The sequence below is a fragment of the Eubalaena glacialis genome, chromosome 18 (genome assembly GCF_028564815.1).
Source record: "Eubalaena glacialis isolate mEubGla1 chromosome 18, mEubGla1.1.hap2.+ XY, whole genome shotgun sequence".
NCBI lineage: Eukaryota > Metazoa > Chordata > Mammalia > Artiodactyla > Balaenidae > Eubalaena > Eubalaena glacialis.
This window is the reverse complement of record NC_083733.1, coordinates 69,420,442-69,492,530: the sequence shown is the minus strand read 5'-3', so window position 1 is coordinate 69,492,530 and position 72,089 is coordinate 69,420,442. Positions and strand designations below refer to the sequence as shown.

The following is a 72,089-nucleotide window of genomic DNA, read 5'->3' as shown; positions in this document are numbered from 1 at the left end:
ATTTGTCTCCTAAAGCAAAGGAAATTAAAAATAAATAAATAAATAAACAAGTGGGGCCTAATTAAACTTAAAAACTTTTGCACAGCAAGGGAAACAATTGACAAAACAAAAAGAAAACCTACTGAATGGAAGAACATATTTGCAAATGATATGACCGATAAGGGGTTAATATCTAAAGTATATAAACAGCTCATACATCCATTTCAGCATCAAAAAAAGTGAACAGCCCGATTAAAAAATGGGCAGAGGACCTGAATATGCATTTTTCCAAAGAAGACATACAGATGGCCAAGAGGCACATGAGAAGATGCTCAACATCACTAATTATTAGACAAATACAAATCAAAACCACAATGAGGTATCACCTCACACAGGTCAGAATGGCCATCATCAAAAAGTCTATAAATAATAAAGGCTAGAGAGGGTGTGGAGAAAAGGGAACCCTCCTACACTGTTGGTGGGATGCAAATTGGTGCAGTATGGAGGTTCCTTAAAAAACTAAAAATAGCACTACCAGATGACCCAGTAATTCTACCCCTGGGTATTTATCCAAAAAAAGAAGACACTCATTCAAAAAGATACATGCATCCCTTTGTTCGTTGCAGCACTATTTACAATAGCCAAGATATGGAAGCAGCCTAAGTGTCCATCAACAGATGAATGGATAAAGAAGGTGTGGTGCATATATACAATGGAATACTACTCAGCCACAAAAAAGAGTGAAATAATGCCATTTGCAACAATATGGATGGACCTAGAGGGTATTATGCTAAGACAAAGAAAGACAATATGTATGATACCACTTACATGTGGAATCTAAAATATAAAACTCAGGAATTCAGTGGCAGTCCGATGGTTAGGTCTTGGTGCTTTCAATGCCAGGGGACCCTGCTTCAATCCCTGGTTGGGAACTAAGACCCCACAAGCCATGTGGTGTGGCCAATAAATAAATAAAATATAAAACTCACCCCCCTCTTGTTTTCCAGAGATGATCTCTAGTCCCCATGCAGACAACATCATTGCTCTTACAGGTGAAATGATAATCACTTCCCAGCAAGGTAGTGATTGTGGAATACAAAACCTTAACCTCAGTATTCAGACGTCCACTTTCCACATCTGTACATATGCTATCACTGCAGCTACCATCCTGGCAGCAAATGTAAATTTGGGAAGTGACCACTTTTCCCAGGTAAGTATCACATTCTTGGAAGGATAGATCCTATCTCAGAAAATTAAATAATAAATGCTGTATCGAAAAACAATTCAGATTTTTGGATTTGGAACAGAAATACTGACAAAGAGAGGCAGAAGGGATGTATTCTGAGGGTCCCAGAGGCATCGCCCCACCTCATCCACTTGCTTTAGGGCTGCCTAGTATCTCTCCTCCATGTTTCCTCTCATAACCTGTCTGTACTTTTCTGCCTCTTTTCACTGACCAAACACTGAACCTCATAACATCTATTATAATAGCTTAATTCCATGTGAAGTGAAGAGCAAGACTGTTTTACTTGTAATTTTTTGTGTACATGCAGTGTCTTTTTAGTAATAGTTGGCTGTGCATATTTTAGTCTTTTGGGTGGATGATTTTCAAATGGATCCTTAGGAGAATTTTAGTAACATGTCTGAAGAATGCAAGAGCAAAAACTTCCTGCCCCATTTTGTGAAAGGAAGAATACACTTAAACATGTGAACAAAAGAATGTAAGTTAAAATAGTAAGGTAAGCAGGGATGTAAAGAATCTCTAAATGTTACCATGTATGAAAACGTATTTTATATGTGCATAGTATCTTCATTACTATTAATATTATACTCCCTTCTCTCTAAAAAGATTTCTGGTGACCCTGAATCAGTATAGATTTTTAATGTGTCATCTAGAAATCATGAGATGGCTTATTCTAACAAACCGTATTATGATCACTCTCACTCCCTAATGGGTATCTTCCTAATCCTTCTTGTGGAAATTGAAATTTTCTAGAGTCCCTTAGAAAATAAAACACAAATGTCCTAAGGAATCTGTTGTAGCCAATAAATTAATTTATGTTTTATGCATCTCGACTGCAATTTTTTTTATCTCCTAGGGATAATAAGGACAATATTCACTCAGATTCGACAAAATACACAAAGCAACTAATTTCAGGCCTTGAACGGTGGATAGCATAGGGCTGTAACCTTGAGGATTGTAATGAGAGGTCAGGTGCAGAGAGCCAATGAATCCTAACTTTCTCCTCCAGCAGAGGTATCCTCATCACTGGCCTCAGAGGCTGAGTCTCCACTCCTTCCTCCAGAGTTTGATACCCTCTGTGGCACCTGAACAGTGCCAACTCCAATGTCAGGACAACCTCAGAGACCAGTCCAGGACAGAACACAGCCAGGATGATAGGGCTTTTGTTGCTGCCTCCTGGACTTCATGGTGGGCTAGAAGGCCAAATGCAGCCCCAACCTGCATGACCAGATGGATCTGGATCCCAGGTCTTGGGACAGCTTCCTTATGCCCTGGACTTAATACCAGCAATACCTTGTACTGGGATTTGGCCTGGGGGACCTGGAATGCTGAGGAACTGGCCTAGGATGATGCCAGGTGCCTCAACAGAGTTTCCCATAGCCTAGAAGAGGGACCTTGCAGGGAGCAAGGGGAGATCAGTTCTGGCCTGGTTCCCGCCCTCCTGTAGCAGCCAGCCACAGAACATGCAGACAATGAAATGCAAAGTAGGCAATTTGAGGTCTACTAAGTGTGGCAACAAGGAGGCATCAAGTGTGAAATGAGGAAGTAGGCTTAGGATGTCTAAGATATATTGCTAAGTGAGAAAAGGAAAGTACAGATCTGTATACAAAATACGTATGACTTTATTCTTCCTGAGCCAACAACTTTTATAGGAAAATATCTGAACACAGACCCACACAGAATGACACACATAAATGCAGACACAATTCTAAAAGGATAATACTATAGTGCAAACCTCAGCTATTCCATTTATTTTTGCAATCCTCTTTACTCTGAATGTCCTCTTTAACTCTTCCTCCAACTGGGATTTGGTCAATGTTTTCAAGAATGAAGAAGGATCACAGTTTGGAGACAGACTCTTCAGAGGGACCATTCTTGTCGGGTACTGAGCTTAATTCCATGTCTTCTCAGACAACTGCTAAAACTTCTCGGAGATCTTAACTTTTTTCACCATTCACTTATGTTTCACCAGAACTATTTCTGCTACCATCTTTGAATCACTACTTAATTGTTATTAATAGCTTTCTGTAATTTGCATTTTACAGCTGCTTTTCTGAGATAATTTCGATTCCACGTGGAGGTCAGTCCCAGTAATGACTAGAAAAATAATCATTATTTTCCAGCAAAAAGATGAAATCATCTGTTTAAGATATTCCCAATATTTCAGTTGTTAAACAAAAGTCAGCTGAGTAAATTTGAAGATCTAATTGGCTTTATTAGGTGATTCATGTATTGGGTAGCATTCTATCTAGCAACTAGAAGGATGCTCTAAGGGGCTCCACAAAATGGAAGGTTTTTATAGGCAGAAGTGGGGGGGGGGGGGGCAAGGATGTTGCCAAAAAGAAAAGGATTATTTTAAGGCTGAAACATCTTTGGTGGGGAAAGGAATGGCACAGGTTTTGTCATGCTCATTGCCTCTTCTTCCTCAGGGGGAAGATAGAGAGGGCCCACAGATTACCTCATTGGTGCTGGCCAAGAAATTCCAAACTGGTTGATTATGATTATGTTTCTCAGAAAGGTTGAAACTGCAATTAGGTTAGGTATTAAGTCTAGTTTTGGAATCATGGTCTTTAGCACAAGTGATGTCATTTTGGGCCTGTGGTTTTTCTCTTTAACAAGGTGTTGAGAGCATGTTTTGCTATATGTTCCACATTTGTTTCCTTATTCTCTGTTTGAGATTGATTTCAGATTCCTGAAGTAATTGAATATGTGTCAGGTTATGGATTAAGAGATATTCAGTAGATAAGTGTTTCATAATTGGATACAATTATTAATTATAATGGAGGAGAAATGTTTTATGCAGGAATCACTGATGGAGATCCATCTTTCCACTCCTGCTTCAGGCTGGTGGACATCCCTCTTCTATCCTCCATGTTCTGGCCCTATCTGGAGTTGTTTTTCTCTTGTCCCTGACCAAATGTACATGAACTGACAAAAAATGAATCTAAAGCTTGAGAGTGCATACCTTTGAACTACAAAACAATAATGTTTATTAGCTTCAGCTTCCAGTGGAGTCATTTTGTGTCTTAATTACTGTATGGAGTGATACATGCCTTTAGATTTGTGACCACTGAGAGCATCTCAAATGATATTTTTAGACTCTGGGAACATGCTGAGCTGCTTCACTGAGTCTGAAATAATGTCTCCAAATGAAACTGAGTCCCCCTCAAATGGAGTTCCCTTACAAAGTTTATGATTAATCTCTCTATCCAAAACCTTATTCCCTTTCTTATCCCCTATAACCTCAATCCTGGGCTAACTGAACACTAATCAACCAGAATCAGACGACTAAAATTGCTGTTGTCAATAACATCACCGTAGGCACTAAAAATGCTCTTAAAGATATCATTAACATACAAACTCAGGTTGTTTCTCTAGAGCAAGATTAGCTAACAGACCCCCGAGCCATGGACCACGTGGCCAGAGAATTATAAACCAGAGACATCCTGATTCCCATATCCACGATTAAGAAGTGTCACAGGATTATTAATCCTGGCCTCTTCTTCTTCCCCTTTAAAAAATACCCCTAACTCAGGGGCTTCCCTGGTGGTCCAGTGGTAAAGACTCTGCGCTAACAATGCAGGGGGTGCAAGTTCGATCCCTGGTGGGGGAGGTAAAATCCCACATGCCGGGTGGCATGGCCAAAAAAACAAACAAACAAACAAACAAACACACCACCCCTAACTCAAAGACCACATGGGAGTGGATCTGAGGCCTGTCTTCCATTCCATTCCTTGGTGCCCTGCAGTAAATGCTGTTCTTTCCTTAACCACAACCAGGTGGCAGTAGATTGGCTTTGTGAAGCCAGCGGACTAAGTTCCATTTGGTAACACAAACAGCAGCACTCCCACAGATTTTAGTATGGTCCTTTTATGAAGAACAAAATCTATCCTTAGAACTGGAGTCACTGTTTTCCAGCACCGCTCATTGTGGAGTTTAGCCTTTTCTCTGAAAGTCTGGTAGGTTTGTGCATCTATGTGAACTACATTACCCAGAATGCTCAACGGAAAAGGGCAGTATGAGTAACCAACGAGTTCTCAGAAAATAGGCAGTTTCCGTTTGAGGCGCAACTTGTAGGGGTGGGACTTCTGGCCTCCTCCTCAAGGTGACCGTTTTAGCTGCTCTGGGTCAGTTCAGCTCCGGAGCTCCGTGTTAGAAACGGGGTGACGGAACCGGGAAGGTCCGAGCAGAGACATAGTCCCCACTGCACAGAGGCGGGTCTGAGGCTCGGCGACGCCGCCCGTGGGCCCCGCGCCAGGCCCGGGAGAGGGGCCGCCGTGCCCTGGTCCCACTTCTCCCGCGGCTCCCGGCGCCGCTCCGCCCACAGAGTCCGATGGCGGCGGCGGCGTCGCTGAGGCACCAGCCTCAGGTAAACGGTCGTCCTTCGGGCCCTCACCCCACCAGGCACTAAAGCCCCGAATGCGGGGCACCTGCTCACGTGCCCGCAGCCCAGGCCGCGGTGTCCAGGACGGTGAGGCGGTCGTGGGGTGGGGCTCTGTTTCCGACAGTGTAATGGCGCGTGGGAGAGGGTGACAGGCGGAGGGACCCGCAGGTGCAAAGGCTTGGAGGTCGGATTGAGCTGGGAAGATTCGGGAAACCTGGGGTCCATCTGATGTCTGCAGGACACAAAGAAGGTGAAGCGGAGTCATACCCGGACTGTCAGGCTGAGGGTTGTATCTTTATTGTGAGGACCTAAGAAGGCATGGAGAATTTTGAACAAAAGGGGAACAGGATTTACATTAGCGTTTTAAATGTTTCCCAAGGCCCTTCAAAGGAAAAACAGATTTGAGGGGAGTGATGAGGACATTGAGGCACCAGGAGGTTGAATCTTTGTTCAAGGCCATACTGCTGGTAAAGGGTGATACAGAGCACCGAGGAACAGGGGTCAGACGACCAACCTGAAGGCGTCTGGCTCCAAGGCCAGGCAAAGAAGGATACAGGGTGGCATGAGCCTCAACGTTTCTAACCCACAGTTACATTCTTCTAAGGCCTGTCTCTTCCCACAGAGTCCGAAGGCTGCAGAAGTACTTATGGAAACAAAACAGGTATGTAGTGGGTGTCCTAGTTCCTTACTGGCTCCAACCCTCACTCAGATGCTTTCTGGTTTGTGGTGTTCTGGGACTCTTATGTGCCATTTTCCCAGTCCTTGCGTCTGGGGACCCTAGAGAAACCCCAAGCTCAGGCTCCTAAGTCTATATCAGGGGTGATATGGGGGTGTTCCCGTTTCTGGCGACCAGTGTAAACTAGTGTGGAAGGTTAACCCAGGAGCTGCTACCAGGATATGCAAATACTTAGTGTTAAAACTGAGCTGGGAGTGTTAAGGAACCACAGGTCTCCTTTTCTGGTATGAACAAAGAAAAGGAATATAGGATGACTGCCTGAGAAATTGGGCATCTATTTTGGAGGTATTGGGAGGTTTGGATCAGAGGAGGGAGGTGATATTACCAAGGTCTAAAAAGCCTCCATCTGACTGTAAAGTGGAGAACAGACTGTGGGAGTGAGGGAGGAGCAAGGTGGAGGCTACTGACATAGTCTAGGTGAGGGTTAATGGGCCAGGGCTGTGGTTTAGGAGATGTGGTTGGAGTCTGGATGCATGTTCTAAAAAAGGGCAACTAGATTTTATAGTATGGATGATGAGAGAGTGAAACAGAGAACTCAGGGATAGCCCCAGGGTGTTTGGTCTTGGCAGCTGTAGGGATGGAAGCTCCAACTGAGATGAGGAAGTTGGTAGTAGGAGTAATAATCACTGGGGGTATCAGGAGCTTTGTTTTGACCATGTTAAGAGTCTGAGGTATTTCAGAGACCAGTAAGTGGAGGCATCAGATTGTCAGCTGGACTCACAAGTTGGGAAATCAAAAGAGGGGTTCAAGTTGGAGACATTCAAAAAGTGGTAGCTACTATGTGGACCCAAGTAAGTGACCGGTGGTCACAGGAGGTATAATCTTCATGTTATGGTCCTAAAGCTGTTCAGGAAGCAGGAAGTGGAGGATAGAGACTGACCACTGGTTCTCTTGCTTGAGTACCTGAGTGATGGTTTTGGGTTTCTTAAATGCAATTGAGGGAGGTATGTGGCCATAAAGGTAGGGTGTATCAGACATGAGAGCCTGGCAAGTGGCCAAGACTTCCAAGAGAAGAGTAGATATGAGATGGATGTCAAGGCATAGGAGTGTTTGAGGCAAGATGACATGCAGACCAGACCTATTTCTTATTCACCACGCTATGGACTCACCAAGATTCTGTGAGGACTTTGCTGGGGCCTGGAATGTTTCAATTAGCCTGGTGGATATGGTCAGGGCAAGTATGGTCGTTTGTGATAATTAATAGGACTGGGGTGGTTGGTAAGTGGGACTGGGCTTTGAATGAGGGTTAGATGGACAGAGAAGGCTGTCATCACCGAGGGACAGAAAGAGCAGCACAGAAATGGAAGAGGGCCATGGGCATCCAACATCGACAGGTGGTTCTGTGTGGCTTAGTCTTAGGCAAGGAAAAGCCATACAGGGAGGGAGGCCTTCACAGAAGGATTAGATGTTTCCACCCCCAGTGGGAGCCATGGGAGGTCTAAGCTAATATTGAATCTTGTTTGAATTTGCCAGGCAACTCTGGGTGTTTTCTGCAAAGTTGTATTTTTAAGGCCTAAAATAAAGACCCATTATCATGTGCTGCCTTGACATCTAATAAAACCTGGAGTGGCTCAAATGGCCTGAGTGTAAGTTCCCCTCTCGAATTGGTGATCTTGGATAGGGTCTCCCATTTTATCAAGGGGACTAGAGCAGTTCCTGCTCTTAAGAAAAACTCAACTTACATTGGCGGAAATTCCCTGACGGTACAGTGGTTAGGACTTGGCACTCTCACTGCCGGGGCATGGGTTCGATCCTTGGCCGGGGAACTAAGATCCTGCAAGCTGTGTGGCGGGCCCAAAAAAAAAGAAAGAAAGATCAAATTAGCTTTATTCAACAATTCATGCTTTGGGTAGCATCCCATCTAGCAAATAGAAAGGAGCTCCACTGAGCTGTAGAAAAGGAAAGGTTTTTAAATGTGGAAAGGGGATGGAAAAGGGAAATTATTAGCAAAGAATGCATTGTCTCAGGCAAGGTTGCCCTCCAGTGGGGAACGAAAGGGGTCTATTGGGCGGATTACCTCACTAGTTCTGACCAGGAAATTCCAGGTTGATTAGTTAAAGGTTACTTTCCTGGAGGTTGAAACCGCAGTTAGGTTAGGTATTGAATATTAAGTCTTGGTTTGCTTATGTGGGGTTTAGCACAGTGACTCTGTTTTCACCTGCCATCTCCTTTTTAACATTGCTAATCTTTTTTGAAGTGGGTTTCAGTTCTCTACTGGCCTGCAGAGTTATTCAGACAAGCCATTTGCATCATCCTCTAGGAACCAGGTTGTACCCCGACCTTTAGATCCTACAAAACTTCCACCGCACAACCCCTGGTGGGTTTTTTTTTTCCAGTGTACCGCATTCATGTGGCCCTGTATGGTATGTGATGTCCTCCTCTCCCAGGCTGTATCTCTAATTAATAAACTGTTGTTGATCTCATCTGTCCAGTGTCAGGTGTCGTGTGTTCTGCATCGCCATAACCCTAGGACAGGAATTCCAGTGGGGTAAAGAGGAGGTGATTAAAACAAAAATAACATATAGAGAGGCCAGGGAGATGCCTGTGCTGTGGGGCAGTGAGGCGTGGTGGCCATGGGCATGTGGCTGTGGTGTTGAGGGATGTGCAAGTCATGTGTACTTGGAGAGGGGGTGTGTCTGATGGCCCCAGGGCTCTGGTGTTGAGACTTCTGTGCCTTTGATTGTATTGGGAATAGCTTGACAGGAGTGGGTGGATGCATCTTCGCCAGGCCCACAGCTTAGACACCTGTTTCTCCACCTGCCACTTGTTGCTGGTTGTTGGACTTCATGACCAGTGAGCCCATAAGGAGACAACAGCACAAGTTGCACCAGGGCCTGGTTTGTCCCCTGAGTTGGGGGGCTTGGGAGAAGGATGGGCATGGGGTAGATGTGTATGGGATGCATGGTGGGTACTCAGAGAAGAGCTGTTTATGGTTTTATCTGTTCACCACCATGACAAGGCACTGTGACCTTTGAAGGTGTGGTTGTGTACTTCTCCTGAGAGGAGTGGACTCTCCTTTATGAGGTTCAGAGACACCTGTACCGTGATGTGATGCTGGAGAACCTTAAACTTAAAACCTCCCTGGGTAAGGTCCTCACACCCACCTCTGTACTGTGAGGTATTCCCTGCTCTCTCTCTTCTTTTCCTAGAGCCTCGTCTACCCTTCCTACATCAGAACCACAGAAACTGCTTCCTTCCCCAAGTCATTAAGTAGGTGCTGTGGTTGGTTGGGATAAGGTGTGTACACTGCCCTCTTCTCTCCTTGAAAAGCTGCAACACCTTCCCTGCAGCCTCACAAAGAATGATTCAGGGTCAGGCATCTACTGGTCACTATAATTGATCCTATTTTGCTTGCCCTCTCCCTGGCCTGGTAACTGTCCAGATCTAAGGCACCCCAGTACCCTAGATCCTATTTCTTTCCTCTAGCTGACATTTCCTCATGCCTGCTTATGCCAGGAATTGCCATCACTGACGTGGTTACTAATTACATGGACCATGGTCTTTTCTTGCAAGACTCTCCAAAGTTTTCTGTAATAGTTTCTTTCCTGTGGCCTATTGTGTGCTGAGTTGTTCTGGCCTAGTACTGGCTGCACTTCTGTAATGTCTTTAAGTACTTGCATCACGTGGTTGCCATGTATATTTGCTCATCTTGGGAGTAGGATAGAGAGCCTTCAGTGGTTCACAAATGGCTATTAATCCAGCCACAACAAGATGGGTCAGGAGGCTGCTGGTTTTGAGTGGCACCTTGGGGAGGGCATGACGTCAGGGCTGTGTTCAAATTATAGGAGAAACTCAACTGTGTTTGATTAGTATTTTGTGCCAGTTCTAGTGGCCACACCTCATTTCTGGTGTTCCTTCCCCATTCTTGACACTTCGCTGACTTGTCAACTCTACTTGTCACTTCTACTTTTACATCCCATGCAGGAGTAATCCTCATCTCCCTGGACTGTTACCTGCTTTTCTTACTGCTCCGTCTGCAGTGTTCTCCAACATTGACCTTTACATATTGTGTCATGGGTGAGGTGTGCATATATCTTTAAATAGTCCTTGAACACAGGCTACTCTATTGCAGTTGGATATTCTTGGTCCTGGACTTACCCTTCTATTTAGTGGTCATGTGTCACCAGCAAATAAGAGCCTGCTGGAAGTTATTTGCAGAGAAACCAGTTGTAGGCCCTGCTGTCCTCCAGATATCCCATCCCACAGTTGTGTCCTTCACCTTGTGAGACCTTCCCCATTCTGTGCTCTTTATTCCCTAGTACAGCAAAGCAACCTGATCCTCAACCTGCATCACCTCCCTTGTCCTGCAAACAATCCCATGGACTTGTCCTGAGTTTGTTAAACACACTCTTGTGTTCCGGTGGCCCCCTCCAACCACATACTGTGTTATCTACCATCATCTACAAGAATGCATTATAAAAATATACATGGCTCTGCAGTGTGAAGAGGCAACATGAGGTTTTCAGAAGGCAGCTGGAAGAGCAGAAGACAGAAATACAACTGCACTATAAATTTTAGGTTTCATACTATATCAAAACACACATCCCTTCTTCTGGGTTCCACTAAATAATATGAAGTACAAAGAGAGAGAGAGAGAAAATGACATCTAGGACTTGTCTTGACTTCAGCTCAGTAACATTTCCTCTTCATTTTGCCAGGAGTAAATCCATATGCAGAAGATTCCAAGTCTGGGAAGCCACTCTAGATGGCTCATCATTCTCCTGTGTTCCCTTTTCATGGAAGTTTAAGTACAAGGTCACTGCATACATTTAGTAAATTATCTGTGGCCAGGTATGTTCTTAGATCAGAAAGATAGAGAACAAACACATGGGGTAAAGCCAAAGAGAGTAATATAGCAAACAAAGGAGAGAGAAGTGGGAGAGAGAGGAAATGAGCTATGAATTATGGTAGAGATCACACATAAATGTCAGGAAGTGGCACAATTCTGAAAATGAGAGACTGTTAGAGTTATATATATGGTTTTTGAACATGGAAAGCATTAATGTATAATATTTTAAGTCAATTACTTCCTCAAGGTGTAGAGAATGAGAAGCAGTTCATTAGCAAGAATAAGGAGCAAGCTATAAAGAGCAAAACTACAATCTATACTCATGAAAATCCAGGTTCTTAGACAGATGGGACAGTATGATAAGTCTTCAACAACGAAAATTAAGAACTGACATAACTGCAAGTCAGGAACTGAAGGAAAGTACATTTTCTAACACAATTGAAGTGAGATGGACTTCAAAGGAGTATAATCAAAATAGAATTCTAATAGAGGTTTATTTTGCTAAGCCAACAAACTGTCCCTGGGCCCTGATATTAGGAGAATTGATAGGAGCAGTGTTTGGAAGCAGTGTGGATTCACAAAGAGAAGAAAGTTCATTCAAAAACAGCAGCAATAGGAACGACCTGACAGTGCTGTGCTCCATGATCGGGTGTTACTCTCTGAATCCCAGTCCATGTGGGCTGTAAACCTGGCACTCCCCCTCCCATCAGGACATCTGAGGTTCTTTTACTGTACAGAAGAGATGGCAGGGCTATGCACTGGGGATCTGAATGTATGTGACTAGAATCCTCTTACACCTTCGTTCTAGAATCATGAGTTTATATTCTAAAACTCTTCTTAGATTCAGCATACACTTGGATGACAATATTGCACCTTCCTGTCCATGAACATGGGATGTCTCTCCATTTATTTAGTTTTTCTTTGATATCTTTCATCAGAATTTTATAGTTTTTCCCAAATAGCTCTTATATATGTTTTGTTAGGTTTATACCTGAGTATTTCATTTTGGAGAGGTGCCAATGTAAATGGTAATGTATTTTTAACTTCAAATTCCATTCATTCGTTGCTGGTGTATAGGAGCAACCTTGCTATAATTGCTTACTGGATTGAGGATTCGTGTTGTTGTTGATTCTTTCAGATTTTATACGTAGACATTTGTATCATTTGTTTACAGAGACAGTTTTATTTCTTCCTTCCCAATCTGTATACCTTTTTATTTTATTTTCTTGTCTTACTGAATTAGCTAGGACTTCCAGGACAATGCTGAAAAGCAGTGAGTAGCAGGACATCCTTGCCTTGTTCCTGATCTTAGTGGGAAAGTTTCGAACTTCTCACAAGTAATTATTATGTTAGCTGTTACATTTTTGTAGATTTTCTTCATCAAATTGAGAAAGTTCCCCTCTATTCCTAGTTTGCTGAGAATTTTTATCATAAATGATTGTTGGATTTTCTCAAATGTTTTTTCTGCATCTATTGATATGATCCTATGACTTTTCTTCTTTTAGCCTATTGATGTGATGGATTACATTAATTTGTATTTGACTGTTAAACCAGCCTTGCATACCTAGGATAATCCCACTTGGTTGTGGTGTATAATTCTTTTTACACATTGTTGGATTTGCTTCTGTGCTCATGAGAGATATTGGTCTGTAGTTTTCTTGTAATGTTATTGTCTGGTTTTGGTATTAGAGTAATGCTAGCCTCATAGAATGAGTTAGGAAGTATTTCCTTGGCACTTTTCATCTGGAAGAGATTGTAGATAATTGGTATAATATCTTCCTTAAATATTTGGTAAAATTCACCAGTGAACCCATCTGGGCCTGGTGCTTTCTGCTTTGGAAGGTTATTAATTATTGATTCAGTGTCTTCAATAGAAAGTAAGAATAGACAATCCGAATAGGCCTTTTATTTTATTTTTTAATTTGTTTATTTTTCTCTTTTGGCTGCATCACACAGCATGCAGGATCTTAGTTTCCCGACCAGGGATTGAACTTGTGCCCCCTGCATTGGGAGCACAGAGTCTTAACCACTGGACCGCCAGGGAAGTCCCCGGCCTATATCTTTTAAATAAGTTAATAAATGCCAAAAAAAGCATTTGAGAAAATCCAACACCCATGCTCTCCTGTTTTCAATTTCATTAGTTTCTACTCTAATTTTTATTATTTCTTTTTCTACTTTGGATTTAATTTGCATTTCTTTTTAGAGTTTTCTAGGATGGAAGTGTAGACTAATGATTTTGTATCTTCTTTTTATGCTGTAAATTTTCCTCTAGCCACTGCTTTCACTGCAACCCACAAGTTTTGACAAGTTGTGTTTTCATTTAGTTCCAAATAGTTTGAAATTTCTCGTTGACGCATGTGTTATTTAAAAGTATGTTTTTAAATCTCCATGTATTTTGGGATTTTCCAGCTATCTTTTTCTTTTTGATTTCTATTTGAATTCCATTGTGGCCTGAGAGCAGACATTGTATGATTTCTATTCCTTTAAATTTGTTAAGGTGTATTTTGTAGCCCAGAAAATGGCATAGTGAATGTTCCATGTGAGCTTGAGAAGAATGTGTAATCTGCTCCTTTTGGATGAAGTAGTCCATAGATGTCAATTATGTTAAATTGATTGAAGGTGCTTTGAGTTTAAATATGTCCTTACCTGATTTTCTGACTGCTGGAGCTGTCCATTTCTGGTAGAGGGGTGTTGAAGTCTCCCAAATATAATAGTGGATTCATTTATTTCTGTTCATCTGGAGCTCTAGGTCCGCTTTCACACTCACAAAGCAGAATTAATCTCCTTCTCATAGTTTCCATCTGACTTCCTCTATGTGCAAGCCGCAACAGGAGATTGTCAGTTGGAGTCTTTCTTCTTACACTTCAGATCTGCCTGACTTCCACTTCTGTCTTAGCCAGAACAAGTTCTCTACTTTTAAGAGCTCATGTGATTACATTAGGCCAACCTGAATAATCTCTATTTTAAAGTCAAACGATTAGCAACTTTAATTACATCTGTAAAGTTCGTTTACCATGTAACATAACATATTCATGGGAGTAACCCCAGGAGTCAAAGTTCACAGCCATCAAAACTCTGCCAACCACAGTCTCTTTTCCTAATTCACCTTTGGGTTTTATAGCAGATTTCATACTTTATCTTCTCAATAGTAAGTCTGAAATTATTTTATTTATATAAATCTACTCACAATTTATCCACACAACTCAGCCATGAGATAAATATCCACATATAACTGCAACCACCATTGTATGGCACAACTTGACTTAAATTCCAGGTTTTCCATGTTCAACACAATGTGATTAAGCAGCAGTTTGCTTGTAAGTACATCTGATGATCTCTACTTTTGTTTTTTTGAAATTAAATGCATCATTTTGGGTAAGGTCTTTATTTTGCTTATTTATTTTCATTTTATAGACTAATCTTTTGCTCTTCTCATGATATTAACCTGGGGGCTCACTCTCTGGGTCTGTGAAGAATTGATACTGATGCTGCCTGTGTGTTTAGGTCTTACTCTTGCCCCTCACGACAGGGACCTCATTAGGAAGAGACCTAGCACATAAGCCTAATATCTACCAATGTTCTACACGATGAATACTTAGGCAATGATGATCACACAAAAAAGTCTCCTACAGTTCTTGCTGTACATTTATTAGATTTTCACACAAAGACACACATACATACACAACAGCTAAGTTTATTAACTTTACAGCATGATAATTATTTACTATTCATTAAGTGGAAGTGGATTATCATAAAGGTCTTCATCCCTGATGTCTTCATGTTGAGTAGGGTGAGGAGGCGGAGGAAGAGGAGGGATCAGTCTTGCTGTCTTGGAGTGGCAGAGGTGATAGAGGTGGAGGAGGTGGAAGGGGAGGCTGGAGAAGCAGGCACACTCAGTGGAACTTCACAGAAATACATTATTTCTGTCTGACAAATATTGTATGATTTATCATTTCACTTTACATGAGGTCCTGGGAGTCATCAGAAAGTAGAATGGTGGTTGCCAACATCTAGGGATATGAGGAAATAGGAAGTTATTGTTTCATGGGTACAAAGTTTCAGTTTGGAATGATGTAAGAATTCTGGAGATGGATAGTCTTGATGGTCGCGCAGCAATGTTAATGTACTTTCTGCCACCAAATTGTATATTCAAAATCATTAAAATGGTGCATTTTCCATTATGTATATTTTACCATAATAAAAAATGTAAAAATAATAATAATAATTACTCAAAGATGACTTTCTAAAATGTGTGTGTTATTTACCAATGAAGTTCAGGGATTTCCTGATAATACCATTTAGGAAATTTTCAGTGTTTTGGAGTTCTGAGTTAGGAAGTGTTGTGGAAACATAATTATAAATAAAATGTCCTGTTAACCCAGAAAACCTCTGCACATAAATAGAAGAGAAAGAAAACATTTTTTTCTGTTGAATAAGCATTAAAGCAGAATGTGACGTGCATTACAAGCAATCTAGTAAGGAGACTGTGAAGTAAGTAAGAAATGTCACCCTTTTATATAGCCAGGCAATACAATCCGTTACATAGGTGTTTCTGAGATAAATGAGAACTAGTTCTCAAGTTAGAGAATTTTTGACAGTACCAGTTTTCATATAGTTAATGATAAATTTACCATGTAATTGGGGTGGCCATTGGCATCTGCTAAGTGTCTTTATCTAAAAGAAAAATAAATGTCTTATACCTTTATGACAGGAGGTAGTTGTGTAAATTAGACCCAGGCACCTGCTGAAGTTAGGCTCCTACTCTTCCACAAAAACTGAAACATAAGGGTACTCTCTTCCGCGACGGATGAATTTCAAAGAGCTGTCTCTCTCTCAGGTCCTGGAGAAAAAGATTCCCAGATCGTAAAACTGACAAAAGGCATATATAGCCTTTAAAAATATTTTCTTACATCATAATGGGCAAAGGAAGAAAAAACAAGTTTTTTCAAGTTAATACCCTAAGAAAAAGTGGATGCGGTGATGAAACTCTCCTTTTTAGCCTAGGCGGATTTATTTTTCTTTTATAAATTTGTATTTACCATTACAAAACTCACTGCTAATTTGAACTTTAAGCTGATCCCCAAAAGATTTATTTGCATTTTCTTTTTTTTTTTTTATTTATTTTAAAAATTTTTTGGGTGCATTGGGTCTTTGTTGCTACACGCGGGCTTTCTCTAGTTGCGGCGAGCAGGGGCTACTCTTTGTCGCGGTGCACAGGCTTCTCATCGTGGTGGCTTCTCTTGTTGCGGAGCACCGGCTCTAGGGAGCGGGCTTCAGTAGTTGTGGCTCGCGGGCTCTAGAGTGCAGGCTCAGTAGTTGTGACACACAGGCTTAGTGGCTCCGCAGCATGTGGGATCTTCCAGGACCAGGGCTCGAACCTGTGTCCCCTGCATTGGCAGGTGGATTCTTAACCACTGCGACACCGCCACCCACGAAACCCCTATTTGCATTTTCTAAGCATATTGGTTGGGTGAAGTTCCTTTCAAATGCAGAGGAAAAAGTCCTAGGGATATGCGGGCTTCTGGAGGCTTTTGAAGACTGGAAGAACTGAAGGGAGTTCAAGAATTGTGTATGTCCCCATGTAACCCATTTTCTTTATTTTTGAAACTGCTACCTGGCCAAATGCTCAGTACTGTGAACTACAGTAGTAGTTGTAGTAGGTGAAAGGTGAGAAATTTTTCAGAGGAGACATAATGGGTCACTTGAGTGTTTATTCATGTAGGAGAAATGATAAGATTCGTTAAAAAATTCAATTAAAATAAATTATTTTTTAAAGATTGTATTTTTTTTAACCATTTAACTTTAGTTTTAAGTACTAAATGAATATTTTTAATGAAATATAAGTAATTTTTAGCAAAATTTGACAGCCATTAGCACCTAAAAGCAACTTTCAAAGACCTACATTTTCATGTAGTCTTTATTGTCCATATTTAATAATCATTTGTCTATTATGACTAACTTATAAACAATACTTGGTAATTGAAAAATAGTCTTACCTGTGGCTAAATGTGTAATTCTGCAGTTCTGTTGTGTCTGTTTTACTTCAAATTGATTGGAAAATTGTTTTAATCTTTTTATATTTAATCATGTAAAATGCTTTTTAATGTGTGCAGATATGAAGCACATAACTTGTCTAAATATTATTTCAATCCAGAATATTTAGGTAATGTGGTTGTTATTAATGATAAATTTTGCTGAAATAAGTTATATTTATTACCACTAATAAAACATCATAGTAACATTACCTCCCAGAATGAGTTTTTCTTTTCAACATTAGTATATATTCCTGTAGTAAATTAAGACTCTGCATGGATTTTTTTTCAATATTTTAATTTGACGGTTTCCTATTATTTACAGACTCAAAGTTTTTAGTAATTGCTCAGTGACTTATTAGATGATCTCTTGAATGTGGTGCCATTACCTTGAAATGTTGAGTCTTTTTATTCTTTTCACCACCAGATGTTGACTTTGAAATCTGTCCTAATTTAAGATCCTCAGAATTATCTGTTGTTCCCTTGCCACATTTTTCAAAAGCATAAATATTATGTGAACTTTTTTATGCCTGTTATAGTGCAGTGATCTGTGAGGAGCCTCATCCTCTCCTGTTCCCACAACTTTACATGGTATTTACAGTGAGAAACTTGTGGTCACTTAAATATATGCGAATTAACAAATCAATGTCAAAACTCATTACTGCAGAGACTGAATATGATCTTTGGTAATGATTCATTCTTCAAAATTGTTTTATGATTCTATATCTTAATAGATGTAAAAGACATCAGAAGAAAATAAAGCAATTTCCTTTCACTCTTTGACCTGAACACACTCAATACTTCAGTATAGGAATGAACACAGCTCATAGTGCTTCTAACTCTCCATTCTCTGTTCTTTGCAATCCTTGCATGTGTTTCTTCTTACACTATCTGTCAGTGGGTTCTACATTAGCAACAAAATGAAAATTAAAAAGGTTCACCTTCCGAGGATATGGCTAGCGTCCTGATCAGTGTCACTTGGGAAATCTCTCATAACTATAAGTCAGCTTATTATTACATAACTATAAGGAAATTGGGTTTGGAGATGTATATTTTGTGACGCGTCTGTTAGAATCCAAAACCTAACTCCAATTTGTAAAAGTGTTAATAAAATCCTACACTGAGTTTTAGTTTTTGAAACCCTCAGAACCACTTTGGGTTTTTTCAAGTGTGTTGTAGGTTCTGGTTGTGATACAGTAACAGACTGACTCACACCCCTACCATAAACTACTATAAAAGTGGCAAAATACGCGGAGTTCCTGCTTTGAGGCGTGGGATGGCACACAGCACGGGGCTGTGAGCTTGAGGGAAGGACGGCACAGCGGGTGAGGTCGCATCCTCCCATCCTCCTGCCAGGGCACTTTCTAAACCTGCACGGGGAAATGGAGCCCAGAAAGCAGAGGTGGAGGGACCAGAGCTCAGAGCCCAGGGCTGCAGAGGCAGCTGGAAATTCCGTGGCTGCATCTTTTCAGGGGGCCCTACCCAGGCAGAGGTGTTCTGAAACCTCAGGCCAGACCTCCCAGGGGCAGAGACCCTTGCTCTTGCATCAGAGGTCAGGTGTGGACAGGTGCCACCAGTCACTGCATCCCAGCTTCCCCCTCCAGAGGCAATGTCCTCACCTCTGGCTCAAAATCTGAGGCCCCACTTCCTCCTACTCCAGAAGCTGATTCCCCACCTGTGGCACCTGAGCAATGCTGGCCCCTCTCTTGCACACGTGTCCATGCCATCTCAGGGACCTGCCCTCTGGTCAGGAGGTGGCCTCTTGGACTCTGCATTTGTAACCTCAGCTGGACCTGACTCCTGGGACATGATTGTCAGCCTCTAGACCTTCAGGCCATCACTACTTGGTCTGGTTTTTCTGCCCATGGGGAACATTATTGGGATTCGACTGGCACTTGAGGACTCTGGTCACCTCTGAAGAATTTTCTTTGGCCTTGGAGAAGGGCCCATACAGGCACTGAGAAGCAATAGTAGCCATGAGCCATGAGCTCACAGCAGCTGGCCAGCCATGGTACATGCAGAAGACAAAATGCAAGGCAGTCTTTAAAAGGAGGTAGCTTTAGGTCTACAAGGTTTTGAGAGAAGGAAGTATCAGGAAATATTGGGTGTAAAATGAGAAAGTAGCTTTACATTACATTAGTTCCAGATGTACAGCATAGTGATTCAGGGGGACTTCTGTTATTGCAAGAAACACAGTGACCTGCTCCACAGAAACTTCAATGGTGCGATGGAATATTCTTGAAAATATATCAGAATCACCCGGAAGATTATTAAAACACAGATTCTAGAGCCTGACCCACAAAATGTCTGCTTCACTAGGTTGGGTTTTGAAATGAAAATGAGCGTTTCATGGTGAAGGTCCAGGGATCAGACTTGAAAACCAGGGTTCGATGAAAAATTACGCTTCCTGGTTCCAGGCCTTAATCCACCAGAGTGGAAGTCTGCAGACGCCCAGAGGCAGAGCCAAGGTTTCTCACACATCCCCTGAGTGTCTTTGCAGTGAGCAAGTCCGGCTAACGGCCAACTTGGCTAAAGTCCTAGCCAGGCCCTCCACTGCCAAGGAGCCATGTGGGGCTCCACCCACCAAAGCTATGTAGCCACGTGCTTATTCTGGTTAGAATTTATTCCCAAAATTCCCATATAGTTATTCCTCATCTCCTTAACGTTTTTGCGCAGTGATTACTCAGCTCTGTAATCTGCATACCACACTCTACTTCTAAGTACATTCACCTTATGTTCTTTCCATTATGCCTCCTATATTCAACATACTATATGACTTAGCATTTCTTCTTTCATGATTCCTCTGTCCTCCTGAATATAATATAACCCCTAGGAGGGCAGGCATCTTTGTCGCTTTTGTGTCACAATGTCTCCCACGCACCTACAATAAGTTCTTGCAGCCAAATATTTACTCATTGATCATTTGTCAGAACAGTGACTAAACAAGACACTTTGGCTTCACATTCCCTGTGTATTTTTGCAATTCCATGTACTCTCAATGTCCCCCTTAACTTTTCCTGAACGCTGATATTGCATAATGACTTCAAGCATGAAGAGGAATCACATTTTGGAGACAGTCTTCAGAGCGATTGTTCTAGTCAGATGTTCAGCTTAATTGTACCTCTTCTCAGACATCACTGCTAAAACTTCTCTAAGATTTTCACCTTTTTACCATCCACTGATACTTTCTCTGAGACATTTCTGACACAATCTCTGAGTCACTACATAGTCATTAATAGCTTTCTGAAATTTGATTTTTATAACTTTTTCCCAGATAATATCAATTCCTCATGCAGAACAGTCTCTGTAATCACAGGGGAAATGATAACCACTTCCCCACAATGATATGAGATCATGGTTTAAGTTACCCCGTGCATTTTGGGGTTCAGAACATCTTTTTTATACATGCTCCCCCTGTGAACACCGCACCCATTGTCCCATATCAATACAGCATATCTTTCATTGTTCTATTTTTGAGATTGATGTCAGATTCCCAAAAGGAAGTTAACTATCAAGCTATCCAAAAAGATACTAAATGGATAAAAATATTGCTTACTAAATTGGGCACACTATTTTACTATGCTGTTAGAAGTATTTTCTAAAGTGACTACAGAGATCCTCCTGTGTACTCCTGCTTTGAGTAGCCCAGCATCCCTCTACTGTCTTTCCTGTCATGGCCCATCTGGAGTGTTTTTTCTCTTCTCCCTGACCAAACATACAGAGACTGATAAAACTGAGTCTAACACTTCATAGTGTATAGATTTAATTCCAACATGGTAATGTTTATTTTTCATTATTAATTTATTTTTATTGAAGTATAGTTGTTTTACAATATTAGTTAGTTCCAGGTGTACAACATAGTGATTCAACATTTTTATAGGGACTTCCCTGGGGCGCAGTTAAGAATACGCCTGCCAATGCAGGGGACGTGGGTTCAAGACCTGGTCCGGGAAGATCCCACATGCCGTGGAGCAACTAAGCCCGGGCGCCACAACTACTGAGCCTGCACGCTAGAGCCCGAGAGCCACAAATACTGAGCCCACGTGCCACAACTAATGAAGCCCGCACGCCTAGAGCCCGTGCTCTGCAATAAGAGAAGCCACTGCAATGAGAAGCCTGCGCACCACAACGAAGAGTAGCCCCCGCTCTCCGCAACTAGAGAAAGCCCGTGCGCGGCAACGAAGACCCAACGCAGCCAAAAATAAATAATTAAAATTTTAAAAAAATATTTTTATAGATTATACTCCATTTAAAGTTATTAAAAACAGTGGCTATATTTCCCTGTGCTATACAATATATCCTTGTTGCTTATCTATTTTATGCATAGTGAAACTGAGCAGGACCCTATTGGTCCTTCCCCGGGACAGACACCCCCAATCCCCATGTCTCCTGACTTTCCCCCCCACCCCTCCCCCGGTCTTGCTGCACAGCTTGTGGGATCTTAGTTCCCCGACCAGGGATTGGACCTGGGCCCTCAGCAGTGAGAGCGTGGAGTCCTAACCCCTTGACTGCCAGGGAATTCCTGACCTGACTCTTGTTAATAGAAAAGTTTTAGCCTCCTAGGCCTTTCCCGAATTCCAAAAAGCAAAATCAGAGAAGTGAGAAAATGCAGAAACAAAGGAAAGCAGTCAAGCAAGACAAAATAATAATAGTTTAGCCATAAAACAAAGCCAAGGACCTTTAGTTCCTCCTCAAGGGCTATAGATAATATCTTGCGCCATATCCTTGAGTTGTTTTGCAGAAACTAAAACCACCACCAGGTGGAAGAAGTTAACTGCGTGCTGACAACCAGCACATAGACCCCAGACCAGTTACAGCCAGAAAACTGATAATTGAGATTCTGAAAATATCACCATTACCTCATCATCAACCAGAGAATTGTGCACAAGCTGATCACACATCCTGCCACCCTCCCTCCTCACACTGTCTTTAAAAACCCTTCTTTGAAAGCCATTGGGGAGTTCAGGTCTTTTGAGCATGAGCTGCCTGTTCTCCTTGCTGGTGCCTGCAATAAGCCCTGTACTTTCCTTCACCACAACCGAGTGTCAATGGATTGGCTTTGCTATGCATCAGGTGAACAGCCCAAGTTTGGTTTGGTAGCAGTAGTAGTTTGTGTCTCTTAATCCCATACCCCTATTTTGCCCCTCCCCCATGAAATGTTTATTAGCTTCTGCTACCAGTGGACACATTTTGTGTCTGAATGACTAGGAATGATATGTGCATTTGGATCTCTGTCCTCTGGGAGCTTCTGCAATGATATGTTTAGTCTCAGGGAGCATGAGGAAGTTCACAGGGTCTGAACTAATACATCTCCAACCTTGGATGAACGTCTGCAGGCAACACAACATCCCCCAGAAACCCTGAGTTCTACCCCTTAAGAATGGACAAGTCCCTGGGACTTCCCTGGTGGCACAGTGGTTAAGAATCCACCTGCCAATGCAAGGGACATGGGATCGATCCCTGGTCTGGGAAGATCCCACATGCTGCGGAGCAACTAAGCCCATGCACCACAACTATTGAGCCTGCACTCTAGAGCCCGTGCTCTGCAGCAAGAGAAGCCACCGCAATGAGAAGCCTGCGCAGCCAAAAATAAAAATAAATAAATAAATAAATTTATTTTTTGAAAGAAAGGACAAGCGCCTTCTAAGTCCTTTGGCCCGCTGACTCCATTTCCCAGCGCCCCTCAGGGGTCTAAGATTGCCAGTAGTCCACGCGCGGGTTACCCCAAGTGTGGGAACTACATTACTCAGAATGCTCTGCGTCGATCGGCAGCCTTGCTGAGCCAATGAAGGCTCAGAACAGAGGCGTTTCCGTGAGGGTTGCCTAGCGTGGGGCGGGACTTCCGGCGTCCTCCTCCGGGCGGTCATTTTGGCTGCTCGGGTGTGTTCATACGGGCAGAAGTTCTGGAGCGTTTAGTGGGGCCGACGGGACAGGACCGAGAAAGCGACGGGGCAGTCGTTGTTCCCGCTGCACAAAGGCGAGTCTGAGGCTCGGTCGCGGCCCCGCCCGAGATGATCTGCACCAGGGCCGGTTTAAGAACCGCCGGCCCGCTCCTGGCCCCGCTCCGCCCACAGGCCTGGATGGCTGCGGCCGCTCGGAGGGACCCGCCTCAGGTAAACGCTCGTCCTCGGGCCCTCACCCCACCAGACACTAAAGCCCCAAGTGCTCTCGTCCCTGCAGCCCAGGCCCCGGTGTCCAGGACGGTGAGGCGCTAGTATATGGGCTCCTGTTTCTGACAGTGGTCAACACCTCAGCTTTCCTGTTTAATTTTACTATCGGGGGTGTGATTAGATGTGGGAGAGGGTTACAGGCACAGGAACCGGCATGTACAAAGGCTTGGAGTTGCGACTGAGCCGTGAGGATTCGGAAAACCTGGGCTCCGTTGTGCCTGGCGAGGAACAAAGTTTGAGGTGGAGTCGCGCCTGGAATAGCAGGCTGAGGCCTCTGCCTATATTCTCAGAACTCTGAGCGCTGTGGAAAATTTTAAACTAAGGGGGGACACAAACTACATTAGGCTTTTAAAAGTTTCCCAAAGGCTGTTCAACAGAGGAACAGACTGAAGGAGGAGGATGAAGCATTTGGGCACCAGGAGGTTGGATCTTCGTTCAAGCACACAGAGCTAGTAAGGTGAGACACTGAGGCACGGAGGTTAGGCATCCAGCCCTAGTTCACCAGGCTCAAGGGCCAGGCGTGGGCACACAGGGGCCTGAACCCACTGAAACCTGACATGGTTATATTCATTCATCTGTAACCTGTCTCTTAAAACATGGCTGCAGAAGCGCTTATGGGACCTATACCAGTACGTGTAGAGTGTCCCAGCCCCTTACTGTTCCCTACCCCCACCCATATATTCTCTGTATTGTGGTGTCGTGGTATTCGTTAAGGACCCAAGCTCAGGGTCCCGAGTCTACGAAGGATTATATGGAGGTATTTCCATTTCTGGCACCGAATGTAAACGGATGTGGAAAGGTTATCCCAGTACCAGGATGTAAAAATGTTTAGAGGTAGAGCTGAGTTGGGATCATTAAGATCTCCTTTCCATCAGGTGGGAAGAAGGAGCAGGAGGACAAGATTCGGGACTGGAATGGCTGCCTAAGAAGTTGGGTATCTATTCTGGAGGTGATAGAAAGTTTGGATCAGAGGAGGGGAATGATCTTACCTAGGTCTTTTTTTATTTTTTTTAAATTTTTAAAAATTTTTTGTCTGTGTTGGGTCGTCATTGTTGTGCGCGGGCTTTCTCTAGTTGCGGTGAGCAGGGGCTACTCTTTGTTGCAGGGCGTGGGCTTCTCATTGCAGTGGCTTCTCTTTTTGCAGAACACGGGCTGTAGGCGCACGGGCTTCAGTAGCTGTGGCGCGCGGGCTCAGTAGTTGTGGCTCTTGGGCTCTAGAGCGCAGGCTCAGTAGTTGTGGCGCACGGGCTTAGTTGCTCCGTGGCGTGTGGGATCTTCCTGGACCAGGGCTTGAACCCATGTCCCCTGCATTGGCAGGCGGATTCTTAACTACTACGCCACGAGGGAAGTCCCCCCCTTTTTTTTAAAATAAATTTATTCATTTATTTATTTTTGGCTGCATTGGGTCTTCGTTGCTGCGTGCAGGCTTTCTCTGGTTGTGGCGAGCGGGGGCTACTCTTCATTGTGGTGCGCAGGCTTCTCATTGCGGTGGCTTCTCTTTGTTGCGGAGCATGGGCTGTAGGCATGTGGGCTTCAGTAGTTGTGGCACATGGGCTCAGTAGTTGTGGCTTGTGGGCTCTAGAGCGCAGGCTCAGTAGTTGTGGCTCACGGGGTTTAGTTGCTCCGCAGCATGTGGGATCTTCCCGGACCAGGGCTCGAACCCATGTCCCCTGCATTGGCAGGCGGATTCTTAACCACTGCGCCACCAGGGAAGTCCCTTACCTAGGTCTTAACAGGCTGCATATGGCTGCATAGTGGAGAACAGATTGTGAGACTGAGGGAAGAGGAAGGAAAACCAGGGTGGAGGCTATTATAGTAGGCCACTTGAGGGTTCATGGAACAGAGTGGTAGCTTAGAAGTGGCTGGATTCTGGATGTGTTTTTATTAAGGGTTAACTAGATTTCTTAATGTGGAAGGAAAGTGTCTTGTTCTGCTTGGGTTGCTATAACAAAATACCATAAGCTAGATGACATAAACACCAGGAGTTTATTTCTCACAGTTTTGGAGGCTAGAAGTCCAAGATCAGGATGCCTGCATGGTCAGGTTCAGATGAGGGCCTGCTTCCTGGTTCATAGACACCATCTTCTTACTGTGTCCTTACATGGTGGAGAACAGAGAGAGGAGCAAGCTCTCTCGTGACATTTATAAGGGTGCTAAACCCATTCACGTGGGGCCTGCCTTCATGACCTCATCTAATCCTAATTTCCTCCCAAAGGCTCCGGCTCCTAATACCATGAAATTGGGAGGTTTTGTGTCAACTATGAATTTTGGGGGGACATAAACATTCAGTTTTATAACAGTGAGAGAGTGAAACAGAGGATTCAGAGATGAATCCAGGTGGTTTTTTTCCCCTGAAGTATTATATAATTGACTTCTATTAGTTTCAGTTGTACAGCATAGTAATTAGATATTTTTGTACGTTACAAAATGATGACCATGATAAGTCTTGTTACTGTCTGTCACCATTCAAAGTTATTACAATATTATTGACTATGTTCCCTATGCTGTACATTACATCCCTGTGACTTACTTATTTTGTACCCGGAAGTTTGTTTTGCGGTTACCCTGAGGTTTTGATACAGCAGTCTATATATGTATATCGTTTTAAGTTGCTGGTCTCTTAATGTCAAATGCATTTCCAATATCCTGCATTTGTACTCTCTGCTTCTCATGATTGCTGGTTTTGATATCATATTTTTGTGTGGATGATTTCCTACTTTGACTGTATGTTTACCTTTACCGGTGAGCCTTCCCATTTGTAATTTTCTTGTTTCTAGTCCTGGCCTTTTCTTCTAGAGAAGTTCCTTTAGCATTTGTTGTAAAGCTGGTTTGGTGGTGCTGAATTCTCTTAGCTTTTGCTTGTCTGTAAAGCTTTTGACTTCGCCGTTGAATCTGAACGAGAGCCTTGCTGGGTAGAGTATTCTTGGTTGTAGGTTTTTCCCTTTTCTGACCTGCAGAGTTTCTGCTGGAAAATCAGCTGATAACCTTATGGGGATTCCCTTGTATGTTATTTGTTGCTTTTCCCTTGTTGCTATTTTTTTTTTGGCTGCAGCTTGCAGGATCTTAGTTCCCCGACCAGGGATTGAACCTGGGCCACAACCATGAAAGGGCTGAGTCCTAACCATTGGACCACCAGGGAATTCCCAAGTTCTGTATATTTTAGTGATGTATTTATGGTTATATATGCTCTCAAAAGATGCTGAATTGTACATTAGAAAGAGTACATTTTGCAGTAATTACTACACAAAATTAAGATAAAGGTCAGAGAGCTATTATTATTATTATTATTTTAAATAGGGTTGTCATGAAAGGACTCTAATGAAGACATTAGGCCGGTAACTTGAAAGGATTGCGCAGCAAGCACTCCATGTGGCTATTTGAGAACAAAGAAATTCAGGCAGAGAGCTCTGAAATTATAAAGCTCTCCTGGTGTTTGCTTAGGTAACATCAAAGTAGTCCCATTTGGTTTTGTTAAAAAACAGAATTCAGCCAAGTAAATTTTAAAGATCTTATTGGCTTTATTCAGTAATTCATGAATTGGGCAGCATCCCATCTAACGAATAGAAAGGAGCTCCGAAGAGCTATGAGAAAGTTATACTATAAAAGAGCTTATTGTTTGTGGTAAGGTTACCTTTCTTTAGGCGATGGCAGGCAGGGGTTTGTCAGACAGATTACCTCACTAGTGCTGACCAGGTTAATTCCAGATTGACTTATTTAAGATTCGGTTTCTAGGGGAGGCTGAAACTGTAATTAAGTTAGGTGTTAAGTCTTGGTTTGGTGAGTGAAGCTCAGTTCAAGTGACTCCATTTTGGGCCAGTTTTCTCTTTTTTTAAACAATTTTTAAAAATTTAATTTTTATTTTATTTTTTAATATTTTATTTATTTATTTATTTGGTTGTGCTGGGTCTTAGTTGTGGCAGGCAGGCTCCTTAGTTGTGGCTCACCAGCTCCTTAGTTGCGGTATGTGGGCTCCTTAGTTGTGGCAGGTGGGCTCCCTAGTTGCAGTTCAAGGGCTCTTTAGTTGCAGCAGGTGGGCTTTTTAGTTGCAGCAGGCGGGCTCCTTAGTTGCGGCCATGGGCTTCTTAGTTGCAGCACGTGGGCTCCTTAGTTGTGGCATGCGAACTCTTAGCTGCAGCATGCATGTGGGATCTAGTTCCCTGACCAGGGATTGAACCCAGGCCCCCCTGCATTGGGAGCATGTAGTCTTAACCACTGTGCCACCAGGGAAGTCCCTTTAATTTTTATTTTATATTGGGGTATAGTTGATTAACAATGTTGTGTTAGTTTCAGGTGTACAGCAAAGTGGCTCAGTTATACATACACATGTATCCATTCTTTTTCAGATTCTTTTCCCATATAGGTTATTATAGAATATTGAGTAGAGTTCCCTGTGCTATATAGTAGGTTCTTGTTGGTTATCTATTTTAAATATAGTAGTGTGTATTTTAAATATAGTAGTGTGTATAGTAATCCCAAACTCCTAATTTATCCCTCCCCCCCGCCCCCACCTTTCCCCTTTGGTAACCATAAGTTTGTTTTCAAAGTCTGTTTCTGTTTTGTAAATAAGTTCATTTGCATCATCTTTTTAGATTCCACATTGCAGTGATATCGTATGATATTTGTCTTTCTCTGTCTGACTTCACTTAGTATGATAATCTCTGGGTCCATCCATGTTGCTGTAAATGGCATTATTTTGTTCTTTTTTTATGGCTGAGTAATATTCCATTATATATTTACCACATTTTCTGTATCCATTCCTCTGTCATGGACATTTAGGTTGCTTCCATGTCTTGGCTATTGTAAACAGTGCTGCAGTGAACATTGGGGTACATGGGTGCATGTATCTTTTCTTTCTTCCTTCCTTCCTTCCTTCCTCCCTCCCTCCCTCCCTTCCTTCCTTTCTTCTTTTCTTCCTTCCTTCCTCGGCTTTCATGATCTCACTTCCCCCACCAGGAATTGAACCCTTGCCATGGCAGGAATCCTAACCACTAGGCACCAGGGAACTCCCCTGCATGTATCTTCTCGAATTATGGTTTTCTCCAGATATATGTCCAGGAGTGGGTTTTGAAACAATTTTAGGGAGAATACATTTTGTGAAACAGAAGTAGTCTTCTCAAATTTACAATATTTTGATTTGACATCCGTAATGATAGGGCTTTGGGAGATCTTTCTTTTTTCTTTATACACAAACCACACTTCAATTTTAGATGGATGCAGTATCATCTCCATGGTATATCATGAGCTGTTTGCAGCAGATGTCATAATTCCTATTTATATTTCTGACTGAAACTCTCCTTATACCACAACCACCAATTAGGGGAGTGGAATTGCATCCTACCCCAGTGACTGTTGGCACAGTTTCACTTACTGCCTGGAGCATATGCTGGCTTAAAGAGAGAAGACTTTCAGAATCACCAGCTCAGGTCTTAGATACATTCTCTGCTCTTTAGAGATGTAAAGTCCTGGGTTCGACCATCACTGTTCTAAGATTTCACTGTTCACATTGACTAAAAAGACTCCACGTGGAGATTTCCTTTTTAGCCTTACCACCTTCACTTAGTTGGGGAACATTCGGAAAATCTAGGACATCTTCCCCTGAACTGTCTTAATAATTATAAATATTTCAGTACTTTCAGGGAAAAGAGCTCAGTCATTATAGATCTGTCATTTAAAACTTCCCAAACCCTGCTCACAGATTTCACCTGAACTCCTGTGCACATATGTTGTCCCCTGGACCAGCAGCCTTTTTCCATCTCCTGTTATTTTCCTCTCCAGATTGCAGTTCTTGGCTCAACATGTTTATTAAACTTTTGGCAAGGCCAGTAAATCTTAATTGTTAGTTCATTAAGTTCCCCAGTATTACTCCCCTCTATCTTGATATTCTGCCCCTGCCCCCCTCAGAAAGAACAAAGAAATCACCATTTGAAAACACTTTCTGCTTCCTAACCTAAAACAAATCATTTAACTCTAATGCCAGCTAAGGACCATGCCCCCATGTCTTAACTTCTCTGTGGACTGGTTCTTTATCAAATCTCATGACTGGTGACCTGTTTATTACTGCTCTCTCTCTGTCTCTTTTTAAACTAACATTATAAACACTTATACCTTCTAAAAATAGTTTTCTCTGGGACTTCCCTGGTGGCACAGTGGTTAAGACTCTGCTCCCAGTGCAGGGGGCCCAGGTTCAATCCCTGGCCAGGGAGCTAGATCCCATAGATTTGCTCAGCTAATGCAATGCCCAAATCCTAACTTTTAAAAAAAGTTGAGTAAAAGCAGAAAATTAAATCTCAAAATAAAATTTCAAAATTAACATTGAGCAATTAATTCTTAATAATGGAAGTGAAATAATTCACCCACATGCATGCTGCAACTAAGAGTTCACATGTCACAACTGGGAGCCTGCCTGCTGCAACTAAGACCCGGCACAACTAAATGAATGAATGAATGAATAATTTTAAAAAATAAAAATAGTTTTTTCTTTCTTAGTGATCCAGTACATTTCCTGTTCTATTGTCTCTTTCACCTTTTACAACTGAACTTGTAAAGAGCATTTTTTTTCTCTCTTCCGATTACCTCAGCTATGTAGCTCTACTCACTCAGGTTTGGTTTATTAGCCTCACAGCTCCATCTCATTAACAAACTCCTAAGTCCAATGGTAACTTCTAAGATTTTGTTTAAATGTCCTCTCAGAAGCTTTTGCCACAATTGACATTTTTATTCTTAATTTGAATTTGTTGGGTCCTCTTTTTCTCCCATCCCTTTAATATGGGACTGCCCAAGAGCTCAGTCATGTCTAAATTCTCAATCTTCACACACATTCTATTGTGATTTCATGCAGTGTCATGACTGTAAATAGCACTATAAGCCCCAAACTTGCAAGTGTACATCTCCGTAACATACCTCACTTTGAAACTCCACCGTTATCTGTATAATAGACCTTTTCTTGGAATTCTAGTAGACATCACCAACTCAACATGTTAAAAAAAATTTCTCCTGAGCTTCTTTCCAATCCTTCCTGGTCATAGCTTTCCCTGTCTCAGTTGGTGCCAATTCCTTTCTTCCATTTGCTGAGGCAGGCCAAAAATCTAGATATCCTTGATGCATTCTTTTTCTTACACCTCATATGCAGTCATAAGAAATCCTATTGGTTCTGCTCTCAAAATTTATCCAGAGTTCGACCACTTTCCATAACCACTTCTGCTGCCAGCCTGGTCAGAGCCAACATCCTTTCTTACCTGGATTTCTTCAATAGTAGTCTCTATGCTCCCACCCTTATTCTTCTGCAGTCTTTTCTCAGCTTACCAGACAACATGGCCTTTCAGCAGATGAGATAGAAAATGTCAGTCTTTTGGTCAAAATTCTGTAATGACTACCATTTTCCTAAGAGAAAATTCAAAATCCTTACCAGGACCCTATGGAGCTTCGTGTTCCTTTCTGACCTCTCTCTCTGTTTTGTTTGTTTATTTGTTTTTGTTGTTCTTGTTGTTTTGGCTGCGCCGCACTGCTTGTGGGATCTCAGTTCCCTGACCAGGGATTGAACCCAGGCCCCCTGAAGTGGAAGCGTGGAGTCCTACCCACTGGACCACCAGGGATTTCCCACTGACTTCCTCTCTTAAACTTTCTGCCTCACTCAACTGGTTTCATGTACATGGGCACCTGAGTTTGCCTGGGACATGACATGACCCTGGCTGTTTCTTTTGCTTGGATCATATGCCCAAAATATTCACATGGATTATTCCTTCACCTCTTTTCAAGTGTTGTCTGAAATATCCAACTGTCAATGAGGTCTCCCCTTACTAACATTTAATATTGCATCCCTTCCACTAATTGAGCTCCTTTTTTCTCCTAAGGTACCTTTATCTTATTACATATTGTATATTTTATTTTTTTAAAGTACCTTTTTAAAAAAATATTTATTATTTAATTTATTTTGGCTGTGCTGGGTCTTAGTTGTGGCACACAGGATCTTTGTTGAGGCATGCGGACTTCTTAGTTGTGGCATGCAGACTCTTAGTTGCACGTGCAGGCAGGATCTAGTTCCCCGACCAGGGATCGAACCCGAGCCCCCTGCATTGGGAGCACGGAGTCTTACCCACTGCACCACCATGAAAGTCCCTGTTTATTTTAATTATTATCAAATGTCCACCTTTCTTAGCTATCTTGGTTTTCTAATTATGAGTCTCATTTCCTGACATAGCTCACCTACTGAGAATAATGTGACATACTTTAGGTGCTTAACACATATTTATTGAGGCAGCGAATATGGGTTTGACCCCCTTCTTCATGTTCATTTCTAAGAGTCTGGCAGTTTTTACTTAAATGGTTTTTTCTTTTCCTCTCCCTTCCAGGCTGTAATTTTGCAAGGTTTTCCAAAATGAAAACTGAATAATATTTAGGGAAAAAACTCCTCAGATTGGCCTTAAACAGAGCCAGACCTTTTGCACAGATTCCTTCTCTCACTACTCAGACCTCACCTGTCATTTTCACCTGATCTTTTCAGGCATGTCATATTTGGTGGTACCCAGCATTATGTCTTATTTCTGAACAATTTGCACATGCTTCTAATATTTAACCATGATAATACTTTTTGAAAACCTGTAATTTTGGAAGGAACAAAAGTTGTACATGAGGTGCCATACTGCATCTTTATCCATGAATGATATCAGATATTGAGACAGTTTTGGTATATTGGAAGTCCGTAAGCTTCTCCTAATAATAGACGTATATTTGCCTGCAAGGTGTTTTAATTGAACCTCTATTAAAAATTATTTTACCTAAGTCTGAATTAAAAAATTTTTTTTTATTTTATATTAGAATATAGTTGATTAACAATGTTGTGTTAGTTTCAGGTGTACAGCAAAGTGATTCAGTTATACATATACATGTATCTATTCTTTTTCAAATTCTTTTTCCATTTAGGTTATTACAGAATATTGAGCAGAGTTCCCTGTGTTATATAGTAGATCCTTGTTGGTTATCTATTTAAAATATAGTAGTGTGTATATGTCAATCCCAAACACCCAGTTTATCACCACCACCACCCCCACCCCCGCCCGGCCACCTTTCCCCTTTAGTAACCGTAAGTTAGTTTTCTTAGTAGGTGAGTCTGTTTTCTATTTTGTAAATAAGTTCATTTGTATCTTTTTTTTTTTTAGATTCCGCATATGAGTGATATCATATGATATTTGTCTTTCTCTGTCTGACTAACTTCACTTAGTATGGTAATCTCCAGGTCCATCTACGTTCTGTAAATGGCATTGTTTCATTCTTTTTAATGGCTGAGTAGTATTCTATTGTATGTATGTACCACATCTTCTTTATCCATTCCTCTATCAATGGGCACTTAGGTTGCTTCCATGTCTTGGCTGTTGTAAACAGTACTGCAGTGAACATTGGGGTGCATGTATCCTTTCAAACCATGGTTTTCTTCAGATATATGCCCAGGAGTGGAATTGCTGGATCATATGATAGCTCTATTTTTAGTTTTTTTAAGGAACCTCCATACTGTTCTCCATAGTGGCTGTACCATTCTATTGGGTTGGCCAAAAAGTTCGTTCCGGTTTTACAGAAAAACCCGAACGAACTTTTTGGCCAACTCAATACATTCCCACCAACAGTGTAGGAGGGTTCAATAACAGTCTGAGTTTGGTGACCTGGTGGTAATAGAAGTGAAAACTTGGTGAGAACTATGAAATAACCCACAGAGTTCGGTTTTCTCTTCCCTACTTTACACCTCTGCCAGTATGGCTGACTAAGGTCAGCCTCTCCTGAGGTTGAAGGGATTCAGTATTTTTAATTTTGCTAAGGAAAAATGATGAGAAAGAATAATATTATTAGAATCCAATGTGATATTATCTGAACGTGAGAGGTTTTGAGATATGTTACACTCTAGAATAAACGGATAACATTATAGCAAATGGAAAACAAACTCAACATGACTAATTATTAATATAAAAAATTTTTAAATAATAGTACAGAATATTAAAAAATCCTAGAAAAGTGAGGAGGGTAATAGGAAAAAACCCACAAGAACTAATCAAACAGCAACAAATGGACTGACTCAGAGCTGAAATCATTTCATCTATAATCCTGCTCCATCTCCCTCCAGCAACTGCTTATGCTAAGACAAACTCCAAAAGTCGTGTCACTACATCCCTAAATACTTAAGTAAGGGAATTCCCTGGCAGTCCAATGGTTAGGACTCCACGCTTTTACTGCCGAGGGTGTGGGTTCAATCCCTGGTCAGGGAGCTAAGATCCCGCAAAACATGTGGTGTGGCCCAAAAAAAAAGAAAAAAAAAAAACCCTTAAGTACATGTACCTAATAGACAAGGACTTTTTTTGTTTAACTTAATTGTAGTATTTTATCATATGTAACTATAAACAATAATTCCTCCATATTATCCAGTACCAAACAGTATTCAAATATTCCTGAATGTTTATATTTTGACAGGTTCATTTAAAGAAACATGAAATCATTTTATTTGTTATTATATTTTATATCTCTTGATTTTATAATCGTCTATGGATAACTCCCTTTTTAAAATAATTTATTTATTTTTGGCCGCGTTGCGTCTTCGTTGCTGTGCGCAGGCTTTCTTTTTAGTTGAGGCGAGCAGGGGCTATTCTTTGTTGCGGTGTGCAGGCCTCTCATTAAGGTGGCTTCTCTTGTTGCGGAGCACAGGCTCTAGGTGCGTGGGCTTCAGTAGTTGTGGCACATGGGCTCAGTAGTTGTGGCTCGTGGGCTCTAGATCGCAGGCTCAGTAGTTGTGGCGCACGGGCTTAGTTGCTCCCCGGCATGTGGGATCTTCCCAGACCAGGGCTCGAACCCATGTCCCCTGCATTGGCAGGCGGATTCTTAACCACTGCGCCACCAGGGAAGCCCAATAACTCCCTTTTATACATTAATTTTTTTTGTTTGAAAGAGATCATATTCCATGTAGAATTTTCTGATACTCTGATTTGGCGTACTGCTTTCTCATGATGTCTTTTAATGTGACCTCCCGTGCTTAATATTTCCTGCAAAAAGGTAGTTATTTTAGAGATGAGATCAGATTCAGAATTATTCATTTTTCTCTTTTGTAAGATTATGATTAATGTAGTCAATGTGTCAACTGCACCTGAGTCACTCTGTCATCTAAGGGCTTTAGCAGCCATTGATGATTATTGCCTGTACCATCGATGTAGGTGATGGTTCTACCCTCTCTTTTCCTGTATTAGGTGGAACATGTTTTTTACAGACAAGAAAGGTATTGGAGGAGAAGTTCAGATAGAAAAAAATATGCAAAAGTATCTGGATTCTTTTTATCTCTCCTTTCTCAGTGTGATGATTTGATCCTTTGCCATTCTTCAAATTGAGGGCTTTTTTTTTTTTAGTAGTAGTAGTATTAGTAGTAAACGTAAAGGATTTTTACAAATTTATTCTTTAATCCATTGTAGATACAGTTGACCCTTAAACTGTGGGGGTTAGGGGTGCCGACTCCCTACACAGTCAAAAATTTGAGTGTAACTTTTGATTCCCCCAAAACGTAATTACTAATAGCCTACTGTTGACCAATACATATTTTCTATGTTATATGTATTTTATACTTAAGGGTAGAGAAAAGAAAATGCTGTTGAGAAAATCATAAGGAAAAGAAAATACATTTACAGTATTGTACTGTATTTATGGATAGCCAACAGGCACATGAAAAGATGCTCAACATTGTTAATCATCAGAGAAATGCAGATCAAAACCACAGTGAGATATCACTTCACACCTGTCAGAATGGCTACCATCAAAAAGACCACAGGATTTCCCTGGTGGTGCAGTGGTTAAGAATCTGCCTGCCAGTGCAGGGGACATGGGTTTGAGCCCTGGTCCGGGAAGATCCCACATGCTGCGGAGCAGCTAAGCCATGCACCACAACTACTGAGCCTGCGCTCTAGAGCCCACGAGCCACAACTATGGAGCCCATGTGCCACAACTGTTGAAGCCCGAGCGCCTAGAGCCTGTGCTACACAACAAAGAGAAGCCACCAATGAGAAGCCCACACACCGCAACAAAGAGTAGCCCCAGCTCGCTGCAATTAGAGAAAGCTCATGTGCAGCAAGAAGACCCAATGCAGCCAAAAATTTAAAAAAAGTAAAAAATAAGATAAGACCACAAATAACAAGGATGTGGAGAAAAGAGAACCCTTCTACGCTGTTAGCGGGAATGTAAATTGGTGCAGCCACTGTGGAAAAGAATATGGAGGTTCCTCAAAAGAACTAAAACTAGAACTACCATATGATCCAGCATTGCCACCCCTGGCTATTTATCCAAACAAACAAACAAAAACCCACTAATTTGAAAAGATACATGTACCCCAGTGTTCATAGCAGCATTATTTACAGTAGCCAAGATATAGAAGCAACCTAAGTGTCCATCAATAGATGAGTGGATAAAGAAGATGTAGGATATATATAGTTGTATATATCTTTGATATATGTATTATATATATTATGTGTATATGTTTAATAGAATAGAATACTACTCAGCCATAAAAAGAATGAAGTTTTGCCATATGTAACATGAATGGACTTGGAGCGTATTATGCTTAGTGAAATAATTCAAAGAGAAAGGCAAATACTGTATGATATCACTTATATGTGGAATCTAAAAAAGAAGACAAACTGGTGAAGATAACAAAAAAGAAACAGGGATTTCTCTGGTGGTCCAGTGGTTAAGAACCCACCTTCCAATGCAGGGGACTCAAGTTTGATCCCTGGTTGGGGAACTAAGATCCCACATGCTGCGGGGCAACTAAGCCCGCTCATTGCAACTACTGAGCACTTGAGCCACAACTGGAGAGCCCACGTGCCACAACTGCTGAGGCCTCAAGCCACAACTAGGACTCGATGCAGCCAAAAATTAAATAAATAAAAATATGTTAAAAAGACTCACAGATACAGAGTACAAACTAGTGGTTACTAGCAAAGAGAGTGAAGGGGAGGGGCAAGATAGAAGTAGGGGATTTAGACGTACAAACTACTATGTATAAAATAAGCTACAAGGATATATTGTACATAAGGAATATAGGCAATATTTTATAACTGTAAATGGAGTATAACCTTTAAAAAGTGTGAATCACTATGTTGTACACCTGAAGCTTATTGTAAATCAGCTCTACCTTAATTAAAAAACAAAATAATGTGAAAAACATATTTACAGGTGTAATAATTCGTGTGTTAATAATAAAGCAGCAGTATGATTGCTTCATGATAGCCTAGCCTATACACTAATGAATGAATGATCATAAAATTTTTATGGCATACAGTGTTACAGTTATATTCATATGAGTTACCTGTGATGACAGGTTGATATGCAGTTTCTCCAATTAAGAGAAAAGGAGAGAGATACTATATAATAATATAATTATTTGAAAGCAAAGTTATAAAACAGTAAAAAACTAACACATTGTTAATTTTATATTAAATATCACTCACCTTATTCCTATGTAAGGATGGGCTATCCACTTCAATACAAGTCTTTTTTTTTTTTTTTTTTTTTTGGCTGCCCCGTGCATCATGCGGGATCTTAGTTCCCTGACCAGGGATCGAACCCATGCCCCCTGCAGTGGAAGCGTGGAGTCCTAACCACTGGACCGCCAGGGGATACCTCAATACAAGTCTTGCACACAGTGTTCTACATGATGAATATTTAGGCAATGATGATGATGACACAAAAAAGTCTCATACAGGTCTTACCATACAGTTATTAGATTTTCACACAAAGACACACACACATACACAACAGATAAGTTTATTAACTGTAAGTCATGATGATTATTTACTGTTCACTAAGTGGAAGTGGATCATCATAAAGGTCTTCATCCTTGATGTCTTCATGTTGAGTAGGCTGAGGAGGGGGAGGAAAAGGAGGGATCGGTCTTGCCGTCTCGGGGTGGCAGAGGTGATAGAGGTGGAGGAGGTGGAAGGGGAGGCTGGAGAGGCAGGCACGCTTGGTCGAACTTCACAGAAATACATAATTTCTGTCCGACTTCTTTACTTTTTCATTTCTTTAAAAATGTTTCTGTATGGTACCAATCCTTCTTCCACTGTTTGCCTTAGTTTCAGTGCCCATATCATACAAGGGTCCATGTCGTAAAAGAAGTCAAAAGCAGTCTTGAATAGTCAGAACTCTTCTGCCAGATTGTCTAATGTCAATTTGTTTTCAGGCCCTGATGTTTCTACATCACCTTCCTCATCGTCTGGCACTGGTTCGGAAGCACTCGTCTCCATCAAGTCGTCTTCATGAATTCCTCTGGTGTGGTGTTCAGTTAGCTCTTGAATTTCTCCAAGATCCATATCTTGAAACCCTTCACCTTCACACCTTTTTTTTTTGTCATATCCACAATCTCTTTCATGATTTCCTTGATTGGCTTTGTTTTATTTATTTATTTATTTTAATTTATTTTATTTTTGGCTGTGTTGGGTCTTCATTGCTGCATGCGGGCTTTCTCTACTTGCAGCGAGTGGGGGCTACTCTTCGTTGCGGTGCACGGGCTTCTCATTGCGGTGGCTTCTCTTGTTGCAGAGCACGGGCTCTAGACACATGGGCTTCAGTTGTTGCAGCACGCGGGCTTAGTAGTTGTGGCGCACGGACTTAGTTGCTCCGCGGCATGTGGGATCTTCCTGGACCAGGGCTCGAACCTGTGTCCCCTGCATTGGCAGGCGGATTCTTAACCACTGTGCCACCAGGGAAGCCCGATTGGCTTTGTTTTAAATCCTGTGAAGTCATCTGGACACAGTTTTCTCCAGTACGAATTTATTGTTTCAGGCTTTATGGCTTTCACAGCTTTTTCTATAGCAACAATAGCATCTTCAATGGTGTAATCCTTCCCAACTTCCATGATGATTTCTTTATCAGGATTCTCTTCCATAGCATTGATAATCTTTCCATAGAGTACTGTATGTAATGAGGCTTACAAGTTGTTATGATCCCCTGATCTAGAGGCTGAATTAGAGGCATGTGTTTGGGGGCAAGTAGACCACTTTGAGGCCTTTGGTGTTGAACTCATTGGTTTCTGTGTGACCAGGGGCGTTGTCCAATTTAAAAGAACTCTGGGGCTTCCCTGATGATGAGGATGCAGCATGATTTATTCAGTCTCCCATTGATAGATACTACGTTGATTAATCTTTGTTATTATAAAACAATCAATACCAAATAGCTTTGTTATTACAAAAGACTTGCTCTTGTTGTTAAATTAAAACAATTTGCTATGTGAGCAAATCAATTTTCTGGTAGATTCAAATAAAATCAGTCTCTAACATACTTTCTAAATTGATGGAGTAGTTTCTACTAACATTACTTTGCATATTATCTTCATTCAGACTGGGTTGGGATCCTTGGAAATTCCTCACTCTTTATAACTTTGTAACTCAAATTGGGGCATGGATTGAGACCTCTGTGGGTCAGTTGGTCTTTGCTAACAAGTTCTTTCTGTAAAGGGATCATCTACCAATGGCATGTTTTGGATTGAATGATGCTGGAAGTCAGCATGTCTTCTGTTTACACAGAAAGGGCGTGGAGCTTTCCCCCAGCATGACTTGCTTCCTGAGTAGTTTCTAGGCCATTAACCTTTGTCCCAGTACCTCTTTGGGGATCAAATTCTTAGCTCCATCCACTGAGTACGTTGGCTTCTCCTATTTCCTCGACTGTATCCTGAAACTCCTGGTATATATTAACATTCCTGTGAGAGTAGCGAGGAGCAGAAACAGAAGTATGGGGGGGGGGAACATATGCATATCTTCCTGGGATATTCCAGATAGATTGAGAGGAAATATCGTCAGTATCTGTGATATTGATGTAATGTGTTTGAGCCTTGCGGTCTGGGCTAATGACTCTATTGTCTTTGTTCTTTACAGATACAAGCAGTAAGTCCAATACATTCTCAGCAATAGACTTTCTTCTGGACCTTCCTATGAAGCCAGAGCCACATGCACCATCCTGATCCTGGTGAGCATGTTTGGCTTTTTTACTTATTCACTTCTATTTTGTCCTTTTAGATGGCCCTAGTTGTAAACCCAAGCTCTTGGCTGATGAAAACGTTTCTTCACTTGCGTCTTTATATTTCTCAACATTTCGTCCCTTTGTGCTGATTAGCAGTGACAACCCTGTCTCTAAGTTCTGTTTGTCTGCTGGGTAAGGCAAACATCTTTTTTCCAAATATGGCCTCTGGGCTTTAAGTTCCCTCCAGGACATTCAATCGTGTATTTAATAAATTTTTCTTTTTATGTTTATAGTCTTAAAAAGTATGCCAGTTAATCTGTTGGGAATTTTGCATCCACTATTGAATAACAATTGAAATAACTCATAGTAGTTGTAGGATACAAAAGAAACTGTCGAGGAAAGGGGAACCCTTCCAAGGCCGAAGAGTGGGCTCTTGTCTTACACTAGGAAGTGAATTGTCCGAGGAGACACACGTGCTGACAAAGCAAGAGACTTTATTGGGAAGTGATGCCCGGGCAGAGAGCAGCAGGGTGAGGGATCCCAGGAAGAACTGCTCTGCCACGTGGCTCACAGTCTTCATGTTTTATGGTGACAGGGTTAGCTTCCAGGTTGTCTCTGGCCAGTCATCTCGCTTGGCCCATAGTCTGACTTAGGGTCCTTCCTGGTGGCTCACACATCTCTCAGCCAAGATGGATCCAGCGAGAAGGGCTCTGGGAGGTTGGTCGTCTCCTCCCTCTTTTGGCCCCTCCTGCTTAGTTTTCGGGTTAGTTTCCTGCTTAGTTTTCTGCTGCTGCACCTTGTTCCTTATCGGAACCTCCTGTTGTGAGACAGCTCAGGCAAGCGGGCCTGGCCAAGGCAGGTGGTTTTGGTCACCAGTTCCCTAACGAAACTATTGTGTAAATAATTATTCAAAGATGTCGCTCTAAAGTAATATGTGGCTTTTTCAGGTTTTGGGAGTTTGATGGTAGAAATCCAATGCTGATTTGAAATTTTTTTTTAAATAACCCCAGTTCTTTAATTATTAAGGGAAGGGCTCTGAATCTGGTCCTTTATCTTTTTTTTTAAATTGGAGTATAATTATTTTACAATGTTGTGTTTCTGCCGTACAAGGAAGTGAGTCAGCTATATGTATACATATACCCCCTCCCTCCCTCCCTCCCTGCCTCCCTCCCTCCCTCCCTCCTAGGTCCCACCCATCTAGGTCATCACAGAGCACCGAGCTGAGCTCCCTGTGCTATACCGCTGGTTCCCACTAGCTATCTGTTTTACACATGGTAGTGTATTTATGTCAAACCTAATCTCCCAGTTCATCCCACCATCCCCTTCCCCTTCTGTGTTCACACATCCATTGTCTATGTCTGCATCTCTATTTGTGCCCTGGAATTAGGTTCATCTCTACCATTTTTCTAGATTGCACATACATGCATTGATATACAATATTTGTTTTTCTCTTTCTGATTTCACTCTGTATGACAGACTCTGGGTCCATCCACATCTGTACAAATGACCCACTTTCGTTCCTTGTTATGGCTGAGTAATATTCCATTATATATATATATGTACCACATCTTCTTTATCCATTCATGGATAAAGTGTCAGTGGACACTTAGATTGTTTACATGTCCTGACTATTGTAAATAGTGCTGCAATGAACATTGGGGTACATGACACTTATTGAATTATGGTTTTCTCAGGGTATATGCCCAGTAGTGGGATTGCTGGGTCATATGGTAGTTGTAGTTTTAGTATTTTAAGGGATCTCCATACTCTTCTCCATATAGTGTAGGAGGGTTCCCTTTTCTCCACACCCTCTCCAGCATTTATTGTTTGTAGATTTTTTGATGATGGCCATTCTGACCACTATGAGGTGATACCTCATTGTAGTTTTGATTTGCATTTCCCTAATAATTAGTGATGTTGAGCATCTTTTCATGTGTTTGTTGGCCATCTGTATGTCTTCTTTGGAAAAATGTCTATTTAGGTCTTCCACCGATTTTTTGATTGGGTTTTTTTGATATTGAGCTGCTTGAGCTGTTTGTATATTTGGGAGATTAATCCTTTGTCAGTTGCTTCATTTGCAAATATTTTCTCCCATTCTGAGGGTTGTCTTTTCGTCTTGCTTGTGGTTTCCTTTGCTGTGCAAAAGGTTTTAAGTTTTATTAGGTCCCATTTGTTTATTTTTGTTTTTATTCTCAATACTCTAGGAGGTGGGTCAAAAATTTAGGTCTTTAATCCATTTTGAATTTATTTTTGTGTATGGTGTTGGGGAGTGTTCTAATTTCACTCTTTTACATGTAGCTGTCCAGTTTTCCCAGCACCTCTTATTGAAGAGGCCGTCTTTGCTCCATTGTATATTCTGGCCTCCTTTGTCATAGATTAGGTGACCATAAGTGTGTGGGTTTATCTCTGGGCTTTCTATCCTGTTCCATTGATCTATATTTCTGTTTTTGTGCCAGTACCATAGTGTCTTGATTACCGTAGTAGCCCTGTAGTGTAGCCTGAGGTCAGGGAGTCTGATTCATTTTTTGTTCTAATTCTGTGAAAAATGCCATTGGTAATTTGATAGGGGTTGCATTGAATCTGTAGATTGTTTTGGGTAGTATAGTCATTTTTACAATATTGATTCTTCCAATCCAAGAACATGGTGTATCTCCCCATCTGTTTGTGTCATCTTTGATTTCTTTCATCAGTGTCTTATAGTTTTCTGAGTACAGGTCTTTTACCTCCTTAGGTAGGTTTATTCCTAGGTCTTTTATTCTTTTTGTTGCAATGGTAAATGGGAACGTTTCCTTTATTTCTATTTCTGTGCATTAATTTTGTATCCTGCTACTTTACGAAATGCATTGATTAGCTCTAGTAGTTTTCTGGTGGCATCTTTAGGATTCTCTATGTACAGTATCATGTCATCTGCAAACAGTGACAGTTTTACTTCTTCTTTTCCAATTTGTATTCCTTTTATTTCTTTTTCTTCTCTGATTTCTGTGGCTAGGACTTCCAAAACTCTGTTGAATAATAGTGGCAAGAGGGGACATCCTTGTCTTTTTCCTGATCTTAGAGGAAATGCTTTCAGTTTTTCACCATTGAGAATGATGTTTGCTGTGGGTTTGTCATATATGATTGTTATTATGTTGAGGTAGGTTCCCTCTATGCCCACTTTCTGGAGAGTTTTTATTATAAATGAGTTTTGAATTTTGTCAAAAGCTTTTTCTGCATCTATTGAGATGATCATATGGTTTTTATTCTTTAATTTGTTAATATGGTGTATCACATTGATTGGTTTGTGTATATTGAAGAATCCTTGCATCCTGGGATAAATCCCACTTGATCATGGTGTATGATCCTTTTAATGTGTTGTTGGATTCTGTTTACTAGTATTTTGTTGAGGATTTTTGCATCACTGTTCATCAGTGATATTGGTCTGTAATTTTCTTTTTTTGTAGTATCTTTGTCTGGTTTTGGTATCAGGGTGATGGTGGCCTCGTAGAATGAGCTTGGGGAAGAGTTTGAAAAGGATAGGTGTTAGCTCTTCTCTAAATGTTTGTTGGAATTCGCCTGTGCAGCCACCTGGTCCTGGACTTTTGTTTGTTGGAAGATTTTTAATTACAGTTTCAATTTCATTACTTGTGATTGGTCTGTTTATATTTTCTAATTCTTCGTGGTTCAGTCTTGGAAAGTTGTATGTTTCCAAGAATTTGTCCGTTTCTTCCAGGTTGTCCATTTTATTGGCATAGAGTTGCTTGTAGTAGTCTCTTATGATCCTTTTTATTTCTGCGGTGTCAGTTGGAATTTCTCCTTTCCATTTCTTTTTTAAAAATATTTATTTATTTTTGGCACATGGCCTTCTCTCTAGTTGTGACACGCTGGCTTGAGTGTGTGGCTCAGTAGTTGCAGCGTGTGGGCTTAGTTGCCCCACGGCATGTGGGATCCTAGTTCCCCAACCAGGGATCGAACCAGCATCCCCTGCATTGCAAGACGGATTCTTTATTTTAAAAAAATTATTTATTTTTTCGGCTGTGTTGGGTCTTTGTTGCTGTGTGCAGGCTTTTCTCTAGTTGCAGCGAGCAGGAGCTACTCTTCATTGTGGTGCTTGGGCTGTAGGCGCACAGGCTTCAGTAGTTGTGGCCCGTGGGCTTAGTTGCTCCGCGGCATGTGGGATCTTCCTGGACCAGGGATCGAATCCCTGTCACCTGCATTGGCAGGTGCATTCTTAACCACTGTGCCACCAGGGAAGCCCGTTTGTTCTTTAGTTCTTCTAGGTCCTTGTTAAACATTTCTTCTATTTTCTCGACTCACGATTTTGGATCATCTTTACTATCATTATTCTGAATTCTTTTTCATGTAGGTTGCCTATTTCGTCTTCATTTATTTGGTCTTGTAGGTTTTTACCTTGCTCCTTCATCTGTAACATATATTTTTTTGTCATTTCATTTTTTTTTTTTTTTTTTTTTTTTTGATGAGTGGGGCTGTGTTCCTGTCTTGCTGGTTGTTTGGCCTGAGGCATCCAACACTAGAGTTTGTAGGCTGTTGAGTAGAGCCAGGTCTTGGTGAGGAGCTCAGGTCTGACTCCTCATTTCTCAAAAGTTTCTGCTTTTAATCAGATAAGGGATGTTCTGGGAAGGTTTCTTTCTGCATGTGTTCATTCTCATCTGCCTCCAGCTCAAGATAATCCCTATGCCAATGTGGCATATTTTGGTCCCCTGCCTTTGTATCTGATAAATTCAGCAGAAACACTCTTTCTCATAGTAAGAGTTGCTTCTTTGCAGGGAGAGTCTTATCATCTAATCAACTGAGCATCTGAATGTTTTCTCTATGGGATTTATCTAATGTATTCAGTCTTCAGAGGCTCTGTGTAAGCACTTAGTGGCTTACCTAGATGGTCCTTTAAATAGGGCTCCATTACCTGGAATATAAAACCTGTTGTTTCCCCAAGAAAATTATGAGCTTTGTAATGTTTTCTAAATCAAGATCCCAAAAGTTTTCCTTGGTGCAGTTATTGTATTTTTTCAAGAATTCACATATTTTGGAAATGTTCTTAGTGCTTATGAAGTCATGCAATGGTTTGTGCATGCACATGCACTTGTAGGGAGTGCTTGTCCCTTGTTAGTTTACATGGTATTTTTAGTTAGAACTTCTTAGCGTCTTTCATACCAAATGATTTATATACATGTAGGTTAGCAAATCACTGTCACTAAATCATTCTCACAGAGAGCGGGTGTGATCTTTGGCAGCTCAATTCAAGAGTAAATACCTCAAGGGAGTTCCCTGGTGGTCCAATGGTTAGGACTCTGTGCTTTCAATGCCAAGGGTGGGGGTTCCAGCCCTGGTTGGGGAACTAAGATCCCACAAGCTGCAAGCCATGGCCAAAAAAGTAAATACCTCAAAATATCCTTAAAGATTTTATATCTTCATCTATTTAAACTCATTAAGTAGATAAAATATACAGAGGAGTTTTATCCACTGCTTTAATTCAGTGTTTTATTTACTCTTTAATTCAGTGTTTTATTCATTGCTGTAAGAACTACATTGCCCAGAAGACCCTGAGCGAGCAAATTCACGTCAGCGTGGAGCCAATGAAGGTCCAGGACAGGGGCATTTCCATGCGTGCCATCGTGTCAGGGCAGGACTTCCGGCATTCTCCTAGTGGCAGTCTGTTTCCTACTCAGAGGTTCCAGAGCTCTGGGTCTGGTCTGAGGTGACCAAACTAAAGAGGAGACACGACCAAGAGGAATTGTTGTCCTTGCTGCACAGAGTCGGATCTGAAGCACTGGGTTGCTCCACCCACAGACTCCGATGGCGGCAGCGGTGCTGAGGGACCCACCTCAGGTAAACGCTCATCCTCCAGGCCCTCACCACCCTCACGCCACCAGACACTAAAGCCCCGAGTGCGGGGCGCTTGCTCCCGTGCCCGCAGCCCAGGCCCCGGTGTCCAGGATGGTGAGGCGGCCATGGGTGGGGCCCTGGGGCCCCGTTTCTGACAGACAGTGTGGTGGCGCGTGGGAGAGGGTCACAGGTGAAGGGACCGGCAGATGTATAGGTTTGGAGGTCGGAGGATTCGGGAAACCTGTTTCTTTAGGCAACAGAGAATTAAGATGGAGTGGCCCCTGGATTGGCAGGCTCAGGGGGTTGTTTCTTCATTCTGAAGGCCCTGGGAACCGTGGGGAATTTCAACAAAGAAGACAACTGAAGTTTTCCAAGAGGCTTTTTAAAGGAAGAACAGACTAGAGAGGGTTGATGACAGTGAAGCACAGGGAGACTGAGTCCTTGTGCAGGTCACATAGCTGCTAAGAGTCAGCACTGAGGACTGAATCCCAGAGTTTAGACAGCCTGAGGTCTCTTTGCTCCAGTGGTGAGCAGAGCTATAATGGAGACCAGAGCCCACTGAGCTCCACCATGGTTGCCTGCCTCCACTGACCTCTGCCCACTGGTTCCCATAACAGTTGAAGTGCTTTTAGAATCTACACAAGTAAGGGGAGGGTGTCCCAGGGTCTCACTGATCATGACCCTATATGCATGTGGTATCTGGGGTTGTGGTATCCTGGGACCCTTCACCTGCCATTCTCCCAGCCTTTAGTCTGGGACCCTGGAGAAACGTCAACCGAGGCTGAAGGTTATATGGAGGTGTTCCCAATTCCAGAAATTAGTAAAGTCAAGTCGTCAAGGGCATAGGTACCAGTATGTGCCAGATGCTTGAAGGTGAGGCCAAGCTGGGAATATTCAGGGAAATATAAGTCTCCTTCTGATGAGAACAGAGCAGGGAGGCAGGACTCAGGCCTGGAATGTCTCCCTGAGAAGTGGGTTTTGATTTTGGAGGTGGTAGGGGCAGTGGGGGGGGGGGGTTGGGTCATAAGATGGAGGTGAACTTACACATGCCTTAACCTGTTCCATCTAGCTGCAGAGAAGAAAGGTCTAGAAATTTGAGACAGAGTTCAGCATTAGACACACATGGGTGGTGACTGCTTGGTGGATTGGGTGGGGCTTTCTGTCACATTTAGGAAGGGGAATTCTTGTCCTGGTGGTAATATTATTAACAGGTCAGGAAGAAGAGAGTAGGTGTCAATTCTGGGTCTCTTTCTTGGGCACCAGGTTGGAGGAAGTGGTCTCTCAGACATAGGTAAAAGGTTTTAAGAGAGGTAGTCATTGAGGGAGGAGAGGATAATCTAGCAGCCACGGTTTCCAAGGGAAGAGTGGACGTGAGGTGAATGCAGAGGCCTAGGAGTAACTGAGGCAGGATGACCCTGAGGATGGGGCTGCTGCTTATTCACTATTCTTGACTCACCAGAATTTTGTGGTGACCTTTTGTGGATCCTCTGAGGCTGGTTGATGAGCTCAGGGATGAATAGGACAGCTGTGAGTTACTCGGCCCCATGTTACAGGCGGAATTATGTCCCCCTAAGGTCTTATGTTGAAGTATTAATTCCCAGTAACTCAGCATGTGACTGTGTTTGGAAATAGGGTTTTTTATTAATATGAACCCTCATCCAACATGTCTAGTGTCCTTGTAATAATAGGAAATTTGGGCTCAGACACAGAAGGAAGACCAAGTGAAGTCACAGGGAGATGACAGCCATCAGTAAGCCAAGGATTGAGACTGTAAACGCAACCAACCCTGCCAACACTTGAACTGTCAGAAAACAAATTTTTGTTGTTTAAGCTAGCCACTATGTGGTACTTTGTTATGGTAGCCGTAGCAGGAGGTGGGGTCCTGCAGAGGTCTGTAGTAGCAGGGCACTCTTGATGCTGTATGATGAGTAACGGGGAGACAAATGGAATTCCTGTGGCTGTGGGGATGCACTTATGGGGTGCATAGATGCAAGAGGTGCTAAGAAAGATGTGCACACGGAGAGGGAGCATGAGCTGATGATTCCACATCCTTGGTATTAGGGACTTAAGAGTGCAAGTTGAGTCTACATTTGGTTGCACCTGGGAGGTACGCTCTGGGGTATCCCAGGGATATGGCCTGGCTGGGGGCTGGTGGGGCCCTGCAGGCAGGACCATGAGGAGAGAGTGACATTATTGGCACCAGGGCCTGATGTCGCCTCCGAGTTGGAGAGCTTGGGAGGAGGGTAAGCATGGGATAGATGTGTGGGTGATGGGTTGTGGGTCCTTGGGAGAGAGGCTTTTTGTGATTTCATTTCTCCCCATCATGGCAGGGTAGTGTGACCTTTGAAGACGTGGTTGTGTACTTTTCCTGGGAGGAGTGGGGGCTCCTTGATGAGGCTCAGAGATGCCTGTACCACGATGTCATGCTGGAGAACTTTGCACTTGTGACCTCACTGGGTAAGGCCCTCGCACCCACCCCAGTACCTTGGGCTAGACTCTGATCTTCTCACATTTGAACAGTAGGTTCTGCCTCCTTTCCCAGTTCCCTGGCTGGGTGCTGTGGTCGACAGGGCTGGGCTGAGCGACTGCCCTCTTCTTGAACCTGCAGCCACTGGTGTGCTGCCCCAGTGAGCCTGATGGATCACACCTTACTTGCCCTCTCCCTGGCTGGGTAACTGTCTAGATCCATGGCTCCTCTGCCCAGGTTTTTCTCTCTCCTTTCTGTTGACATTCTTCCTGTCTGTGCCAGCAGTTGCCATTGCTAATATGTTGATTACCTTCGGGGACGATGGGCTTTTTTTTTTTTTAGCCATGCCCCATGGCTTGTGGGATCTTAGTTCCCCAACCAGGGATTGAACTTGGGCCCTTGGCAGTGCAAGTGCAGAATCCTAACCCCTGGACGGAGGGGAATTCCCATTGGGCTATTCTTATAATATGCAGAATTTCTCTGGGCCAATGCTAGTCCATCACCTGTCCTGTTGTTGCCTTAGGACTTAGGTCCCAGGCAGTTGTTCAGCTGGGGTTCAGAAAGAAGAGTGCTGGGATGGACATGACTCCAGCCATGGCGAGATGGGCTCAGAGCAGGTCTCTCTTTGGTGAATGGCAGCTGACGGAGGGCATGACATCAAGACTGTATTCAGATCATACGGAACCTGTCCTGTGTCCACCAGTGTGTTGATGGTGATGCCAGTGACCACACCTCATTTCTACCTTTCCTTCCTTACGCTGGACACTTCTATAACTTCTGATTCTTCTCTGGGTCCCTGGCTGTCCCCACCTTTCTACCTTCATGTGTCACCTTTTCTCTACTGTTCCCCCTACAATGTTCCCCAAGATTAGGTCCCACATAATGTGTTGCAAGGCATGCATATATCATTAAATAGACTTTGAATACCATGTAGTCAGTTGCAACCATATCTTCCTGGGCCTGGATACTTGAACGCAGCACTCAAATGTCATCAGCAGCCAAGGCCCTCCTGAAGGGTGTTGGCAGAGAAGTGAATTGGAGATGTTTCTTCCTGTGCTGCATGCCACTCTGACAGCCTCCATCTTGCAAGGGCTCCCTACTTCTTAGAGTCCCGGTACTGCAAAGCAGCTCTTTCATCAACCTCATATTGAAAACAATCCAATGGCCTCATTCTTTGGTGTGTCTGACACATTTGTGTTGGGGCTGCCCCCCCACCACCAAAGACAACATGCATTTCACCAGCATTTCTGTGCTTTCAGGTTGTTGGTATGGAATGGAGGATGAGGAGGCATTTTCTGTGCAGAGTGTTTCTGTAGAACAAATGTCACTGGGCAAGACTCCAACTCCAGATCCATCCATTCAGAAGACTCACCCCTGTGAGAAGTGTGTCATGGCTGGGAGAGACATTTTGTATCTGCCTGAGTACCAAGGATTGCATCCTGGGCAGAAATCATACACCTGTGAGGCATGTGGAAAACAATTTTGGTTCAGTCCAAACCATCACCAGCACCAGAAGCACAATGATGAGAAGCCATTCAAAAGGGACATAGATAGGGCCTCATTTGTGACGACCTACAGGTTCCATGTTTCAGGGAAGCCCTTCACCTGCGAGGAAGTCGGGAAGGATTTCCTGGCTATGTTGAATCTTCTCCAGCATCAGGCCACTCTCAAAGGGGCAAAGCCACACAGCAGCTCCAGGTGTGTGGAGTCCTTTCATAGTGGAAAAAGTCATTACAAGTACAGTGAGTATGAGAAATTGTTCAGCTATGAATACACGCTTTTTCAGGAAGGACAACTTCACACTAGAGAAAGTTACTATGACTGTGAGAAACCCTTTAACCAAAGCTCCATCCTTATTAATTGCCAGAGACCTGACACAGGAGCAAGGTCTTATGAGTGCAGTGAATGTGGGAAATCCTTTAGCCAAAGCTACAGACTCATTCAACACCACAGAAGTCACACTGCAGCAAGGCCTTATAAGTGCAATGAATGTGGGAAAGCCTTCAGCTACAAATTAAGACTTGTGCAGCACCTACAAATTCACACTAAAGTGAGACCTTATGAGTGTGGCGAATGTGGGAAGTCCTTTAGCTACAGCTCCACTCTCATTAAACACCAGAGAGTTCACACTGGAGCAAGGCCTTATAAGTGTGGTGAGTGTGGGAATTCCTTTAGCCAAAGCTCCAACCTCATTCAGCACCAGAAGATTCACAGTGGAGCGAGGCCTTATAAATGTAGTGAATGTGGAAAATCCTTCAGCTACAAATGCAAACTTGTGCAGCACCTGCGAATTCACACTGGAGAAAGGCCTTATGAGTGTGGGGAATGTGGGAAATCCTTTAGTCACAGCTCCACTCTTAATCAACACCAGAGAATTCACACTGGAGCCAGACCATATAAGTGTGACGAGTGTGAGAAATCCTTTAGCCAAAAGTCCAACCTCATTCAGCATCGGAGAGTACACACAGGAGAAAAGCCTTATGAGTGTGGGGAATGTGGGAAGTCCTTTAGTCAAAGCTCCCACATCATTCAACACAGAAAACTTCACACCAGATAACCTCATGAATGCAGTGACTGGGAGAAAACCAGTTACAGCCAATGGTCTGTAATTCAACAGAAGTTCACAGCCTGGATAAATTTTATTTGTGCAGCAAAGTTGGGAAAACCTTCATCTAAAGGTCTCTGAGACCTACAGGGAACATGGGTTTTCAGTGTACTAGAACTAGAGTGTCTTTGTGAGGGAGCCATCTGCTTGACATTGAACCTCATACAGCTGAGCATCCAGCATGGGAAGGTTCCCCATGAGTTCTAGGTTTGTGGAAAGCTTTTAGGATCCTCTTTGCATATTCTACTGCTGGCTTCGTTGCCTGAATTATGTCCCTTCCAGTTTCTGTGGCAGAAGCCTCACCTCTACCACTTAGTAGTTTCCAGGTTCCAATAGTATGTATGTCCCTTGCAGTGATCAGGGAAGGCAGATGTCTCTGTCCCATTCTCTACAGAACAGTAGGAGGAGTAATTTTCAAGGGAGGAAGCACCTCTAGTGCCTCTGTGAGAAGTATAAATCAGTTCCCTTTTCCCAAGGATATCACATAATGCTGAGCACTACTGTGGGGAAGCTGTTCCCCAGGTACTGCAAAGGAATCACGTGCCTTCATGTCTAGAGTTGGGTTTTCTGGTGTTGGTTGTAAGACAGGGGTGAGGCTGGAACCTAAATTCACACACACTGGATGTGATTCATACGCACTGGAGGAGGCTGTGGCAGTGAGAGAGGTGTGCCTCTTCTAAAGGTGCCTCCACAAATGTTGTGACTGTGGCTACATTGTGTTGGATGAGGTGTACATGCCATAGCTGTGTTCTTCCTGTAGCTGCAAGTCATTGTCAGAGCAAATAAAGCTTTGTATATTCGTGTAGCCTCGGGGCTGTTCACTCTAAGGATACTGCTGCATAGAGAAGAAAATGAGAATAGACAGAAGGGAGATCCTGAAGCCCAGAGATATAGTTTTTGTGACCTAGCAGCTGTTCCTGCCAACTCAGAAATGATCTTTATGAATACTTTTTCCCCTGTTGGAGGGCTGCCCTTCCCAAGCTTTCTAAACCTCTGGTTATGAAAAAAATGGGGGGGGGGGGGATTAGATTTCTATTTAAACAAATTCTTACAAAGGTTTATTGACATATAATTGATTTAAATTGTACAGTGTGGTTAGTTTTGACATAGTGTAAAAACCATGAAACCATTAAAAATAATCCTGATGGTTATCATGTCTGTAATTCATAGTTACTTCCCTTTTATTTTTGGCCACACCACACAGCTTGGGGGATCAAGCCTGGGTCGTGGCAGTGAAAGCCCAGAATCCTAACCTGTAGGCTACCAGAGAATACCCTTTTAAAATTTCTTTCTGCCCTCACAATTACTGATTTACTCTTTCACAGTAAATTAGTTTGTTTCAGAGAATTTTATGTTTACTTTTTAAAAATTGTGTTTTCCCTCCATGCTGCATAATTATTTTCTGATTCATAAATGTTTGCTTATGTAAATACTTCATTCTTTTTATAGCTGAGTACTATATCCTGTCTAGATGTACCACAATTTGTTTACCCACTTTTCTGTTAATGGCCATTTTGGCTTGTTTCCAATTTTCGGCTGTTACAAATAAAGCCTTATGTATATACACAATGGAAAGGAACGGGCGATGAAGCCTCCTTTGTTTTTTTCATGTTAGGGGTAACTTGTTTCATCTAGCCCCACTATATTAGTGAATTATATAACACATAAACCTCTTCAGAGTCCATTTCTAAGATGTAAATCTTTCATAGCTCCAATATCAGTGTTCAGACTTCCCACTTTAAAGCTTTTGTGTTTCATAAATTTCTTAACCTAGAGGTAGGTAGATATTACCTCTCTGAAGTTCCCCCATCATTCCACTAGAGTTTGCAACATTCTAGATGTGGTTTGTTGGGTCTCTCAAACTCTTTAACATGCTGACTGCCCCACCAATTGAAGAGATGAGGGCAAGTTGAAGTGTCTTGATGGTGCACATCTGTTGCATTGTTTTTACTACCACAGCTCCACACAGCCAGGAAATTTTTCAGGTACTGTATGTGCAAGAGTGTGAGGAACTCTCCTTCCTACACCCTAATTCCCAACCCTTCTGGTGTAAAGTTGCGAAGGGTGAACCCGTGGAACACCCCCATCCTTCCTTGGACCCTAATAAAGGCAGAGCTTCAGGTCCGTGCTCCCTCCACCCACAACCTCACTGTGGCATGCCCCCAGGGTGCCCTCCAGGATCTGTGAGTAATGTCTTGTTCCTCAAGTTTGATAGTTTCGAAGTGCTTCCTACCACCTCTTGCAGTTCTCTTATCATGATCATAGGTAGGAAGCACTTCAAAAAACTAAGAGAACTGAAAGGGGTGGCCCAGCCACAGTGTTGGTTGGCCCTGGTGAAGGTATAAGTGTCTTTTCCAGGTAAGCCTTGGGCATTCCCAGCTGAGAGTCACTACTGCCACTAGGCTGGGAACCAGAATATACTAGCCTCAAGGTGACTTGAAAGGAGTGAAAAAACCTGTCATTTCACTAAAAAGTACCCCCTCAGAGAGCACTCCACAACTATAAGCAGAAAAAAATCACAACCTGTATGTAATTTTTTTGTAAAGCACAGTAAGTGCACCAAGGGAAATATTTGAGCCCTGACTTTTGCAAGACTTTAACTGTAGTGGTAAAGTGGAATAGAATCCTACATAAAAACTTAGGAAACTTCTTATGGAATATTTCTATTATCATTTTCACATTAACAGTATTTTTTAATCACCCTATAATGTTTTCTTCAAGAAAATTCAAATGATTAAAACACTCTTCACCCTGTGATAGGTATAAATTCACTTCACTTGGGAAACTTGGAATTTTGATAACTAAACGTTTAAGAGAAATATCCCTAAGCAAATCACAGTATCTTTGGCAGGATACATAATAAATTGATGACAAAGTTTAACTCCAACTCCATCCAGTGATACCTTTGAATGAGGAGGAAGGGGGATTGGGAAAGTACAAGGGGAAAAAACTTACGTTTTTATGTTTGCTTTAAAAAAGGCCCTGGGGATTTGATAGCAGATGGATTTAGTCAGCCACGATTAGCTAGGGGAAAACATCTAATCCCTGAAAACTACTTGGTGTCAGGGAAGAGTCATCAAAAGATGCTGAGATCTGAGAAGTAACCCCACACATGGCTGTGTTGAATTTCCATCGGCCCTCAAAATTTCTTAACTTTCACAGTAGAAACTTGGAAGGGAGAATAAGAAAAAAGCCAGCTTCATGAAACTGGCCCAAAATGGGGGAAATGCACATCAGAGCATTTATTTGTCGCTTTTGAACACACCTACTTAAAAATCTCTACTGTGTGTGCCACACATTATTCTAAAAAATAATTTTAATTATTTTTAATTATGAAAATTAATACAATTGTTAATAGGATGAAAGTTTCTAAGGAGAAAGGCTGATTTAGAGTAACAAGTGCAGGGGATTGGGCTCTAAATTTAACTTTGGGGAAAAAAAAAGCCTGATGGGTAGGGCTTCCCTGGTGACGCTGTGGTTGAGAATCTGCCTGCCAATGCAGGGGACACGGGTTCAATCCCTGGTCCGGGAAGACCCCCACATGCCACGGAGCAACTAAGCCTGTGTGCGACAACTACTGAGCCTGTGAGCCACAACTACTGCACCCACATGGCGCGACTATTGAAACCTGTGTGCCTACAGCCCCTGCTCCACAGTGAGAGAAGCTACGGCAATGAGAAGCCTGTGCACTGCAAGGAAGAGTAGCTCACGCTCGCCGCAACTAGAGAAAGCCCACGCAAAGCAACGAAGACCCAACACACAGCCAAAAATAAATAAATAAATAAAAAATATTTTAAAAAGCCTCATGGGTAAAGGATGTTCCAAATCCACATTTGATGAAGGTGAGGGCATGAGATTTGGGGGGTGGGAGGAAACACCATGGTAACGTGCCTGAGGCCAGAATATACTTTCAACTGTTCAAGGAAAAGAAGGCCACTGCAGAGGTCAAGAGATGTCAGTGGGCCACAGATAAGACACTATTCCACTCCAAGGATTCAGACTTTGAAGAAAAGAGTTATATTTTTGGCGGGGGTCATAGTACTTTGAGAGCACATCCTGTCAAAGGGAAGCACACAATAGGGAGCCCAGCTCACGAACCATTAAACGCAGGTAGGGGCGAATTTCCAAGGGGAAGAGAGGGATGCCCTCTTTACCCAGAGGTGGTGGAATAGGCCCTGTGACAGCACCGCCAGCCGCGCACCCGGGAGGTACGCCCCACAGAAACGGATCGTCAAGCAACGCTCAGAGAGGCATAGCCCCAGGAGGAAGCCGGGTCCACAAGTGAGTTCAAGCTGTGAGTGACCACCAGATCCCGCAATTCACATGAATTTTCGCAGTTAGCGGCGTTATTCATAACTGCACCAGCAGAGGGACCCCACCGCCAAGAGTCAGACAAACTTTGTTGGCGGGGAACCCCCACCCCCGCACAACCCCAGAGGGTGCAGGTCAGGAGGCGCGAGGAGACCTCTGAGGAGTCATAGGGTTTGAAGCCGGGGTGTGCAGCACGACCTTAGGAGCCAGCCGAACAGCCCACAGTCGCCCACGAGTTCTCGCCTCCCCCGCGACGCGAAGCGCACACTGCCCGCCGGCCGCAGTGTCCTGGCTGCGGGAGGGAGAGGTGGGGCAGAGTCCACCTACCGGAACTTCACGCGAGCCCACTGCCCAGACCGTGGGGCCCTCCGTGGGCCTCCCCGCACAGCCTGGTCTGGCCTAGTTCCCACCTCCGGACCCGGGAGACCCGCTCCAGCTCCCCTCGGCAGCCGGAGGAGCCCCGGCGGAGGCTGGTCGTTCTGGCCGGGCGGCCGCGGCCTCTTCCCCATGAGTCTGCAGGTACAACCTCCGGAGAAAGCACGAGGCGCGTCCGCCAGGCACGACCGGGACGATCTCGCCAGTCCCGCCGGCCTCCCGGAACTCTGCTTCGGGCACCGCGGCCGAATCCCATCCCCTGAAGACGTTGCCCGAGCTCCGGAAGGGAAGGGACAATATAAACGTGGCTGCCAAATGGCGCCCGACAACCGGCGCCAACGTCAGCGGGACGGATTCGCATCCCGGACCGACGAGGGCGCACCGCCGGCCCCCTGGGGTGCTGGACCTAGTCCCGGCCTATCTCGGAGCGCGTCTCTCAGCCCGGGACCGTCACTCGGGCTGCCCAGAATGGCACCAGCGAGTTCCCGGGAGGACTTAGAAAAATTCTGCAGCAGGCAGTGTACACCTAAAACGATACAAAGATTCATGGAGAACAACGGGTGAAATTTTTTTTTTTTTTTTGGCTGAGCCGTGTGGCTTTGCGATCTTAGTTCCCGGATCAGGGGGATGAACCCGCGTCCTTGGCAGTAAAAGTGCCGAGTCCTAATGACTGGACCACCAGGGACTGCTCGGATATTTTAATTCTATCATTTTGAGCAGAGGTCTTTCTAAAGCAAAAAAAAAAAAAAAAAAAGCCCAGAAGACATGAAGGAAATAATTTATAACTTGACCACATAGAAGTTTAAACAAAATCTGCCTCTGCATTGACCATAACAAAGTTCAAAGACAAAAAATGGATGTGGGGAACACTGGTGCTAATGTACATGGAGTGATAAGAATACTGATTTCATCATTACTTACCATAAAAAATAGGGGAGGATTAATAGCCTTTTACTAAATAAACTTCCAGCATATCTGTACAATGCAACAGTATGAAAGAGAGACTGTGTGTGTTTGAAGTGAGGTTAATGTTGATGGTGAATTGTTCCATGAAATTTTTTTTAAGGTGCAGAATTTCCTTTGGTTTGGTTTTTTGTTTTTTTTTTTAAGTACATGTATTTCTATTTTAAAAGATAGATGGACAGGCAAAGGAACTAGAATCACTACAGCAATTTCAAAATCCAAGAATAAAGTTGCCCATAATTTAAGGCTTATTTATAGAGCTGATAGAGACCATGTGATGTTTGCAGTTAGACACGTTGATCAATGGAACACAACAGAGATTCAAACAAATATGCCTAAGCCCAAGTGATTTTTGGCAAATGTGCAAAAGCAATTCACTGGAGAAAAAATGGCTTCTCTATGATATGGGCAATCGGTCATCCACAGCAAAACACAAAAGCAAGCAAGCGAGCAAACAAAAAAACCTTAACCTAAACACCTTAACTTCACACCTCGTACAAACAAATTCAAAATGGATCACTCACGTTAATGTAAAATTTAACACTAGAACATACTTCAGAGGAAAAAATTCCAGGAAAAAAAAATGGGGATCTAGGGTCAGGCAAAGAGATTTTAAAATCTGACACCAGAAGTATGATCCATAAAAAGAAATAGAGACATTGGAACTTTTCAAAATTAAAAACCTAGGCTGTGAAACACCATCTGAAGAGGATGAAAGGACCAAGGACTGAAGCAGGGAAAAAACATGAGCAAACCACACATCAGATATGAATATGAAAGAACTCTCAAAACTATTATCTTAAAAAAAAAATCCAAATACAAAATAGACAAAACACAGAACAGGCATTTCACCCAAGAGGAAGAGATACGATTGGACGGCAAATAAGAAGTGTTTGGACATACATAGTGAAGGAAGAATGGACAAGACTGGGCAATGGGTTGTCTATGACATGGAGACATACAGGATGAGGAAACGCTTCTGGAGTTTGGAAAAGAGTCACTGCGTGAACAGTGGTACAATCCATTCAGACAGGGGGAAGTCTGGGGCGTGGCCAGGGTAAGGAAGCAGAATTTTTAGGATTGGACCACTTTTAATATGTCATTTCTGTGAGGCATCCAAGTCAGAAAACCAACTAGATGGTTGTATATCTAATTCTGGAAGGAGTTGAAATCTGGGGTTTGTAAGCATAGAGTTCTTAATGACTTAGAAATGGACTAGACCACTCAGAGGTTATTTATTTTTTTAATCATATCGGTAATAGACTGTAGGGCCCAGCGTGGAGCAACAGATGCACTTCAAGTTTTAACACCCAGGCAGAGGAGCCTATGCTGGTGAACAGTGCTGTGGAGGAGCATCAAGAAAGGTAGTAGCGAAATGAGAAACCTCTGGTTGTCAGGAGCCAGAGAGAACAGTATTCCAAGAAACCAAGATTAGTGAGCCACTTACCTGAACTGCTCTGAAGGAAACCAGGACATGTCACCCCAAAATATCACCCACTGTTTGGCACATCAATTATTTTGAATTCCAGGTACTTATGACACAGCAGATGCAGGAAAGATGCTCTGACACTCCTTTTCCTTCCTGAGAGCAGGAGATAAAACTCCCATGTGAAAGGTACCCTCCCTGTACCAGGAGGAAGACATTCTTAACCAGAGACAGGAAATGTGAGTGGGAGAATTGGGGACTGAGCAGTTTGTACCAACAAAACCTTACTAATCTCATGCCTATCTTCCTAGTTCACTTCTTCACCGTGAACTACCCACAGCCCAGACCCCTCTGTCTTGTCAATTCTTCACAAATTGATTCTTTGTCTAAAAGATATAAAAGCTTCCTGTTCTTGTCATATCTTTGGGTCTTCGATCTCTCATGAAAGCTCCCATGTACATGTAAACATTTAATAAAATGTGTGTGCTCTTCTTCTATTAATCTGTCTTTTGTCAGTTTCAACCTTAGGCCCAGTCAGAGACCCTAAAAAGAGGGAAGAGGAGAATTTTTCCTTCCCTACAGCTATTAGAATGTCCAGTAAGATGGTAAATGGAAAGTGAGCATTAGATGTTCACCAAAGAAGTCATTGGTGTCCATGGCAAAAGAGAGCTGTATTTGGAGCCATCTGGTGGGAAATTGTGTATACAGTGAAATAAAGAGCAGATGTCAGGTGAAGATATTGAAAGGTTATATGTTAAACACACAAAACTTCAACTCTTTATTTTTTGTTTGTTTTTTTAAAGAGCAGTTTGGGTTCACAGCAAAACTGGAGTACAGTTTGTTCCAATATGCCCCCTCCTCTGCCATCGCTGATTCCCACCACGCCCACAAATGAGAGAGAGAGAGAGAGAGAGAGAGAGAGAGAGAGAGAGAGAGAGACCTCAGAGCCTTCCCCTTCTCTACTATCCTATCAACATTCCGCATCAGTGTGTTGAGTCTACATGCATTAGGGTTCACTCTTGATGTACATTTTGTAGGTTTTGACCAATCTATCTCACCATTATAGTATCATAGAGAATAGTTTCCATCTTAAAAATCCTGTGCTCCCCCTATTCACCCCCACCCCAACCCCCGACCCCCTACAACGCCTCGCAACACACTGATCTCTTTACCCTCTCCAAACTTTTGCCTTTTCCGTAATGTCATATATAGTTGGAACCATAAGGTATGTAACCTCTTCAGATTGCCTTCTTTCAGTGAGTAATATGCATTTAAGGTTCCCCTCCTGTCGCCTCACAGTTCTATAGCTCGCTCACTTCTTTTTAGCACCAAATAATTCCTTTGCATGAATGTACCCATCTGTGTCCGTTCAGCTCCTGAGTGACATCTCGGTTGCCTCCTAGTCCTGGCAGTTATGAAAAAAGCCACCGTTAATGTCCACGTGCAGGTTTCTGCTGTTTTTGGCGGGGTGTGTGTGTATATATATATATTTTTAAGTGTCTGTAGCTCAAAACAAGACTAGTTCCTCCTACATTTATGTCTTTTACCTCATGTTTGGCTTTTGACAGAAAGAGGGACATTTTTCTGACACGATGGGGCTGGGGAGGCTGAAGTATAAGATGGGTGCAGGCCCATGCATATTCCTTTCTTATGTGGTGGGAAGATGACTCTTGCCGTTTGGGATCTAATTTCTCCGTGAACGATCAGGGAAGATACCAGGAGTAAAGAGGGAGAGTGAAGGTTAGAAAAACATGGAGAAGATTAGTTATAGATGCCGGGGTCTCCAGCACATGAACCTAAAAGATTTCTGGATGTGTACGGCAGATTTGGTTGTGTAGGACTTTGAGTTTACAGTGCTATCATCTAGCCACTTTTGGATGTCACACACTACCTCCTCACCACTAGAAAGAAGAAGGAAGATGGATAAACATGATTGAACCCCACAAATGGTCTGAATCAAGACGGGTGCTCTCTTTGGGCAAATTGTGACTCTAAGTTGTGATCCCAGGGTTGTTTTATTTTACTTTCTGTTTTGTTTTCGGGCTGCGCAGCTTGTGGGATCTTAGTTCCCCAACCAGGGATTGAACCTGGGCCCTCTGCAGTGAAAGCACCAAGTCCTAACCACTGGACCGCCAGGGAATTCCCCCTCAGGGTTGTTTTAAAGACTGAACTAATAAGAGTTTACACAAGGAGGATGTGAATGTACTTAATGCCACTTATAAATAACAAAATGATAAATTTTATGTGATACATATTTTTAACCACAATTCAAAACAGAACACTGTCTCCCTGACTCAGACTAAGGGAGTTCCTGGGTCTATCAGGGTCATTGGCAGTGTGGAAAACCAGGGGTCAGCAAACAGAAATATTTTCTTCCTCTTGAGGTGAATAAAAATTGTAAAAGACAGTAGTTGTACATCCTGTAATTCAAAAAAGGAAAGGTAGGGATTAATTTTAGCATTTAAAAGCATACACTGTCCACCTTTCTAAGTATTTACACTACAAATTATGTGTAATTTCTTGGGTCAAGCAGTGCTTGGAAACTTGCAGAGTAACTGAGCCTGTTGCCAAATCTTTTGTTGGTGTCCATGTCTGCAGACTGTGTGTGACCCAAATGGGGTTAAGATTGGGGTGGGGGAAGAATTTTGGAGTTTATGTCCATATTTAGTATGTGTAGGAGAGGAAAATGATGTTCCCTCTAGAACCTTCTGAGTTTTTGGCTGTAACAAAAAGACGGATCAAGAAGAGAAAAACAAGGGCTTCCCTGGTGGCGCAGTGGTTAAGAATCCGCCTGCCAATGCAGGGGACACGGGTTTGAGCCCTGGCCCGGGAAGATTCCCACATGCCATGGAGCAACTAAGCCCGTGCACCACACCTACTGAGCCTGAGTTCTAGAGCCCACAAGCCACAATTACTGAGCCCACGTGCCACAACTACTGAAGCCTGCGTGCCTAGAGCTTGTGATCCGCAACAAGAGAAGCCACAACGAGAAGCCTGCACACCGCAATGAAGAGTAGCCCCCACTCACCACAACTAGAGAAAGCCTTCGCACAGCAACGAAGACCCAACACAGCCAAACATAAATAAATAAATAAATAAATTTATAAAAAAGAAGAGAAAAACAAGCAATTTATGAATGAGTGCAGTGCACACCCTGTGGGAGAAACCTAAACCAGAAGTAACTCAAAATGGAGGCTCAGAACTCCAGCTTTTATAGCAACTTCAACAAAGAACAATAAAGTTGTAGAGAAATGACAGGAGAGAGGAAAGCAGTTTTAGGCTTCCACAGGGTGCAAACTGTGGGAAGGGAAATATATGGAGGGAAACTAATGGAGTAAGGTATTGTTTGCAGATTCCTCTGGTGCCATCTCTGGGTTGATGAGAATGTCTTCTTTCCTTCTCTAGGGAAGATAACATCCATGTGGGAGTTCTATGTCCTGCTTTAAGGAAGAAAAAGAGTCAGAGTGTCCTTGCACCTGCTGTTTCTTAAGTGCCTTGAACTCAAAATAATCAATGTAAGGACTTCCCTGGCGGTCCAGTGGTTAAGACTCCTCACTTCCACTGCAGGGGGTGTGGGTTCGATCTCTGGTCAGGGAATTAAGATTCCACATGCCGCGCCGCATGGCCAAAAATACATTAAAAAAGAAAAAAAAATCAATGTGCCAAATTGGGGTGGCATATTTTGGTTCACCCCCTTCTCAGGGATAACTGTTCTCTAGTCACGATATAAAAATATAACATGTGTTCACTGATGTGTGTCTGGGCCTTACGGCCTGCTCTAATGGCTCCACAGTGAGCATCTTCTACAGGCACAAGAGGCAAGTATGATATATTCACAGCACCCAGTGCTGCCCCAGATTCTCCTGAGACCAGAGCCACCCAAACCATCCTGATCCTGATGTGCACCTTTGTCACTGTCTACTTGCTTTCCTTCATCTTGGTACTTTACATGGTGCTATTTGATAATCCAAGGGTATAAGGGTATAAGGATAAATACTGTTGCATTTGTGGAGACATGTTTCCCCAATGTTTTCCCTTTGTGCTAATCAATAACAACAACTCTGTCTCCAGGCTCTATTTCTTCTGCTGGGGCAAAAGGTAATTTTCTCTAAATTTGTCACAAGACCTGACGGTTTCTGTTCTTTACAAAATATTCATATGTCCATTCATCCATTAGGTAAGGCTAAGCCTCTACTATGGGCCAAGTACTATTAGGTAATTCAATTACCTAAATTAGACAAGTAGCTCCAGCCCTCATAGGGATTGCGATATATTTCAATGATCTTAGGACACACATTTTTCTTCCTTCTAACAGCTCTAAAATTGGGAGATATCATATACTGAATAGCATCTTATACTTGTGGCTGAGCAGTTGTGATATCGAGTTCACAGGCTTCATCCTAGTCCTAGTGCTTCAACTGAGTGTGGCAAATCACAGCAGAAGTTGCCAAATCCTTCAGAATGTAAGCAATTTGAAAGTAACAAAGAACTCCGTGACTGACTCCTGTATCATATAAAACTATCATTAAGGCACCTTATCACAGCATTTTTCTTTCTGAAATGCCTATAAAATAATGGTCTGTTTTACACTTGGTGGTATCTTAGCTTTGGTTTAAAAAAAAAAAAAAGATAGTGTAGCCAGGACATAGTCTTTAAGCATACATCTATACAAATTATTACACAACTTAAATTACTGTAAATGCTGGGAGATCAAGTTTAGGTGATTATGACAAAATACAACTATTAGACTTGACCTAGTCTGAAGGCTCAAGAAAGATACCTTGAGAATGTATTTCTGTGTATGAAAAAAATATTCTGCAATAATTTACTATATGTTGAGTGTTGGGAAGAATATTCCAGTGAGAGAGAGAAGTGCCTGTGAAGGGTTGGTGCTGGGAAGCTGTGTGAACATTCAGGAAAGACAGAAGGGGCTGAGACAGAATAAAGGATACTTCATGTCTAGACTCTGAACTAAGGAGACAGAATAATTTGTAGGGGACTTCCCTGGTGGTCCAGTGGTTAGGACTCCGAAATTCCAGTGCAGGGGGCACGGGTTCAATCCCTGGTTGGGGAACTAAGGTCCCGCATGCTGTGCGGCACGACCAAAAAACAAACAAACAAACAAAAAGAAATAATAATTTGTGGAAATAATAACTTAGCTCACCCATAAATCCAATGTATGCAATTTATAAATTTGAAATCATTAGAAATTAAATCTTAGGTCTTATTAAACTACAATACTGTGATGACATTTTTTTACATGGTGATAAAATCAGCAAGAAGATGTAATTCCATTTCACAAATAAAATTATTCAATCAATTTAATTTGTTCAAAAAGTCAAATTGATAAGGACATTATACGAATTTTAAAAACATATAATTTGTAAACATCTACATACACAAATCAAATGTCTAAAGCCTCTTGAAAGCAAATCTCTGAGGCTCTCCTGCTTCTTCTTATCTACTAACCTAAAAGCCAAGGCCATTATTCAAAATCACAGTTCAACAATTTTTCCTTCAAAAACACCTTTCACCAAGATTTTATGTAGCAATATAAAGAGCGGAACCACACAACACTGTAAACTAACTGTACTTCAATAAAGGATAAATAAATAAAAAGAAAGAGCCAAACCTCTGTAAAGCATTAGAAGATTAATGGTTATCTTTCTTTCATCCTATGTTAGAACAATTATTTTTCCAGATATTATCAATAAGTACATTTCACAAGTTTTGTGTTTTTTTCTCTTTTTAAAATTTATTTATTTATTTATCTTTTTTTTGGCTGCGTTGGGTCTTCGTTGCGCACAGGCTTTCTCTAGTTGTGGCGAGCAGGGGCTACTCTTCCTTGCAGTGCACAGGCTTCTCATTGTGGTGGCTTCTCTTGTTGCGGAGCACGGGCTCTAGGCGCACAGGCTTCAGGAGTTGTGGCGGGCTCAGTAGTTGTGGTTTGTGGGCTCTAGAGCGCAAGCTCAGTAGTTGTGGCACATGGGCTTAGTTGCTCCGTGGCATGTGGTATCTTCCTGGACCAGGGCTCGAACCCGTGTCTCCTGCATTGGCAGGCAGATTCTTAACCACTGTGCCACCAGGGAAGTCCCATTGTTTCCTTTTTAACTGAGTTTTGTTAACCTCCAAATGTATTTCATTCAGGTCTAGCAGACTTTTTCAAACCATGTTTTGCAACCCTTGGCTCAATCAAAAGATGGAGTGACTAATCCGTGGAACTGTGTATGCACAGGAGAAAAATGAATGATTTAACAGACTTTTCTTTTCCCACCTGGAATCTAAGAAGTCTGACAATGTCAGAGATTTGAACACAACCAGGCTGAACATCCATTATCCAGGAATGTGTCTCCTCCACAAGGAAGTTGCAAACTCAAGGGACACTGAGGTATTTCAGCCAACTCAGAATACTGTAGAGGGAAGCAAAAGAATGGAAGAAAGGGCTACAAACAGGACAAAGAGTGACAGGGTTTAGGCGGATTCCCTAGTGAGGAAGTTTTAAGCTTATAAAGCCATAGTTCCCTAAGTGGGCCCTGTAATACTTTTAATTTTCAAGACAAAAAAGAGAGGACCATCGGTTAATCAGATTTTTATCTCTTTTTTGTCTTGAAAATTAAAACACAATTTTGCTTAGTGACACCTTTAGCAAAGTATTTTGATTGGTGCTGGCGGCAGAAAGCTAGTCTTGGCTAAACATGTTTGATTGCTAAATTAAAAGTATTACAGTGTTACTGGAGCAAGGTACTTTTGCAGAGTTCTTGAAACACTGTGGTTTGGCCCATTCCAGTTCACGTTTCACCTGGTGAGGACGTGCATAAGACCCACTTCTTTAATGGCCTCTCAGTTCCGTTTAAAAACCCCTTGACATAAACGACTCCATTTTATTTCATCTTTCACAATGCTGTCAAGTCCTCTTACCTGAAGACTAGTTATATTTATCTTGAAAACATGTAAATAATGGGTTCTATGTGCTTGTCTATATAAGGGAGTGAGGTTTTTTGTTATTTTTCTGTCTTTGCAATTTCTTAGCAGATGGCTTCGGATGCACATCACATCCTGCTTTAATACTGACCCAATAATGTGGTATAATGAGAAATTTATTTGGCCTTTGTCCCCAGATCCTGGCAGAGCTTCTAAAACCCTTGGAATTTCCTGAGTGACAGGAATATCTTTTGTCACTCATAACAGGTCCCTTCTGTTGTTGTAGTTGCAGCACACGGGCTCTCTAGTTGTGGCTTGCATGCTCAAGTATTTGTGGCATGCGGGCTTAGTTGCCCCACGGCATGTGGGATCTTAGTTCCCTGACCAGGGATTGAACCCACGTCCCCTGCATTGGAAGGCAGATTCTTTTTTTTGTTTTTTTAATTTTATTTATTTATTTTTGGCTGTGTTGGGTCTTTGTTGCTGCATGCAGGCTTTCTCTAGTGGCGGCGAGCAGGGGCTACTCTTCGTTGCTGTGCACAGGCTTCTCATTGCAGTGGCTTCTCTTGCTGCAGAGCACGGGCTCTAGGCATGCAGGCTCAGTAGTTGTGGCTCGCGGGCTCTAGAGTGCAGGCTCAGTAGTTGTGGTGCACAGGCTTAGTCACTCCGCAGCATGTGGGATCTTCCTGGACCAGGGCTCGAACCTGTGTCCCCTGCATTGGCAGGCGGATTCGTAACCACTGCACCATCAGAGAAGCCCGGAAGGCGGATTCTTAACTACTGGACCACCAGGGAAGTCCCAAGAGGTCCCTTTTGAGCACAACTAAATTTATGCTTCAAGAGGTGATTTAGGTTGGGGCTCCTAAAGAGTGCCACCCACTGACCTCCAGGAAGGGGATGTGAGGAGAGAGCTGGAGTTTAAAGCTCTATACAAACTCTTGAACAAGATTTAAGGAGCTTCCAAGTCTGTAAACGTACTGGGAGGGTGACAGACTTCAGTTCCATGAGGACAGACGCTCTTGTGCTCCAGACCCTTCCAGAACTTGCCCTATATACTTCTTCATCTGCCTATTACATTTAAGTACATGTTTCCCTGAGTTCTGTGAGCTGCTCTAGCAAAATAATCAAACTCCAGGAGGGGGTCATGGGAACCTCTGATTTATAGCCAGTCGCTCAGAAGCAGAGATAACAACCTGGACTTTTGAAAGATATCTGAAGTGGAGGAAGACTTGTGGGACTGAGCCCTTCACCTGTGGGATCTCATGCTATCTCCAGGGAGATAATGTCAGAATTGATTGCTTGGTGAGGTTAGAAAACACACACTACAAACAATGAAAGTGTTTTCTGTCTCCACCACCTTTGTGGACAGGATCTGTGGGTTGGGAGATTTTGTTTTTATTTCCCCAACAGTCACCATCACAATCTATCTGCTGGGACGAAATCTCAATCACTCATCTCATCAATATCTTGTGTACAGGAAATATGAGGAAAGGGTGATCATTAAACAGTATCAGAGATTCAACAAACCACACCTAGAATATGACAAATAACTCAGCAACGTGAACAAATAAATAATAAGAATAAAAAAGGTAGGTGGAACTTATAGGTGAAGAGACTTATGAGACAGCTACTGAAAGCCATAATACATTTTGGATCCTAACTGCGATTAATCTGACTTAGGAAACACACAAACTTCTGAGATAATTGAGCAATGATAACATATTTATCATATTTTAAAATATTTTTCGTGTGGTAGCTATTGGGGTTATGAAATAGCCCTCACATTTAAAAAATGCATTCTCAAGAAGTTATGAATTAAATGATGTAATGTCTGAGATCATAAGTTAAATAATCCACTAGTGTATGTGAAGATGGACAAAACAAGAATGGCCATTAAATGATAAATAATGGTGGAAGATTGAGGAAGCCTTCATTTGGTGTCATGATATAGTTTTTCCCATTTTTGTATATATTTGAAAATAGCTGTAACAAAAGATAAAATGTGTCTTAGTCTGTTCTGGCTGTTATAACAAAATATTACAGCCTGGATGTTTTATAAACAATAGATAATTATTTCTCACAGTACTGGAGGCTGGAAGTCAGAGATCAGGGTGCTTAGCATGGTCAGGTGAGGGTCCTCTTCAATGTTGTTGATTTTTTGCTCTGTCCTCACAAGGTGTAAGGGGTTAGGGATCTCTCTGGAGCCTCTATTATGAGCCACTAATCCATTCATGAGGGGTCCACTCTCATGATTTAAGCACCTCCAAAAAGCCCAGCCTCCCAATACCATCACCTATGTGGGTTAGGATTTCAACATATGAATTTGAAGGGAACACAAACATTCAGATCATAGCAGTGCCAGTGTATCAGAAATTTAATCTGTTCAGAAGGATGAAATAAAAAGGGCAGGAGGGTACCTCTGGTTTCTGGTCAAGCATATAAAAAGTTGGCATTTGCCACTCCATCCTAACAAGCAAAAGGCTAAACAGACTGAAAAAATAAACAACTCTTCTTAGATTCCTAAATGAAGTGTGGTCACAGGGCAAACCACTGTCCCCAAATTGGAGAGACTGAAAGGGTAACACAGAGAATCACAAGGTACTGAAGCAGAAACCCACAAGCTGAAACCACTGTGGTAACCAATGTCAGGACAGGGAAACCTGAACTGTAATTGACAAATTCCTCTCAGTGGGGACAAATCTGAGAGAGAAGAACTCCAGGGGAACCCAGTCATGGGAAAAAACCCCACACTTCTGTTGAGTTTTATCTCCTAGAATTCTACCTGTTTCTCGCAGTGACTATCTGAGAAAAATCCTGTCATGCTCCCAGCAGGGAGAAAGGAAAAGGAACCATTTTAAAATATGCCAAAGCATTCTATTCTTTACGCAAAGTCTGCTCCAGGAGAAAATTTTAAAGCAGAGCCTTAGCTTTTATCAGAGCCTAAGTGACTGGGGGGAAGGAAAATACCCAACTCGAGCCCACTCTAGCCATCCTGTTCCACCTAAGATAGAGGAGAGACTGAAAAGGCACATGTGAATTTCACAGTCCAGTAGGAGAACCTCACTAAAACACTGGGACCTACGTTATGTGTCAAGTTAAAATATTTTTTTACAGAAAACTTAAAACCACAAACAAAACGTCCAAAGTTTGGAAATTTTTAAGAAAACATTTCTAAAGACCTAATAGGTTAAAGAGGAAGTTATAATGCAAAAAGAAAAAGAAATACTGAGACCTAATCATAGGACTATAGAACACTTCCCCTCTCCCCACACCTTAATATCACTTATAAGATCTATTTACAGCAGTTCCTTTTACTGAGCACATCATACTTAGCTATCAAGAAAAAAGTGTAAAGCATAATAAAAATGTTTTTAAAAGTTTGAAGAGAAAAAAGAAAAAGAAAGTTTGAAGAGACAGAGCAAGTATCAGAACCAAACTCAGACAAGTCAGAGATGTGGACTTATGAGACCAGGAATTCAAAACAATTATGATTAATATGCTTAGTGCTCTATTGGATAAAGTAGACAGCATGCGAGAACAGACATGCAATGTAAACTGAGATGGAAATTCTAAAACAGAACCAAAGAGAAATGCTAGTGAGCAAAAATTCTGTAACAAAAATGAGGAATGCTTTTGATGAGCTTAATTCGTAGAATAGACGCAGCTAAGAAAAGAATCTGACTTGAGGATATCTCAATAGAAACCCCCAAAACGGGGAGGGGCGGGGATTGAAAAACAAAACAGAATACTCAAGAACTGTCAGACAACTACAAAAGCTATAAATTATGAGTAACAGGAATAACAGAAAAAGAAAAAGATAAAGCAACAGAAGAAATTGAATCAGTAATTAATAACCTCCCCAAACAGAGTACACCATACTGAAATGGGTTCACTGGTGTATTCTAGTGAACATTTAAGGAAGAAATTATACCAATTCCCTACTACCTGTTTCAGAGGCTAGAAGCAGAGGGAATAATTCCTAACTCATTTTCAGAGACTAGTATTACCCTAATACCAAAACAAAAGATACTACAAGAAAATTTCAGACCAATATTGCTCATGAACATTGATGCAAAAATCCTCAACAATGAACTACCACTACACATCTATTAGAATCCAAAATCTAGAACAATGAAAACACCAAATGCTGGTGAGGATGTGGAACAACAGAAACTCTCATTCACTGCTGGTGAGAATAGTGCAGACACTTTGGAAGACACATTGGCAGTTTCCTAGAAAACAAACATACTCTTATCAGCAATTGTGCTCCTTGGTATTTACCCAAAGGAGTCGAAAACTTATGTTCACACAAAAACCTGTACATAATTGTTTATAGTAGCTTTATTCATATTGCCAAAACTTGGAAGCAACCAAGATGTCTCCTTCAGTAGGTGAATGTATAAATGGTGGCATTATCCAGACAATGGAATATCATTCAGTTTTAAAAAAGAAATGCACTATCAGGCCATAAGAAGACATGGAGGAAACTTAAGTGCATGTTACTAAGTGAAAACAGCCAATCTGAAAAAGCTATATACCATATGATTCCAACTACATGGCATTCTGGAAAAGGCAAAACTATGGAGATAGTAAAAAAGATCAGTGGTTCCCAGGTAATGTGGGGACAAAGCAGGGATCAATACACAGAATAGAGGAATTTTAGGGCAGTGAATCTACTCTGTGTGACACTATAGTGATGCAACATATCATTATAAATTTGTTCAAACTCAGAATATACACCACCAACAGTAAATCCTAATATGAACTATAGAGACTCTGGGTGATAAAAATGTATCAATGTAGGTTCATCAATTATAAGATTATAACAAAAGTACCACTCTGGTGGGGGATGTTGATAATGAAGGAGGTGATGCATGTGTAGGGGCAGGGCAACTTCCTCTTAATTTTGTTATGAACCTAAAGCTGCTCTTAAAAAATAAAGTCTTTAAGTAAAAAAATTAAAAATGTAAATATGAAACAAAACAAAACATTGGACCAAGGGGTTACTAAACCTGGGTTTACTTCCAATCCTGCTACTAACTAGCTGTGCAAGTCACTCACTTCCCCTTCCTGGGCCCTAATTTACTTATCTGCGAAAGAAGAAAAATGGGTCTCATGACATCTAAGGCTTTTTCCTGTTCTAACTTTCTATGGATAATGCTAATTGTTTCTTTCTATTTTAAAGGCTACAAATACCCTCAAAACCTAGGGTATTTTGTATATCAGGGTAGCATTTTGTATATCAGATCAAATAAAATGGAATAATATGGCCACACAGACACACACACAAAAAATCTATGAAAATGAAAACAAAAAGATTAGGAAGTGACAAGTTTTGAAGATTTGTTTTTTAAACAGTTTAGTTCAGACATGATTGACTTAAACTGCTCATATTTAAAATATCCATTTTGACATTTATACACTTAGAGTATCAAAACTAAAAGTTTCCTCCTGGCCTTTTAAATTTATCCTTCTCACCATATGAAATTACTCCACCTGCACATACTCTACCCTCTGTAATGGCTATTTTCAAATATATCCAAAAATGGAAAAGACTAGTAAGAAGTAATGATTCTGTCATTATTTATCATTTTATGGTTGTTCTTATTCTCTATATCCCAATGCACTTAGTGGTTTGTTTTATTTATAATCGCAGACATCATGTCACTTCACATATAACCCCTTCAGGATGTGTTTCTAAAATGTAAAGGCCCTTATATAACTCCAATAACTTTGTTGCATAAAATCAAAATACTTAAAATTATGATAAACTGTTGTAAGTGCTGAATTTTGTCAACTGTATTCATTATTTAATACAGATTGATTGCAATCTGGATACAAAATTTATCTTAGGCAATAATTAGGTGTGTCTTGCATGTTTTTTAACCTCTATGTACCACTTACCATTTTTAAATTCATATTATTCACTTGATGAAGCTGCTAAGCCATTTGTTCATTAGAATTTGCCACAATCTAAATTTGGTTTATTGAGTCTTTCAAAATGTTTAACATGCTCACTCTTCTTCCATATTTCCTGTACACAAGCTATGCTCAACATCATGAAATATCAGGGAAATGCAACTAAAACCACAGTGACATAATGCTACATATTTACTAAAAAAGTCAAAATTTTAAAAGCTAACCATATCCAATTTAGCAAGAATATGGGAGAACTGGAACTCTCATACACTGCTAATAGGCATACAAAATGAAACAATCATTTTAGAGGACAATTTGGTGTTTCTTAAAAAGTTTTATAGGGCCTTCCCTGGTGGTGCAGTGGTTAAGAATCCGCCTGCCAATGCAGGGGACACAGGTTCGAGCTCTGGTGCAGGAAGATCCCACATGCCGCAGAGCAACTAAGCCCATGTGCCACAACTACTGGGCCTGCACTCTAGAGCCCGCGAGCCACAACTACTGAGCCCATGCGCTGCAGCTACTGAAGCCCGCACACCCTAGAACCCGTGCTCTGCAACAAAGGGAAGCCACCGCAATGAGAAGTCCACTCACCGCAAGGAAGAGTAGCCCCCACTCGCCGCAACTAGAGAAAGCCCGCGCAGCAACGAAGGCCCAATGAAGCCAAAGAAAATAAATAAAATAAATTTTAAAAGTTATATATTCACCTACACTCTGATTCAGGTATTGCATTTTGAAGTATTAACACAAGAAAAAGGAAATATGTCAACTTGAAGAACTGTATCCAATTTCTGTACCACTTTTATTTGCAATAGCCAAAACTGGAAACAATTAAAATATCCATAAACAGATGAATAAATAAATAAATAGTGGTATAGCAATACAACACACTTTTCAATAACATAAAAAGGATGAACTACTCATGTAAGTACCATGAACTGCAAAATAAATATGCCACATGAGGGCACCCAAGGAAAAAAAAGACTAAACACTTTATGATTTCAATCATATAAAATTCTAGAAAATGCAAACTAATTTGTTATAACGAAAAGCAAATCAACGGCTGCTTGGAGGCCAAAGAAATTATTAAAGGATTATTAAAGGTAAGTATGGGGGAGACAGAACTGTTTATTATCATGATTGATGGTTTCATGGATTTATATAGATATCAAAAATTATCAAATTGTATAGTTTAAATATAGACATTTACTGCATATAATTTATACCTTATTAAAACTTTAAAAATATGATTCAACTTAAAATTCTGGATTTCCTACTCTAGAAAATCAGTTTTGGCAACCATACTGACTCAATGGGCAGGTTCAGCACTTGCCTCAGTGGCAGCAAAAATAGGTGAGGGCTTCCCTGGTGGCGCAGTGGTTGAGAATCTGCCTGCCAATGCAGGGGACACGGATTCGAGCCCTGGTCTGGGAAGATCCCACATGTCGCGGAGCAACTAGGTCCATGAGCCACAACTACTGAGCCTGTGCGTCTGGAGCTTGTGCTCTGCAATAAGAGAGCCCGCAATAGTGAGAGGCCCGCGCACCACGATGAAGAGTGGCCGCCGCTTGCCACAACTAGAGAAAGCCCTCGCACAGAAACGAAGACCCAACACAGCCAAAAATAAATAAATAAATAAATATTAAAAAAAAATAGGTGAGAAATTTTTGAAGTGGAAACAAAGACTATTTCCACTTCATTCAACAGGGATACTGGATGGGTCAAAAATACCACATCACCAGACTAAGAATCTCTCTTCTCTCTATCCTTGTTTTCCTGTTTGCACAGCAATGGCCTTAGGTGAGCAGCCCAGAGAAGCCACAGAAATCCACAAAACGTTTTGATTATTTTCTCTGACAAGGCCTTCAGCTACACAAGATATACAGTTCTGGACGTCCTGAGAATTTCTGTACCTGCTCATCCTTCACAACCATAGTGACTAAACGTAGTGAGCGACCTTTTAAAAGAGGCACATTCTAA

The 72,089-nt window shown here is 42.1% G+C and overlaps 1 protein-coding gene across 1 annotated transcript; it reads left to right on the top strand.

Moving 5' to 3' along the window:
• The first annotated feature begins 23,031 nt into the window (after positions 1-23,031).
• Positions 23,032-51,682, top strand: LOC133079078 (zinc finger protein 211-like). The gene is made up of 5 exons (XM_061174366.1): positions 23,032-23,276; positions 39,221-39,311; positions 44,801-45,128; positions 47,456-47,582; positions 48,852-51,682. Exons 3-5 carry the CDS (start codon positions 45,096-45,098, stop codon positions 50,147-50,149), a joined length of 1,458 nt encoding a protein of 485 aa, XP_061030349.1. The 5' UTR covers positions 23,032-23,276; positions 39,221-39,311; positions 44,801-45,095; the 3' UTR covers positions 50,150-51,682.
• The last annotated feature ends 20,407 nt before the right edge of the window (positions 51,683-72,089 follow it).

Bases quoted from the DNA above. Each gene is read 5' to 3' on its own strand.
- LOC133079078 (XM_061174366.1), top strand. From the start codon at position 45,096: ATGGCGGCAGCGGTGCTGAGGGACCCACCTCAG. The intron at 45,129-47,455 runs GTAAACGCTCAT...CCATCATGGCAG, and splicing joins TGCTGAGGGACCCACCTCAG to GGTAGTGTGACCTTTGAAGA. The intron at 47,583-48,851 runs GTAAGGCCCTCG...CTGTGCTTTCAG, and splicing joins TGCACTTGTGACCTCACTGG to GTTGTTGGTATGGAATGGAG.